At 45.3% G+C, this 71,651-nt stretch overlaps 1 protein-coding gene and 1 long non-coding RNA gene across 2 annotated transcripts; both read left to right on the top strand.

The window, feature by feature from the left end:
• The first annotated feature begins 16,820 nt into the window (after positions 1-16,820).
• LOC119714654 (peptidyl-prolyl cis-trans isomerase-like) lies at positions 16,821-20,331 on the top strand. The gene is made up of 2 exons (XM_038171614.2): positions 16,821-17,089; positions 19,758-20,331. The coding sequence occupies exons 1-2, from the start codon at positions 17,015-17,017 to the stop codon at positions 20,076-20,078; spliced, it is 396 nt and encodes a 131-aa protein (XP_038027542.1). The 5' UTR covers positions 16,821-17,014; the 3' UTR covers positions 20,079-20,331.
• A 10,587-nt stretch (positions 20,332-30,918) lies between these two features.
• Positions 30,919-45,144, top strand: LOC140002381 (uncharacterized). Its single transcript, XR_011808752.1, has 3 exons — positions 30,919-31,711; positions 33,734-37,874; positions 42,655-45,144. It is a non-coding gene; the product is annotated as an uncharacterized lncRNA (long non-coding RNA).
• The last annotated feature ends 26,507 nt before the right edge of the window (positions 45,145-71,651 follow it).

Below are 71,651 nucleotides of genomic sequence, written 5' to 3'. Positions count from 1 at the left end.
ACAATGCTGAGGTCACAATGCTGAGGTGCTATTGCTGAGGTCCTATTGCTGAGGTACTATTGCTGAGGTCCTATTGCTGAGGTCCTATTGCTGAGGTCTCAATGCTGAGGTCCTATTGCTGAGGTCCTATTGCTGAGGTCCTATTGCTGAGGTCACAATGCTGAGGTCCTATTGCTGATGCCCTATTGCTGAGGTCCTATTGCTGATGCCCTATTGCTGAGGTCATATTGCTGAGGTCCTATTGCTGAGGTCCTATTGCTGAGGTCACAATGCTGAGATCACGATGCTGAGGTCCTATTGCTGAGGTGCTATTTCTAAGGTCACAAGGCTGAGGTCCTATTGCAGAGGTCACAATGCAGAGGTCACAATGCAGAGGTCACAGTTCTGAAGTCCTATTGCTGATGTCATTATGCTGAGGTCCTATTGCTGAGGTCACAATGCTGAGGTCACAATGCTGAGGTCCTATTGCTGAGGTACGACTGCTGAGGTCCTATTGCTGAGGTACTATTGCTGAGGTCCTATTGCTGAGGTAACAATGCTGAGGTCACAATGCTGAGATCCTATTCCTGAGGTAACAATGCTGAGGTCCTATTGCTGAGGTCCCATTTCTGAGGTCACAATACTGAGGTCCTATTGCTGAGGTCCTATTGCTGAGGTCACAATGCTGAGGTCCTATTCCTGAGGTCCTATTGCTGAGGTCCTAATACTGAGTTCACAATGCTGAGGTCCTATTGCTGAGGTCAAAATGCTGATATCCTATTGCTGAGGTCACAATGCTGAGGTCACAATGCTGAGGTCACAATGCAGAGGTCCTATTTCTGAGGTCCTATTTCTGAGGTCCTATTGCTGAGGTCCTATTGCTGAGGTCCTATTGCTGAGGTGCTATTGCTTATGTCCTATTGCTGAGGTCCTATTGCTGTGGTCCTATTACTGCGGTCAAAATGCTGAGGTCCTATTGCTGAGGTCCTATTGCTGAGGTCACAATGCTGATGTCCTATTGCTGAGGTCCTATTCCTGAGGTCACAATGCTGAGATCACGATGCTGAGGTCCTATTGCTGAGGTCCTATTTCTAAGGTCACAAGGCTGAGGTCCTATTGCAGAGGTCACAATGCAGAGGTCACAATTCTAAGGTCCTATTGCTGAGGTCCTATTGCTGAGGTCACAATGCAGAGGTCACAATGCTGAGGTCCTATTGCTGAGGTCACAATGCAGAGGTCCTGTTGCTGAGGTCACAATGCTGAGGTCCTATTGCTGAGGTCCTCTTGTAGAGGTCACAATACTGAGATCACGATGCTGAGGTCCTATTGCTGAGGTCCTATTGCTGAGGTCACAAGGCTGAGGTCCTATTGCAGAGGTCACAATGCAGAGGTCACAATTCTAAGGTCCTATTGCTGAGGTCCTATTGCTGAGGTCACAATGCTGAGGTCCTATTGGTGAGGTCACAATGCAGAGGTCCTGTTGCTGAGGTCCTATTGCTGAGGTCCTATTGCTGAGGTCCTATTGCTGAGGTCCTATTGCTGAGGTCACAATGCTGAGGTCACAATGCTGAGGTCACAATGCTGAGGTCACAATGCTGAGGTCCTATTGCTGAGGTCACAATGCTGAGGTCCTATTGCTGAAATCCTATTGCTGAGGTCCTATTGCTGAGGTCCTATTGCTGAGGTCACAATGCAGAGGTCCTGTTGCTGAGGTCACAATGCTGAGGTCCTATTGCTGAGGTCCTATTGCTGAGGTCACAAGGCTGAGGTCCTATTGCTGAGGTCCTATTGCTGAGGTCCTATTGCTGAGGTGCTATTGCTGAGGTCCTATTGCTGAGGTCAAAATGCTGAGGTCACAATGCTGAGGTCACAATGCTGAGGTCCTATTGCTGAGGTCCTATTGCTGAGGTCCTATTGCTGAGGTCACAATGCTGAGGTCCTATTGCTGAGGTCCTATTGCTGAGGTGCTATTGCTGAGGTCCTATTGCTGAGGTGCTATTGCTGAGGTCCTATTGCTGAGGTCCTATTGCTGAGGTGCTATTGCTGAGGTCCTATTGCTGAGGTCAAAATGCTGAGGTCACAATGCTGAGGTCACAATGCTGAGGTCCTATTGCTGAGGTCCTATTGCTGAGGTCACAATGCTGAGGTCCTATTGCTGAGGTCCTATTGCTGAGGTCACAATGCTGACGTGCTATTGCTGAGGTTCTATTGCTGAGGTCACAATGCTGAGGTCCTATTGCTGAGGTCCTATTGCTGAGGTCCTATTGCTGAGGTCTCCATGCTGAGGTCCTATTGCTGAGGTCCTATTGCTGATGTCCTATTACTGAGGTCCTATTGCTGAGGTCACAATGCTGAGGTCCTATTGCTGTGGTCACAATGCAGAAGTCACAATGCTGAGGTCCTATTGCTGAGGTCACAATGAAGAGGTCCTGTTGCTGAGGTCACAATGCAGAGGTCCTGTTGCTGAGGTCACAATGCTGAGGTCCTATTGCTGAGGTCACAATGCAGAGGTCCTGTTGCTGAGGTCACAATGCTGAGGTCCTATTGCTGAGGTCCTATTGCAGAGGTCACAATACCGAGATCACGATGCTGAGGTCCTATTGCTGAGGTAACAATGCTGAGGTCCTATTGCTGAGGTCCCATTTCTGAGGTCACAATACTGAGGTCCTATTGCTGAGGTCCTATTGCTGATGTCATTATGCTGAGGTCCTATTGCTGAGGTCACAATGCTGAGGTCACAATGCTGAGGTCCTATTGCTGAGGTACGACTGCTGAGGTCCTATTGCTGAGGTACTATTGCTGAGGTCCTATTGCTGAGGTAACAATGCTGAGGTCACAATGCTGAGATCCTATTCCTGAGGTAACAATGCTGAGGTCCTATTGCTGAGGTCCCATTTCTGAGGTCACAATACTGAGGTCCTATTGCTGAGGTCCTATTGCTGAGGTCACAATGCTGAGGTCCTATTCCTGAGGTCCTATTGCTGAGGTCCTAATACTGAGTTCACAATGCTGAGGTCCTATTGCTGAGGTCAAAATGCTGATATCCTATTGCTGAGGTCACAATGCTGAGGTCACAATGCTGAGGTCACAATGCTGAGGTCACAATGCTGAGGTCACAATGCAGAGGTCCTATTTCTGAGGTCCTATTGCTGAGGTCCTATTGCTGAGGTCCTATTGCTGAGGTCCTATTGCTGAGGTGCTATTGCTTATGTCCTATTGCTGAGGTCCTATTGCTGTGGTCCTATTACTGCGGTCAAAATGCTGAGGTCCTATTGCTGAGGTCCTATTGCTGAGGTCACAATGCTGATGTCCTATTGCTGAGGTCCTATTCCTGAGGTCACAGTGCTGAGATCACGATGCTGAGGTCCTATTGCTGAGGTCCTATTTCTAAGGTCACAAGGCTGAGGTCCTATTGCAGAGGTCACAATGCAGAGGTCACAATTCTAAGGTCCTATTGCTGAGGTCCTATTGCTGAGGTCACAATGCAGAGGTCACAATGCTGAGGTCCTATTGCTGAGGTCAGAATGCAGAGGTCCTGTTGCTGAGGTCACAATGCTGAGGTCCTATTGCTGAGGTCCTCTTGTAGAGGTCACAATACTGAGATCACGATGCTGAGGTCCTATTGCTGAGGTCCTATTGCTGAGGTCACAAGGCTGAGGTCCTATTGCAGAGGTCACAATGCAGAGGTCACAATTCTAAGGTCCTATTGCTGAGGTCCTATTGCTGAGGTCCTATTGCTGAGGTCACAATGCTGAGGTCACAATGCTGAGGTCACAATGCTGAGGTCACAATGCTGAGGTCCTATTGCTGAGGTCACAATGCTGAGCTCCTATTGCTGAAATCCTATTGCTGAGGTCCTATTGCTGAGGTCGAATAGCTGAGGTCCTATTGCTGAGGTCACAATGCAGAGGTCCTGTTACTGAGGTCACAATGCTGAGGTCCTATTGCTGAGGTCCTATTGCTGAGGTCACAAGGCTGAGGTCCTATTGCTGAGGTCCTATTGCTGAGGTGCTATTGCTGAGGTCCTATTGCTGAGGTCAAAATGCTGAGGTCACAATGCTGAGGTCACAATGCTGAGGTCCTATTGCTGAGGTCCTATTGCTGAGGTCCTATTGCTGAGGTCACAATGCTGAGGTCCTATTGCTGAGGTCCTATTGCTGAGGTCACAATGCTGAGGTGCTATTGCTGAGGTGCTATTGCTGAGGTCCTATTGCTGAGGTCCTATTGCTGAGGTGCTATTGCTGAGGTCCTATTGCTGAGGTCACAATGCTGAGGTCACAATGCTGAGGTCCTATTGCTGAGGTCCTATTGCTGAGGTCACAATGCTGAGGTCCTATTGCTGAGGTCACAATGCTGAGGTGCTATTGCTGAGGTTCTATTGCTGAGGTCACAATGCTGAGGTCCTATTGCTGAGGTCCTATTGCTGAGGTCCTATTGCTGAGGTCTCCATGCTGAGGTCCTATTGCTGAGGTCCTATTGCTGATGTCCTATTACTGAGGTCCTATTGCTGAGGTCACAATGCTGAGGTCCTATTGCTGTGGTCACAATGCAGAAGTCACAATGCTGAGGTCCTATTGCTGAGGTCACAATGAAGAGGTCCTGTTGCTGAGGTCACAATGCAGAGGTCCTGTTGCTGAGGTCACAATGCTGAGGTCCTATTGCTGAGGTCACAATGCAGAGGTCCTGTTGCTGAGGTCACAATGCTGAGGTCCTATTGCTGAGGTCCTATTGCAGAGGTCACAATACCGAGATCACGATGCTGAGGTCCTATTGCTGAGGTCACAAGGCTGAGGTCCTATTGCAGAGGTCACAATGCAGAGGTCAGAATTCTAAGGTCCTATTGCTGAGGTCCTATTGCTGAGGTCCTATTGCTGAGGTCACAATGCTGAGGTCACAATGCTGAGGTCCTATTGCTGAGGTCACAATGCAGAGGTCCTGTTGCTGAGGTCACAATGCTGAGGTCCTATTGCTGAGGTCACAAGGCTGAGGTCTTATTGCTGAGGTCCTATTGCTGAGGTCACAATGCTGAGGTCACAATGCTGAGGTCACGATGCTGAGGTCACAATGCTGAGGTCCTATTGCTGAGGTCCTATTGCTGAGGTCACAATGCTGAGCTCCTATTGCTGAGGTACGATTGCTGAGGTCCTATTGCTGAGGTCGAATAGCTGAGGTCCTATTGCTGAGGTTACAATGCTGAGGTCACAATACTGAGGTCCTATTCCTGATGTCACAATGCTGAGGTCCTATTGCAGAGGTCCTATTGCTGAGGTCCTATTGCTGAGGTCCTATTGCTGAGGTCCTATTGCTGAGGTCCTATTGCTGAGGTCCTATTGCTGATGTCCTATTGCTGAGGTCCTATTGCTGATGTCCTATTGCTGTGGTCCTATTACTGTGCTCAAATGATTAGGTCCTATTTCTGAGGTCCTATTGCTGAGGTCCTATTGCTGAGGTCCTATTGCTGAGGTCTTATTTCTGAGGTCCTATTTCTGAGGTCCCATTGCTAAGGTCACAATGCAGAGGTCACAATGCTGAGGTCCTATTGCTGAGGTCACAATGCAGAGGTCCTGTTGCTGAGGTCACAATGCTGAGGTCCTATTGCTGAGGTCCTATTGCAGAGGTCACAATACTGAGATCACGATGCTGAGGTCCTATTGCTGAGGTCACAAGGCTGATGTCCTATTGCAGAGGTCACAATTCTATGGTCCTATTGCTGAGGTCGTATTGCAGAGGTCACAATACTGAGGTCACAATGCTGAGGTCCTATTGCAGAGGTCCTATTGCTGAGGTCCTATTTCTGAGGTCCTATTGCTGAGGTCCTGTTGCTGAGGTCCTATTGCTGAGGTCCTATTGCTGATGTCCTATTGCTGAGGTCCTATTGCTGTGGTCCTATTACTGTGCTCAAAATGCTTAGGTCCTATTTCTGAGGTCCTATTGCTGAGGTCACAATGGTGAGGTCCTATTGCTGAGGTCATATTGCTGAGGTCTTATTTCTGAGGTCCTATTGCTGAGGTCCTATTGCTGAGGTCACAATGCAGAGGTCACAATGCTGAGGTCCTATTGCTGAGGTCACAATGCAGAGGTCCTGTTGCTGAGATCACAATGCTGAGGTCCTATTGCTGAGGTCCTATTGCAGAGGTCACAATACTGAGATCACGATGCTGAGGTCCTATTGCTGAGGTCCTATTGCTGAGGTACGATTGCTGAGGTCCTATTGCTGAGGTCGAATTGCTGAGGTCCTATTGCTGAGGTTAGAATGCTGAGGTCACAATGCTGAGGTCCTATTCCTGATGTCACAATGCTGAGGTCACAATGCTGAGGTCCTATTGCAGAGGTCCTATTGCAGAGGTCCTATTGCAGAGGTCCTATTGCTGAGGTCCTATTGCTGAGGTCCTATTGCTGAGGTCCTATTGCTGAGGTCCTATTGCTCTGGTCCTATTGCTGAGGTCCTATTACTGTGCTCAAAATGCTTAGGTCCTATTTCTGAGGTCACAATGGTGAGGTCCTATTGCTGAGGTCCTATTGCTGAGGTCCTATTTCTGAGGTCTTATTTCTGAGGTCCTATATCTGAGGTCCTATTGCTGAGGTGCTATTGCTGAGGTGCTATTGCTGAGGTCCTATTGCTGAGGTCCTATTGCTCTGGTCCTATTGCTGAGGTCACAATGCTGAGATCACGATGCTGAGGTCCTATTGCTGAGGTCCTATTGCTGAGGTCACAAGGCTGAGGTCCTATTGCTGAGGTCACAATGCAGAGGTCACAATGCTGAGGTCCTATTGCTGAGGTCCTATTGCTGAGGTCACAATGCTGAGGTCCTATTGCTGAGGTCCTATTGCTGACGTCACAATGCTGAGGTCACAATGCTGAGGTCACAATGCTGAGGTCACAATGCTTAGGTCCTATTGCTGATGTCCTATTGCTGACGTCCTGTTGCTGAGGTCACAATGCTGAGGTCCTATTGCTGAGGTCCTATTGCAGAGGGCACAATGCTGAGATCACGATGCTGAGGTCCTATTGCTGAGGTCCTATTGCTGAGGTCTCAAGGCTGAGGTCCTATTGCTGATTTCGTATTGCTGAGGTCCTATTGCTGAGGTCCTATTGCTGAGGTCCTATTGCTGAGGTCACAATGCTGAGGTCCTATTGCTGAGGTACGATTGCTGAGGTCCTATTGATGAGGTACTATTGCTGAGGTCCTATTGCTGAGGTCACAATTCTGAGGTCACAATGCTGAGGTCCTATTCCTGAGGTCACAATGCTGAGGTCACAATGCTGATGTCCTGTTGCTGAGGTCCTATTTCTGAGGTCCTATTTCTGAGGTCCTAATTCTGAGGTCCTATTTCTGAGGTCCTATTTCTGAGGTCCTATTGCTGAGGTACGATTGCTGAGGTACGATTGCTGAGGTCCTATTCCTGAGGTACGATTGCTGAGGTCCTATTACTGTGGTCACAATGCTTAGGTCCTATTGCTGAGGTCCCAATGCTGAGGTCGTATTGCTGAGGTCCTATTGCTGAGGTCACAATGCTGAGGTGCTATTTCTGAGGTCCTATTGCTGAGGTCACAATGCTGAGGTCCTATTGCTGAGGTCACAATGCTGAGGTCTCAATGCTGAGGTCCTATTGCTGAGTGTCCTGGTTTCAGTTAGCACAGAATTAATTTTCTTCCTAGTAGCTGGTGGAATGCTGTGTTTTGGCTTAGGATGAGAAGAGTGCTTATAACACCCCGATGCTTTAATTGTTGCAGAGCAGTGCTTATACTAAGCCAAGGACATCTCAGCCTTTTGCTCTGTCCTGCCAACGGGCAGGCTGGGGGTGCAGTAAGAGCTGGGAGGGGACAGACCCAGGACAGGTGACCCAAACTAGCCAAAGGGGTATTCCATACCATCTGACGTCATGCTAAACAATATATAGGGGTGGCTAGCTGGGGGGAGGGGGCCGGACTGCTCGGGGTTAGGCTGGGCATCGGTCAGCGAGTGGTGAGCAATTGCATTGTGCATCACTTGTTTGTACATACTATTACTTTCATATTATCACCATTGTATCATTATTATTATTATTGTTATTATTATTTTGTTATTATTATTTTCCTGTCTTATTAAACTGTCTTTATCTCAACTCACGGGCTTCACTCTCCATTTCTCTCCCCCGTCCCAGAGAGGGAGGGGGGAGGGTGAGCGAACGGCTGCGTGGTGTTTAGCTGCCGGCCGGGTTAAACCACGACAGCCTTTTTGGCGCCCAGCGTGGGGCCCGAAAGGTTGAGATAACGGCAGATCTGACCAGAGTGTGTTAAACTAAAATTGGTGTAAGGATTAGACCTGCATAATAGTCACTTGTCATGATGCTGATTGCTTTAATCTCAACTCTGCTGCGCCTGTTTTCCAAATTGAGTATTATAGTACATTATTTTCCGTATTTTCTCTCTGTAGTGTTGTTTATCCTCTCTGGGCCCTGGTTTCAGATCATTATGGTACTGAGTATTATAGCAATGGCTTATGAGACGATAAGATATCTGGTCATGACTCTAACTTGGTATTCATACTCAGTAACATCGTGGACTCTGTACTTTGGAAACAGTATCTTGGGAACTATTAGCAATTATACCTATTGTTTTTCTCCATTAGAGAGTCAGTCTGTGGAGGGAAAAGGGGAAGATAATTTTTCTTACTTGATTACTCTCCCTTTCTCCTTCACCACCCCTGTATCCTCCTGGATCACTCTGCCTTCTCCCTCAAAATATCTGCCTTCCTCCTTCACCACCCTCTTATCCCCTGAGCTTGTCACAATAGCTCTCCAAGATATTGAATATTATTGGGATACTCGGAATACCATAGTCTTGTTGTTCTGCCTCATGAATGCACTTCAGATTCTGCTTAAAGTTAAACAACTACTTGGGGAGCTCATCTGGAGATCTGCCCGGAGGCAGGATAGTTGTGGGTGGCAGGGAGTATGGGTGGATATGGGCAGGCATCTAGAGCAGTTGGCACCCCCAGTGTGTTGGAAATTCACCCCTGAGCAATGGCAAAATCCTCAAAAACTGGCAGAATGCTTGAAAAAAAGGTGTCATGATGCTGGCAGTTCCAAAGTAACACAAATCATTGTAACGTGCTGGGGCCTGGCTCATGCCTATCGAGCTGCCATTGATACTGCTATCAACTTAGTGACAGACCCTGCGGCCACTCCAAGCCCTGTGACAGATCCAACGGCCACTGTGACCCCTACGGTGGACTCGGCAGCCGCTCCAGATCCGGTTCCTGCAGCCGCTCCAGATCCGGTTCCTGCAGCCACTCTAGTCCCAGCTCCTGCAGCCACTCCAGATCCGGTTCCTGCAGCCGCTCCAGCACTGGTTCCTGCAGCCGCTCCAGCTCCGGTTCCTGCAGCCGCTCCAGCTCCAGTTCCTGCAGCCGCCCCAATTACAGCTCCTGCAGCCGCTCCAGCTCCAGCTCCTGCCGCTACTCCAATCCCAGCTCCTGCAGCCGCTCCAGCTCCAGCTCCTGCAACCGCTCCAGCTCCAGCTCCTGCCGCTACTCCAGTCCCAGTTCCTGCAACTGCTCCAGTCCCAGCTCCTGAAGCTGCTCCAGCTCCAGCTCCTGAAGCCGCTCCAGCTCCAGCTCCTGTAGCCGCTACAGCTCCAGTTCCTGCAACTGCTCCAGCTCCTGTGGCCGTGTCAGGGAAACGAGCTGTAGCAGTGCAGGTTGACCCTGCAGAGGGTATTCCAACCCCTGTAACGGGGTCAGGGAAACGAGCTGTAGCAGTGCAAGTTGACCCTGCAGAGGGTATTCCAACCCCTGTAACGGGGTCAGAGAAACGAGCTGTAGCAGTGCAAGTTGACCCTGCAGAGGGTATTCCAACCCCTGTAACGGGGTCAGGGAAACGAGCTGTAGCAGTGCAAGTTGACCCTGCAGAGGGTATTCCAACCCCTGTAACGGGGTCAGAGAAACGAGCTGTAGCAGTGCAAGTTGACCCTGCAGAGGGCATTCCAACCCCTGTGCCAGACCCTGTAACAAAGTCAGAGAAACGAGCAGTAGCAGTGCAAGCTGCCCCTGTAGAGAAGGTGAAAATATGGTATAGAAATTCAAGTCGTTTAGAACGCAGAGAGTCTTCTGCCAATCCAGGTAAGGCTTCTGCCAAAACTAAGTATAGAGATGACGAAGATGATGACGACGCTGGGCCATCAAGGATTCAGGAGGAGGAAGATGAGGATGCCGAAAAAGCAACAGTAACTACCCGAAGCCTAAACGAACGCGAGCTACGAGATGTGCGAAAAGATTTTGGTCGCTGTATAGGTGAGCAGCTTGTCACCTGGCTGCTCCGGTGCTGGGACTCTGGAGCCAATTGTGTGGAATTAGACGGCAGGGAAGCCAGACGGTTGGGATCCCTTGCTCGAGACGCCGGCATTGACAAAGCAATTGCAGATGGAGCACAATCCACCAGCCTCTGGAGGCGTCTCCTCTCAGCTGTGAGGGAAAGGTATCCCTTCAAGGAAGATATTTTATGTCTACCAGGCAAGTGGACCACTATGGAGAAGGGAATCCAGTACCTGAGGGAATTAGCCGTACGGGAAGTGATTTATGAGGATCCAGACCAGACACAAACATCCAAAGATCCAGATGAAGTCAAGTGTACACGACCCATGTGGCGGAAGTTTGTACGGAGTGCACCATCATCATATGCCAGTTCATTGGCAATAATGGCCTGGAAAGAGGATGAGGAACCCACAGTGGATGAAGCGGCTAAACAACTCCGGCAGTACGAAGAAAGTCTCTCCTCTTCCTTACAGGCCTGCGTCTCAGCTGTGGAGAAACTTTCTGAAGAGGTCCACCAACTTAAAGAGAATCTATCTTCCTCCCCACCTGAACCAACCAGTGCCCACCGACCAAAAGAGAACACTTGGGAGAAACTTTCTGAAAAGGTTCACCAACTTGAAGAGAGATTATTCTCCTCCGCACCTGTACAAAGCAGTGTCTCAGCTGTCAGGGGTAGGCGTTCACCCACACAAGGAAGACGATATGGTGGGTACTCACCCCGTGCCACCCTGTGGTTTTACTTACGAGACCATGGAGAGGACATGAGAAAATGGGATGGAAAATCTACCGCGACCCTAGAGGCACGGGTACGTGAGTTGCAAAAGAAAACAATCAGGAAAAAAGGATTCTCCGAAAAGTTTGCTGCTCCAACTTCCAGCAGACAATCCTTCAAACACAGAAACGAAGAAGATTCTGACCAGGATTAGGGGGGCCCTGCCTCCAGCCAGGGGGAGGAAAGGGACAATCGAGTTTATTGGACTGTGTGGATTCGATGGCCTGGCACATCACGCGCACAGAAGTATAAGGCTTTAGTAGACACCGGTGCACAATGTACTATAATGCCATCGAGCTATAAAGGACCAGAGCCCATCTATATTTGTGGAGTGACAGGGGGATCTCAGCAGTTGACTGTATTGGAGGCTGAAGTGAGTCTGACTGGGAATGAGTGGGAAAAGCACCGCATTGTGACTGGCCCGGAGGCTCCATGTATCCTTGGCATAGACTATCTTAGAAGAGGATATTGCAAGGACCCAAAAGGGTTCCGGTGGGCTTTTGGTATAGCTGCCTTAGAGACAGAGGGCATTAAACAATTATCTACCTTGCCTGGTCTCTCAGAGGACCCTTCTGTTGTGGGGTTGCTGAGGGTCGAAGAACAGCAAATGCCAATCGCTACCACAACTGTGCACCGGCGGCAATATCGCACTAACCGAGACTCCCTGATTCCCATCCATAAGCTAATTCGTCAATTGGAGAGCCAAGGAGTGATCAGCAAGACCCATTCACCTTTCAATAGTCCCATATGGCCAGTGCGAAAGTCTAATGGCGAGTGGAGACTAACAGTGGACTATCGTGGCCTGAACGAAGTGACGCCACCACTGAGTGCTGCAGTGCCGGACATGCTGGAACTTCAGTACGAACTTGAGTCGAAGGCAGCCAAGTGGTACGCCACAATTGATATCGCTAATGCATTTTTCTCCATCCCTCTAGCAGCAGAGTGCAGGCCACAATTTGCCTTCACTTGGAGGGGAGTCCAATATACTTAGAATCGGCTGCCCCAGGGGTGGAAACACAGCCCTATCATTTGCCATGGGCTGATCCAGTCTGCGCTAGAGCAGGGGGAAGCTCCTGAACACCTGCAGTACATCGATGACATTATTGTGTGGGGTGACACAGCAGAGGAAGTTTTCGAGAAAGGGAAGAAAATAGTCCAAATCCTTCTGAAAGCCGGTTTTGCCATAAAACAAAATAAAGTCAAAGGACCTGCACGAGAGATCCAGTTTTTAGGAATAAAATGGCAAGATGGACGTCGTCAAATCCCAATGGATGTGATCAACAAAAGAACAGCTATGTCTCCACCAACTAACAAAAAAGAAACACAGACTTTTCTAGGTGTTGTGGGGTTTTGGAGAATGCACATCCCAAATTACAGTCTGATTGTAAACCCGCTCTACCAAGTAACCCGTAAGAAGAATGAGTTTGAATGGGGCCCTGAACAACGACAAGCCTTTGAACAAATCAAGCAGGAAATAGTCCATGCAGTAGCCCTTGGGCCAGTTCGAACAGGACCAGATGTAAAGAATGTGCTCTACACTGCAGACGGGGAGAATGGCCCCACCTGGAGCCTCTGGCAGAAAGAACCTGGGGAAACTCGAGGTCGGCCTCTGGGGTTTTGGAGTCGGGGATACAGAGGATCTGAGGCCCGCTATACTCCAACTGAAAAGGAGATATTGGCAGCATATGAAGGAGTTCGATCTGCTTCGGAGGTGGTCGGTACTGAAGCGCAGCTCCTCCTAGCACCCCGATTGCCAGTACTAGCCTGGATGTTCAAGGGAAGGGTCCCCTCTACGCATCATGCAACTGATGCTACATGGAGCAAGTGGGTTGCACTGATTACTCAGCGGGCTCGAATAGGAAACCCCAGTCGCCCAGGAATATTGGAAGTGATCATGGACTGGCCAGAAGGCAAATACTTTGGGATATCATCAGAGGAGGAGGTGGGTCGTGCTGAAGAAGCCCCGCTGTACAACCAGTTACCAGAGAATGAAAAGAAATATGCCCTGTTCACTGATGGGTCCTGTCGTATTGTGGGGAAGCATCGGAGATGGAAGGCTGCTGTATGGAGTCCTACGCGACGAGTTGCAGAAGCTGCTGAGGGAGAAGGTGAATCGAGTCAGTTTGCAGAAGTGAAAGCCATTCAGCTGGCTTTAGACATTGCTGAACGAGAAAAATGGCCAGTTCTCTATCTCTACACCGATTCATGGATGGTAGCAAATGCCCTGTGGGGATGGTTACAGCAATGGAAGCAAAACAACTGGCAGCGTAGGGGCAAACCCATCTGGGCTGCTGCATTGTGGCAAGATATTGCTGCTCGCGTAGAGAACCTGGCTGTGAAAGTACGCCACGTAGATGCTCATGTGCCCAAGAATCGGGCTACTGAAGAACATCAAAACAACCAGCAGGTGGATCAGGCTGCTAAGATTGAAGTAGCTCAGGTGGACCTGGATTGGCAGCATAAAGGTGAATTATTTATAGCCCGATGGGCCCATGACACCTCAGGCCATCAAGGTAGAGACGCAACATACAGATGGGCTCGTGATCGAGGGGTGGACCTGACCATGGACGCTATAGCACAGGTTATTCATGACTGTGAAACATGTGCTGCAATCAAGCAAGCCAAACGGTCAAAGCCTCTTTGGTATGGAGGACGGTGGCTGAAATATAAATATGGAGAGGCCTGGCAGATTGATTACATCACACTCCCTCAAACTCGCAATGGCAAGCGCCACGTACTTACAATGGTGGAAGCAACCACCGGATGGCTGGAAACATATCCTGTGCCTCATGCCACCGCCCGGAACACCATCCTGGGCCTTGAAAAGCAAGTCCTATGGCGACATGGCACCCCAGAAAGAATAGAGTCAGACAATGGGACTCACTTCCGAAACAACCTTATAGACACTTGGGCCAAAGAACATGGTATTGAATGGGTGTATCACATCCCCTATCATGCACCAGCCTCCGGAAAAGTCGAACGATACAATGGCCTGTTAAAGACTACCTTGAAAGCAATGGGCGCTGGGACGTTCAAAAACTGGGATACGCATTTGGCAAAGGCCACCTGGTTAGTCAATACTAGGGGATCTACCAACCGAGCTGGACCTGCCCAATCAAACCTGTTACGTACTGTAGATGGGGATAAAGTTCCTGTAGTGCATGTAAAAAATATGCTGGGTAAAACAGTCTGGGCTACTCCTGCCTCAGGAAAAGGCAAACCTATTCGTGGAATTGTTTTCGCTCAGGGACCGGGATACACTTGGTGGGTGATGCAAAAGAACGGAGAGGTCCGGTGTGTACCTCAAGGAGATTTAATACTGGGTGAGAATAGCCCATGAACTGAATTGTACCATGTTAAATAGTATATTATACTGTATGTTATCACTACCATGATTACTATAGGTGACTAATTAGAATGTATGGAAAAGAGTGTAACCTGAGCATGACATAAATGGTATGGAATAAGGGGTGGATAGATGTCCTGGTTTCAGTTAGAACAGAATTAATTTTCTTCCTAGTAGCTGGTGGAATGCTGTGTTTTGGCTTAGGATGAGAAGAGTGCTGATAACACCCCGATGCTTTAATTGTTGCAGAGCAGTGCTTATACTAAGCCAAGGACATCTCAGCCTTTTGCTCTGTCCTGCCAACGGGCAGGCTGGGGGTGCAGTAAGAGCTGGGAGGGGACAGACCCAGGACAGGTGACCCAAACTAGCCAAAGGGGTATTCCATACCATCTGACGTCATGCTAAACAATATATAGGGGTGGCTAGCCGGGGGGAGGGGGCCGGACTGCTCGGGGTTAGGCTGGGCATCGGTCAGCGAGTGGTGAGCAATTGCATTGTGCATCACTTGTTTGTACATACTATTATTACTTTCCTATTATCACCATTGTATTATTATTGTTATTATTTTATTATTATTTTGTTATTATTATTTTCCTGTCTTATTAAACTGTCTTTATCTCAACTCACGGGCTTCACTTTCCATTTCTCTCCCCCGTCCCAGAGAGGGAGGGGGGAGGGTGAGCGAACGGCTGCGTGGTGTTTAACTGCCGGCCGGGTTAAACCACGACATTACTGCATGGGATCAATCATGCACGAGGAAGAGAGATTCCTTTTGAAGCTCCTGCTTAGAATAACAGTAGGGAGCGCTTCAGAAAGCCCAATGGATGTAGCTGTAGGGGGAAGGAGCTGAGCCTAAAGCCTTCCTGCCTCCAGCAGCGGCAAATCCTGAGCTCAGTTCCCACCAAGGTATCAAAACATGTAGTGAGCCAAGCTGAGTGTGGTCTGGTTGGAAGGTTAGCAATGAATATGGTCAACTGCTGTCCTGCCGGGCGGGCTACCCTCCTGGTGCTGCAACCACTGGGGACAACACGGTGCCAGTTCCACAGAGATGCTGACCAGCGTCAAGGCGCTTGACCTGGTCTGCATGAAGGCAATTTCACATCACGAAAAGCAAAGATTTCCTCCAGTGACTCCCGAGCCAGCTCTCAGGTTCTCCTCTGCACCAGCGCTAAGACTTTTAATCCTCAGCCTGGCAGGTGTTGACAAACTTTGTAATCCTCGTCATTTAAAAAGAAGAGGGGAAAAAAATGCTGTTTCTTCTTATGGAATTAAAGCCAATGTGTAAAGAAATCCCCATTAATAGGGCAAATAATAAAACAGAGGGTTAACTCCGGCAGGGTGTCAGGTGGCTGCTGCTTACAGAAACAAGGTGGATACTGATTAAGGAGGTATTGGGGAGGCATTGGGGAGGCAAGGACAATCCCCAGACATGGACTGTATATCTCGAAACAAGACACTGGAACTCATGATAAGGAAGCGGCAGACGGACAGAGAAACAAATGGAAGGACTATAAATCTCAAAATTGGGCATTGGAATTCATTATAAAGATACAACAAACGGAAGAATTGGCAACAACCAGCTCTCGCAATTAAGAAACGTGCCAATTCAGCAGATTCCTGACCAAAGGTGAAAAGTACACTGTGAGGAAGACTCGGGGTCTTCCTCCCAAAGACCCCTGCCCACGTCCCAAAGACCCCTGCCCACAATTCTTGGGAGGCTCTACGCAGGTGCAAGGTGCCAAAAGGCTAATTAGCATGAGAAGCGAGGGAAGGCGGGGATAGGTAATGCATATGTATAGGCGCTTGTAGAATATTGATAGATTGATTGTATAAATTCAAGACTGCTTTCCGCTTTGGGTATGCACGATAGGTGGAGAGATCCCCCGTGCATCCAGCGCTGCAATAAAGAATATACCACTTAAAGGAATTTCGGCTTCGATCTTTGAATCAATACTTTATTATTTTTTTTTTTTTTTATAAAGGCGGGAGGAGTTGTGGAGATGTGGGTAGTGCTTAGGTCCAGCAGGAAACTTGTGCATGTCAGTGGGACGCTAGAGACTGAGGAGGGGATGAATTTTTAACGCAGCCTGTCCACAGAGATATCACACCATTTGGGGACAGCCCAGTGGCCTCCATTTGACCAAAGTGCCTGGAACTTGCAGAAAAGCGAGAGGGGCACACCTCCAGCAAGCCGCGGGGCAACCGCCTTACGGCTTACAAAATTAAATCAATCAATCCAGAAGAATAAGTTACAGCTCGTGTCTCAAACTCTGCAGCCTGCGCGTCTTCAGGGCTGCTCCCAGCTACTTTCTGAGGGACCCTTTGCAACCTCAGTTCCTAAAGCCCTGTCAGGGAGCCCCAGCGGCCGCCCCGCGCATGCGTCACAGCCTCGCCCCTCCCCTCCCCGCACTGTGGCAACGGCTCCTGCGCATTCAGCGGGGGCGTGCGCAGTGTGCGCAGTGTGCGCAGTGTGCGTAGCGCGCTGCGTGCGCGGCGTTCCTCGGGCGCGGCCGGTGCCCCGCCTGGAGCTGTTTGTTTGTGCCGCTGCGGCGGCGCGGCGCGGCACGGGAGCGGAGCGGAGCGGAGCGGAGCCCGGCCGGGCTCGGCGCTGCTGCGGTCGCCATGTTGAGGCGCAGCAAGGCCGAGGTGGAGCGCTGTGTCGCCTCCGTGCAGGCCTCTGCGGCTTCTCGGAGAGAGGTGAGCGAGGCCTCGCCGCTTCCCTTGGCCGGCGGGGGGGGAGGCGGGGGGGTCCCGGTGGGGGTCCCGGTGGGGTCCCGGTGGGGTCCCGGTGGGGTCCCGGGTGGGGTGGGGGGCTAGGGGGGTGGCCGGCGTCGTGAGGGGAGGGTTGGGGCTGCCCCTGCCCCTGCCCCGCGGCGCCTCACGGACAGGAGGGGTTTTATAGCAGGGCTTTCCTCGGGGCCGGAGCGAGGGAGAGGTACTTTCCTTCACAAACGAAGCACCGCGCCGCCTTCAAGTTTCAGTGTCCTTTCCGTGCGGCGCCGTGGAGGTTTCTGGCCGGCCGCTCGCTGAAGCGACAGCGCCGAGCGAGGGGGGCTGGGGGCGCACAGCTCCGCTCCCTGTCAGCCAGCGGGCCCGGGGGTGACAAACGCCACCCGTGCCCATTTTAGCTGGGAAACGCTCAGCCGCCTGATGCGATTCAGCGGGCCCTAATCCTGAAAGATCCCGGCCTGCCGCTCGGAGTTGCTTTGAAGCGGCGTGAATGTGCCCGAGCTAAGCGTGATCCGGTAGGGACTGCGTGCAGGGGCTGTGCCTTTGGTTGGTGCCTTTCCCAGCAGCAGCAGCAGCAGCAAAGCTGTCCTGTGACTTTGTGGGTTCGACTTGGGCACTGTTTGGGCTAGACAGCGTCAAGTGCATCGCCGCCAGGTGCACAGATACGTTCCCACAGTGTTGATACTCCCCGGTGGCCTCGACACAAAATATTTCCTCTCCTCTTCTTGTGCTCAAGGCCACCGGACGCGTTTAGTTTTGACTTTCGAGCGATGCTTACAGCTGACTGTGTAGCACAGTCCACCGAGGGAATAGTTACTGGTTTCCTTGTTGTGTTGATTTCGGAGGGAAGGGTCTGCCAAGGCTGCAAGCGTTTCTTTTGAGGTTGCTTTTCATCCCTGTCCGCAAGGTGTCAAGCGTGAGTCCGCTCTGGCGTGTCAGTGATACCTGAAAAGATGGACCGAAAACGCGGAGGCCTGTTTTCATTTAAATTCGCTTAAAGTTTTACATAGATCACTTGGGGGTGGGGGAGGGGTGGGGAGTAGCAATTTGAGTGTATTTCGAATGCAGACCGTTGATTCATGTTTTGCGTCGTTGGGCCTAACTACCTCCAGTAGTTTGGAGTTCACAGACAAAACCTGCTTTTTGATCCGATGTTGGGAGCTCGGATTTTAAATACATATTTAAAAATAGCTTCTACCTTGAAGTTTTTGCTTGTGACTTTGTAGTTCTCTAGCTCTTTCCTTTGACTCATTTCCTCCTGCCCGTGCTTCTCCCATCTTGCCCTCTTGCTTGCTCAGTTTTCTGTTTTGCTTTTTCTCGCTTTCGTTTCCTTGTTTTATTCCTCCTTAAATACCTTTCGTCTTTCATCCCCAGAACAAGTGTGTTCAAGCTATCTCAGACTGATGACATCAGAAATAAATTACTGTATTGATGCATTTTGTATATAAACTGAGAGTAGGTGGGATTTCTTAGGTGGGAAGAAAACATTTTACCTATCTTGAAACAGTTGTGAGTGATATGTACTAGACCAGGACTAAGTACCATCTTTTTTGTTTACTCTGTCAGATTTTAGGGGTTCTTTTTGCAACATTGTTACATTGGGGGAAAAAAACAGGCTGTACTTTAAATGTAGCAGACTCTCTTCTTCTACTTCTTCTACACTCTTCAGTAAGAAGTGGTTGTGAAATGTCACAAGTATTAAGGCTTGTTGCTTGCTTCACCAGTAACCTCAATTTCACGTTTGTAGCCTTGGCCAGTTACAGGAAAAGCATTGTTTTCCAAATCCCACATCTTTCAAAAACAAAACTTTGGTTATGAGGAGCGGACTGGAGCTGATAACTAGTTATCAAATTCAGTCTCTCAAAAAGTATCCCCATAATTTCTGAAGGCATAGGAGATCGGTATCTGCTCACGTATACCTTCCCTTCGTTCCTAAAAGTCTTCCAAATATTCAGTAGGAGGTATAATGACTTAAAACAGGTAAAATAAACTGAATTCCTTACATGCTACAAGAATGCTTTTGCATAATGCTACATCCCTCAAGGCAGGGCACAATCGTTTCCAAATTCAGAAATGGATAGCAATATACAAATGGCTTGTCATCAGAGAGAAAAACTCTCCAGTCTTGACTGGGTATTAAGTGAACCTGAAGTATGACTCTCGTTGTTCTTTTCTTTAAACTTTCTGCACAAAAGCAGGAAAGTTCTGATCAGTGGTACCATGACTTTTTCTGGGTGGTCAGTTTTGTGCCTGCAGGGACTAAGTGAGAATAGAGATAATCGTGGTTGCCAGTTGTAAGGGCCGAGTGAAGCAGGAAGCAGAAAGTGGGAATGACCCGCTTAGAGTAGTTGCCATGTGGAACAAAGATAAAATGCTGTGTTCAGGATAAACGAGGAACATTCCAGTAATGCTTTGTTACCACGAGCAAATCTGCTGAAGGTGGAAAGCCTTATATCCAAGTAACTATAGTACTTGTGATAACTAAGAATGAGGTTTTACCTGTGTTTTTTGAACAAAACCTCTTATTTTGGAAAGAATGTAACTGTGCTATTGGTCGATGTTCTTGAACATCACGATGTTCATGATGATCTTGTTCTTTGGGACTTGAAAGTAAACGCTGTGCTTTTTTTTTAAGGGAGGTGATGTAACTAACCATGATGGAACAGGTGGACGGTCAATTTATGGAGATGCATTTGAAGAAGAGAGCTTTGAAGTGAAGCACACGGGTCCTGGATTGCTGTCGATGGCAAATAGGGGTCGGGCTACGAATAACTCTCAGTTCTTCACAACACTCAAAACAGTAGAAGCCTTGGACTTTAAACACGTGGTGTTTGGTTTTGTGACAGATGGAACGGATGTTGTGAAAAAGCTCGAATCCTTTGGTTCTCCCAACGGGTTAGTAAGTGGAAGAGTTGTCATTACAGACTGTGGGCAAATAGAGAATTCTGGCTTTTGAGTATACAGATGTTCTAGCAGTATAAATCAGTATTTAGATGTTATTGATTAATTATTTCCACTTCCTTAAAAAGGACACTTCTGATGTATAAATGTAAAATTGCAGCTTATGGTTGTTTTTTATGTGTTCTAATTGATTTTTTTTGCATGTTAAATAAGTTCAGACACTGGCATATTTTGGGTGTATTTGTGTTATGACATATTTGTATGGAATGTCAAATTTTACAAATTAAATCTTAGTCTTGTCAAAATAACTATTGTCTTCACTTTGGCTTGCTGAAGAGCAATTTGCATCGCGTTGTGTACTTATTTTGAACATGCTAATTGATGTTGATGGTCAGTAGACTGAAGGCCTTTGAAATGTCATTCTTCCTCTGATGAGCAGTGAGGAAGCTGAGGCAGCTGGGCAGGTGCTGGTCAGGTGGATGCTGTTTTGTGCTGTCTGCAGGCTCTTGGGCACTTGAGGACTTTGAAAGGTAAAGAGCAGTTCTTATGTGCAGTCTGCCACAGGATTTAGTTCATACTTGCTCGGGAGATTACCTTCCAGACCCACGTTGTTTTTGTACATGGTATGTTAAAGTGGCTGGCAACTTTTCGTGACAACCATCTCCTGGAGTGTTATCTGGGAAGCTGTGGTGCAGAGGGGGAACGTGCATGGGTAAGTTCTTTTTAACTTCTCTCTTACAGCTCGGCGCCAGGACTATCAGTATTTTTTTCAGAACAGCCGACTTGCTGTTCATATATGCAGTTAGAGATGACTATAGACATCACATGTTTCTGTCACGCGCTATATCTTCATATCATGCTTTACTTCTGAGGCTAGCGAGAGCAACCCTTCCCTCAGCCTCTCCAGGGAACGCTGCTTACACAAGCATTACCCTGCACGCCCCTAGCGCACAGATTCGACCCGTGCCTGCGTTACACGGAGCTGTAACCCAACAGCGAGCCTCTCCCCTGCTCGTCCCCGTTTCAGCTCCACAGCACGGGACGAGGCCCCGCCGTTGTTCCCGTTAACCCCCTCCGCCCGCCCCGGTCCCTCAGCGCAGCGGCCGCCTCGATTTCACGTTGGTAGCCTTGGCCAGTTACTGGAAAAGCATTGTTTTCCAAATCCCACATCTTTCAGAAACAAAACTTTGGGTATGAGGAGCGGACTGGAGCTGATAACTAGTTATCAAATTCAGTCTCTCAAAAAGTATCAGAAGGGTCTTCCTATGCAATTACTTTGAAAGTGTTGTACATCTAAAATGTGCTTGTTGTGTGTTTTCCGTTCAGAAATCGTTGAAAGGAATCCAGTTCGCTAAGCTGTATTTTGAAGTAAAGGAGTATGAACTTGCTAAAAGGTAATACGCGTTGCTGTATTCTGCTATTCTGTTCTCTAAAGTACTTTAGAAAAGCTAAGTGAATATGAAGTAGACTGGAGAAATCAAGATCACTATCATGCTGCTTTACAGTAGCAGTAGATGTGGGTATCAAGTGCTGTTTAAATCTTTATAAAACAGCAACTTAGATAATAATTATTAACTAATAATTAGTTAGGCTTTTATTCCATTGTATTATGAAGTAATTACAGTTACAGTTTCTTTCTCTTTTTTTTTTTTTTTTTTAGTAAATACCAATACTTGGTGGCAAATAAGTAGCGTCTGTACATGTAAAAATAATGTTGTTCTGTACTTTAAGGTCCAGACCAGGTATCTGGAACCAACCATGACTGCATTTCCTGTATCACATGTTAAATTCCTGCCCCGCTTCCGTGGACACTGGGGGGGGGCGGGGGAGGACAGAGGGACTCGTATTATTGAGGAATATTGATCCTTTTTTTCCTGCTCCATAGGTATATATCTACATACCTCAGTGTGCAAAAGAGAGATCGGAGAGCACACAGATTTCTTGGACAAATTTATGAAGCTGAGGACAACATAGAAAAAGCTTTTGGATGTTACAGGGTAAGTACTCCACCGACCTCCGATGTCCTGCTTTAATCCATTGTAAAGGGACTTTTAAAATCATTCTGTTCTGGACTTTTCTTAAATGCATAGAAGAAAACATGTTTGTGGAAAAAGTGTAATATGTATGCTTTCTGTTGCCAAAGGTGTATATGACGTACTGCAGAGGGGATTCTTCATTTGATGTGTTTTGCTTCATCAGTATTTTTTTTTAAGATGATTCTTTTGTGACCTAGACTGGGTCTTTGTGCTAGCTGCTACTAAATTCTTTCCATATCTTACATTGCCCTTTGGATTAGGGAATTTGACAGCAGTGACAGATTCTTAGCAAGGGCTCAGGTGACAGCAGTAATCTAGTTGCTACTGGAAGACTAGACCTAGGGTGTTTTCTAGTTGTTCGTATTTATTGCTTTTTTGGGGGGTTTTGTTTGGGGGGGTGTGAGATGGGGCAGGGCGAACATAATTGACATTTATTTGTATGATTGCCCAATGAAAAATTCACCATCAGAATGCCTTTGTTCAGGTTTTGGGGAGGGAGAGGATGTGCTCAAAAGTTTTGCTGCCAATACATCCCAGCTTGTCGTAGGGTGTGACTTAATTATATATTTCTTCAAAAATGTCTATATGGAGTTAGACTAAAGGTACGTAAGAGTCCAGCTGCCTGCGTATAGCTGGTGGTGGGGGCAGAGTAGCTGGCTTCTGCGTTTTTTCCCTTGGAAATTCTTTCTTTTCTGAATTTTTGCTCTTTTGAGTTGCAGCAGATGTATCTGGGTGCTGTAGACTAGTGATGCATTTAGCAACTGAGGTCTTTCTTAACTCATTCAAAAAGTATTTACTAATAGATCTGTCTAATTTGAATACCTGTGTCTTTTCAATGACTGTTATAATTTTCTTTCCCATTCTGTGTGGATTGCAAGATCAGGTTACCTTTTTTTTCCTGCCTTTTTTTCCAGTGTGCGTGCATGGGGAAAACTAGCGTTCTGTGGAGTTGAACCCAATGCAGAAAGATCTAGTACTGAAGATAGCGGAGTTACTGTGCAATAATGCCGTCACTGATGAAAGAGCAAAATACTGGGTTGAAAAATCCGCTAAGTTGTTTCCTGGAAGCCCTGCTGTTTACAAGTTGAAGGTAAATGCCAATTTCCAACCTCTGTTCTGTGACGTTCAGAAGCTTCTAGCGTCTGACTGGAGGAGCACTTTTCCCGTGTCATCTTCTGTAAAACTTCCTGGCTAAATTATTTTAGAATCTTGAGTATTAAATCTAATGGAATTAATATTCTTTAGATGTAATTCTTCTAGAATGTATTCTATTTTTCTAGATTTCCTATTCTTCTATTTAAAGAAATGTTAATTTCTCTGCCATTTGACACTTCGGTCTAGCTTTCAAGAAAACTGCAACTGCAGGCTTTCGTACACTTGTCAAGGTTTCAGGGTTGACAGTCTTCAAAAATGCAGGAAAATCATGTTAGTAGTCACATCCAAGAAGTTAAGACTAGGTAGGCAGTTCTCTATTTATTGTGTGACTGGCAGGAAGGTATCAGGCCTGAGAACTCAGACTTCCTTGCCCTCTATGCTGCTTGTTTGTTTTCTAAATTTGGATTAAATAGAGCAGAAAGTAAGGAATGCTCTAACTCTCGATTGCTGCGTAAAAGCCTTCAGTCGCACAGTCTGACTTTTGCACAGGTATTAGTTTTGTGTAACACAGCAGCAATGACACTTAGTCTTAAGATGTTTGTTTTAGACAGGCTATTCTGTGGCAGGGTATGCTGCCTTTGAACCAAATGGTTTCACAAGCTGAACATGCCATCCATAAGAGACAAATTCTGATTTTTTTTCCCTATTTTAAATGTTTGAGTGTTTCATTAAGCTTCGTAATAACTGGAAGCTTTTCAGCTTTAATAGTTTAAGTAATGTAGTTTGTGTGGTGGAGGCAAGAGTTGTCTGTTAATGTAGTTGTTGAAAAGGCCCACATGCAAGATGAAATATTAATGCGTTGCCTTCATGTTCAATAGGAGCAGTTGCTGGATTGTAAAGCACCATCGCTAGCGGAACTTCATAAATATGATGTTGGTAAGAGGCGTTACTCTCTGAAACTCAGCATAAACATGACTGTCTGTACCAGAGGTTCTTCTAGAAATACTTCGTATTGCAGTAAGAGACAGATAGCAACACTGAACAGCTAGTATGGCCCTAATCACTCCAAAAGAGGAGTGAATATGTAAGGAGTTTCAATTTATGCTGTAACATGTTGCTGAGAAGCAGTATTGTTATGCTTGGTTCTTAAGAATCTGTCACATACTTCCCTACTTCTATCCTTTCTGTGTTCTCTAGTCTGTTCTGATCCATTTTCATTTGCTGCTGCCTGTTTAGCTCTTTGTGTTTGGACATCGGTAAGCGTCAATGGGAAGGCAGGTCTGTCTTCCTATGTGACCTATGAATATAGGCTCCGAATATGTTTCTAACCACCTAAGAATGAATTCAGCTCTGTAATAATGGCAGTGTCGGACTAATACTGGTTTGGAACAATGGGCAGTAATGTTTGTGTTATCGTCATTTGTGCCAAAGATGTACACTTGGGTCTTCAAGACAGAACAAGGGAGGACCAGGAATGACAAAAAGGAATTTGCATTGGGGCTATATGGGTGCTCACACTCATTGCTAATGTAGTCGGTTAGGTAGGACTAAATATTCGAGCAAGAGGCGTATCTATTAGTATTTTTAGAGTCGAGTGTGAGGCAGCCTTTATCAGAAATGAAAGTGCTCAGGTTCCCTAAATGGTGGACTGGCTTCTCTTTATTCTAAACTAAATTCTTAACAGAGAAACTGTGACTATTGTACATCAATTCTCATTGTATACAACTAAATTCCTCTTAATTTACTCAGTAGCAATTTGTTAAATTGCAGTTCTGAAGTGTTTCACTCAACGGGAAATAGGAGAGGTCCGGGTCTATTCAGCAGTTAATCACTTTCCTGAAGCCATAACAAAAAGGAAACTTTGGCTACCTCATGTTTCAGTCCGTGCATAGATTGATTCAAACAAGTTATGGAACAAAACTTTGAGCATTTCTCCGTAATTCTTTAGGAGATTACTTTTTCATTTCAATATGTCTTGCTTTATGCTGGTCGCTGTAAACGCTTAAAATACACTTTCGCTGTTTTGGATAAGCAGTCTTTATTTATTTAAGACTATATTTTTAATGTAAAGTGTGTTCTTTTTCTCCACAGATAACACCTTACCATCCCATTTGGGTAAAAGTCAGAGTAATAGCGAACTGCAAGTCGCCCGTCAGAATCTCCAGGTAGGAACTGTAATGGCCTCAGACATTTTGTAATGATCAGTAATGTTACAAAGATTCTCACTTTTGACAGAGAATTCAGAAATTACTAACTATATCACTGTCATCATCCACCTCTTCCCCTAAATTAGTTCACTGACTTGGTAATGACATGGGTAGTGGTTAGATCAGATATTTGCTCTGCTGAAGGGAGTTTGAACACAGTGCTATTATTCCAAGAGTTGTGTCTTGTGATGCGGTGTTGGCATGGAGAGAAACACCTGCAAGCACTGCTTTTCCTGACAGCACCTGAAACTATGCTCTTCACTCTGGGCATTCAAGAGCACTTGCCCTCTTGACTTGATCTTCTGTGAAGACCATCCCTTCTGCCTTTACTTTTCTGCTGCTGGTGACTCCCAATAGTTTATCCACCAGCAGGCTTGGGCCACTAACTAAAGAGCTCCCAAACCTGCATTGGTTTTATTCTGTAACAGCTTCTGTGCTTCTGCTAGATTTCCTGCTGGGACTGTCTTTTGCACCATCCAAGATGAAAAGAATTGTGCGTATCTTTTTTCTCACCACTTTCCTAGAGGTGCTTTCCACTAACTGAAGAAACAATACAGCAATCTAGTGTTTAGGGCACTGGACTCTTTTGTCTTACAGATAATAGCATTATCCAAAACTTCTGGAAACAAAATCCTACTTTTAATTGTCTATGCTGTTACTTGAACAGCCATGCAGAGTTGAATTCTGCATTTTGGAAGGCCAAGCAGTCCTGCCGCAAATCCAATTGAATGTAGATGGCCATTAGGATACTTCTAATTAGTCAGCTATTGTGTAACACTATAATTAAAAACAAAACCTAAGCATATCTGCAGAGGAAAGAATTCTAGTTCACTATAAATCGGTAATTTCATGTGTTTCGAAGGCGTTTCAACATTTTTTTTCCTTGGTATAGAGGGAGCGTTCAGCACAGGAGAAATATGCACTGGAACTTGAGAGACGAGAACGTGCTCTAGTTGAGCGAGAAGAATTGCTTCACAGATGTGAAGCAGCTTTCGCTGCAATAAAAGATGCTGATGAAGACGTTTAGGCAGTACTTGGAACTATGAAAAAAGTACAATAACTTACTTAGTGATTCTTATTGCTCCCCATACATTTTAACTTGCTTGTAGTTTTCTTAAGCCATCATATGTTTGCTGGATATAATGCTTATTTCTTTAAAGTGTTTGAAACCCCCAAATGAAAGATTTAGCATCAAAAGTGCCAAACTGTTGTTAGTGAGTTTGGTGTGGTTTCCAGTTCAGAATGGTGCAATGAATTGTGGGATGTGTAGGTACAGATTACTGTTGAAATTTGGGAAAACTAGATTAAAATGAAGCAGTTAACCACTGGGTTAGAGAGGTCAGTAAGACTGGTGCTTCCAGTATTTGCAGGTCTTCGGAACAGACTAGACAAACATTTGGCAGGAATGAAGTGATGCACTTTATTATGATACAGATGGTACCCGATTTGATAATGGAATTGGATGGTTTAGACATCCTGGCACCACCTACAACAGCCCTGTGGTCTGTGAAATTATTGCCAAATCCCTGAAGAACTGTGAAATTATTGTCAAAACCCCAAATATGCAAGCCTTATAAAGCATTGTGTAATGTGGTTTGGAGAAATTGAGAATATTAATTCTTTTTTTTTTCCTCTCAAAACCTTTCACTTATAATTCTGCTGTCCCTGACTGTTTTGAAAGTTTATGGTCAATTTCAAGCCACCTTGCTCCTGTTCCATCCCAAGCTGGGCAAGCTTTTCCTAGGCTTGGTTAACTCTAAAGGTTTGGCCTTTTCAATGGAAGTAATTGAGCACTCCGTTTGGAGCCTATCTGTAGCATTTTCTTTGTTGATGAGATCATTTCTATATTTACCGCTTAAGTCCTTTTTGCAGCATGATAACAGTCTGAGAGTGAGGCTTAAGAAAATGTAGTGGATGGTTGAATTCCTAGTGCAGAAGACAACACTTCTGAACAAAAAGCTATTTTCACATAGAAGATTCTCACGGTTTCTGAGAAATGGAATGTTATTTTCTGAAAACATTTGTTTTATACTCGGCTTCAAAGCCTCAGTGTTGTTTTTTTTTTTTCCAGAATCTGCTGGAAAATATTTAATTATATTTCAAATTTCCAGTGAAGGGGAAAAAAGACATATTCCTTGGTTTCTTTTTCAAGGCACGTAGGTTTTTGACTGTTACAAGTAATTGTCGCTTCAATTTTCCTTTGTTGCAGTTTCTTTTGTCTGTTTTTGCTTATATTTTAATGGTATGTACTGGTATTAAATTATATTGTGGACTAATAATAATAACAAATATTAAAAGATTACTATCTTGAGTTTCACAATTATTTTTTTCCAATTCGATGAAATGTAGCACGTATTGGATACATTCCTGGACATTGCAGGACAGATGTTTAAGTACAGGTGAACTAAAGCGTCTTAACTATCAGCAGTGAATAGTTAGAATATTTGAAAGATTCAAAAAAGGGAGAATTGGGCATATTTGTGGTTAAAATGGATGCTAAAAAAAAAAAAAGAGCTAAGTGTAAACAAAAGCTTTGACATTTGTTTTCATTCACAATTCTTTCCCACACCTGACTTAACTGAGGAATGTATAAGAGGATCAATGAGAAGATCTAGGTATTTTCTGGAAAAAAAAAAAAAAGATCCATAGGCTGTACACCATGGCTCCCATTTTCTTTATATTTCTTCTTAATATGTGGTGTGGATGTTGCTTTCTTCACTACTGGTGGTATGTGCAGATTGGACCATGAAGAATTACAAATTTGATCTTTGAAAGTTTGTCCTGTTTTTTAACACTGAAATGGAACTTAGTTGAGAATTATTTCTAAAAAGACTCTCTTGTTAATCACGTTTTAAAATTTGATATTTCTCTAGCAGCATGAGACAAAAATGAGCCAACTGAGAGAAACCTTGAGAAAAATGACTGATGAAAATAACGAACTGAGGTCATTGCTTAACTCTCTGAGGGAAAATAACGAATTGCTAAAAACCCAGGCAAGATTAATTATTTCCTGTTACTAGCTTTACGAGTTACAGTCAAGTAGTCAAGCAGTACAGTCAAGTTTATAAGTAGCTTTGCAAGTTACAGTCAACAATTTTAAATGTTTGAACAAGTTGTTTGCAAAATTGCTGATTTTGTTTCTTTAAGACAAGAATTGTGTGAATGGTTGTAAATACTTTCTGCTTCGTTTTCTAGTACATGAAATTTAGTCTCTCAGAGCTTTTGCAGTATTAAAGACTTTAGAGTTAGTTATTTTTGAAAGTGTTAATTAAAGGAGTATTTTCTCTGTTCTTAAAGGCACGCTGAGACAGTGGTTCACAAGAATACAAAGTTAAAGTTTTCTTCTCACTTGACTTAAATCTGACCTAAATGCTGACAAGCAATTGCTGCCTAAACTCTTTTGACCGTTGCTCCTTCAGTGAATTGCAGTTCTGATGCTCTTGAGTATGATTAAAATCATCTGCTTCCTAGTCTCAGTAAAATCTTTCTCTTTCTCTTTTGTGCAAACTGAAGTATTCATAGAGGACTTACATGATGATCAGGATGCTTGTTGTATCCATAGAGTATGCTACTTATATTTAAATGGCGGTTATAGTTTGCCCCATATTCTTTTCTCACAGTCGCAAGTGATATATGAGCAGTATCAGTAGTTAGAATTCTGAGTGAAGAGAAGAACAGTTGTCTGAAGGTAGATACAAGAAAACTTGTGAAGGTTTTAGAGAGATGTTCGTGTAGTTTGTCTTCAGGAACGTCTGGATACCTTTCACAGAGCTTTTCTGTACAGTTGTAGCAGAGGGACAGAATGACAATTTCACGAAATCTTTATTCTTCCAACAATGCTAGTTACACAGTTAAAATTTAGCCTAAGTAGATTGTATGAAATAAAGCAAAGGAGTGTATTAAATGTATTAAAATGAGGATCATGCACAGATCATTAAATATTTTCTTTCTCCTATGATCCATTTAGTTAGAATTATAAAATAGAGTGATTTTGTATGTGAAAATCTCTTCCCAAGGCTTTCATAAACATTTGTTTAAGCACAAAATAAAGCATGTGCGTATTACTAATGTACTCGTATATTTTAGTCTATTGGTATTGTGGTTTAGAAAATCATAGACTTGAAAACTGAAATAACTGATGTTGTGGATGTGTTACAGTTACTACGGATTTCAAAAGTTTACGACCCCTTAACTATTCTTATGGACTGGATCTCAGACCAACACCTTAGCAAAATAGAAATACAAGAAGAGAGAGAGGGCAGTGAGAAACCTCAGTGTGCTAAAGAAAACTACACTCTAGAAAATTGTATGAAGGTAAAGGCATTTGAATTTGTTTAGGTTGAAATGTTAAGATTCTTTGTATTATTTCTGAGTGTAACAGGTCTGCCTGTTTTACACACGCTTTGAATACATGAATTAAAAGAAAACAGCAGTTAATCCATCAGTATTAATTCCAACAGTGAGATGTAATAGATAATTTTTCATACAGATATTTATACAGATCATTTTTAAGGAAATGTGTAGTGTGCAGTCTGACCTTGAGATTCCACCTGTCTTTCTATTTTAAGTCACTTTTCTCAGCTGATAATTTATCTCGTGTTTTATCTGTAATACTGTATGTAATTCCTTTTTCCTAAGGAGATACACACGTCTAATTTAAAGTATTTTAGTGCTGATACTAGGTATTAAAAGTTCAAGTTATGTCTTATAAAAGATGATACCGTGCTATACTTGTAACGCTTTTTTGGGATACCGAGGCTTGGAAATCAGTGAAGCGTTCAGGAAATCTGCTTTTTCTGTTTGTTTGTTTGTTTAATTATTATTCTATCTAAAATTTGTAGCCCTTGGTATTAGACTTCAGAGCTTGAGCTCACACAATGTCTTTCCACTTTTTGTGTAAACCTGTGTAAAATGTAAATTCAGTATATAATTCTGTTACCTGTACCAGATCTGCCCAGTGAGTATTTGTACATGTAGTCTGTTAAACTCCAGGAATACGTTGATTTTAGTTTGGTTTAGTTTTGCTTAGTTTGCTTTTTACATGTGGTTAGCTTGTACTGTAAGTTCGTATACTGCACGTAACTTTGCCATTCTGTATTTTTACAGCTTTTGCCTATGGTCAGTGGACAGCTCCAGTGGATGCCATTTGTGGATCCTAAACTACATATGTCTGTGATTCAATTTATCTACTGGTCTCTAAGGCAGATAGACACTGGTAGTCAGGTAAATTCCCAAGAGATATTTTGTATTATAAATGAGTATGAAAAGTAGATATTTTCAGGGAGTATATATAAAAGAAACTTTGCTGTCTTTGCAAAGCATAAATGCCTACCACAGATACATAGCAAATGAAAAACTAATTCTCACCAAATTAACTTTCTCACATTCGTTGTAATATTTTGCACCGTGTCTGTAAACATATTTTTGCACACATATGTGATCTTTGTTGCAGTAGTGTGTAGCATCTCAGAAATGGTATTTTCCATATGTGCTTACAAAACTTGTGAACTAGGAAAAGAAATATATTTTTGTTCGCTTTATGCATGAGATTTGTTGAAATTGATGGCAACGTGTGGCAAAGTAGCAACGGTATTTTGATTTCTTTGTTCTCTACTCAGTGTCTAACTGAATAGAACTAAGCTGGTGGTTCCAGTGCTAATGAGAACGTATTTTAAATGAGCTTGTTATTAAGTTTGATTCTGAAGTAATATTTCTGCACCGGTTTTTGAAAAGTCCAATACATCTTACCTGTACAGTATTCTTAAGGGTCATGTTTAGACCTTAGTTCTGTAAACGCTTTTGTAGGACCTAGCTTCAGGCATCTTCACAAAAGAGGGTAGTGTAGTAGGCAGCACTGATTAAAGCTGAGTCTGAACTGACTTTATTCTGGAACCAGAGGCAAATTAAATAATGTCAGCATATCAGGGGCCCTGACTACCTTGTTTCTTTGTGAAGTGTGTGTTGACTAGGCCCTGTGCTAATGTTGTTCAACTGCTTGTGGAACGCAAAGTAGTATCCCATGTACAGACTATATTGCAATACACGGTCACGACATCTGCTATTTAATATTTAATCCTTAGGGGAACATACGTACTTAGCAGACATGATTTTCATGTATTTTAATGTTTACGCTAAATGTGCACGTTGTTTGAAACAGGATGCAAGCATGACAGCAACAATGGAGAGACTTGCAGAAGTTATTCTCAAAGGCGCAGTACAAAAGGGAAGCATGCAAAAATGGACTAAAAAGTCTACACGGAGTAAACCAAAAGCTGCACATTTCTTTAAAAGCTCCTCTATGCCTTTGAGGTTTCTGTCAACTTTAGTTGTGCTTAGAACAGCAAAACGAAGTAAGTTCTGGTTTTTATTATGTCTTTTTTAAATTATCTTTTTCTTTTTCTTTTTTTTTTTTTTTAAATCTTATTTTCAGGTATGTGCCCGGACAAAAAAACATATGTACAAAATGCAGCAGTTCAATGATACTGTAGCATCTGTAATGCTTTAGTAGTAAAGGATGTTTTATTTGAATTTTACCACCTGATGAAGCATAATATAGGGAAGCAAGTATGAACCTTGCTATTATTCATGTCATAATTTGTGTGGTCATTTTAATATGCTTTATTTATGTCAGTGAGATCAACGTATTTTGTGACAAAGGGGAAAAGAGATGTTGGTAATTCTCTCAAGCAATCACCGTAGCAGTGATTTGTTTGTCAAGATCTGCACTGCATATAATGGTACAGCTAATTGCTCCTCAGTAAACTGAAATCAGTAGCAAATTCAGAACAGTTCTAGAATTTCATTGCTTTGTCAAAGTTTAATGTAAAGCTCATACTCTATCTAGCTCTTACCTCTCTGCTGTCTCCCCTTTTCTCCTACCAAGTCTGTCACTGCAAGTGGCTACCCGTAAACATTATCAGCATTGAAGAATGCTACCATATGCTGATGCAGTATAGTAATGTATTTTGTTAACAGGCAAAAGCAAACGAGGTCGTACTTGTCTGGAGATATCGCAGTTCTTAGTGACTTTTGCTTCAGTTCATGAGAGTTACTCCACTTGTGCAATTTCCAGGATGCCGTAGTATCTCTTCTCAGCAGCAGTTTCTTTAAAAACAAACAGGGCCTGAAAAGACAAAAAACGTTTTCTTTGAAGTGATGACAAAAATACTGACCTGTGCAGTATTTATACTGGTAGTACTTAGAATAAGTAGGATTTAAACATTCTGGAAGACCACCCTGTCACCATTAATAAACAAATACAGTATTTCAGCTGTTGGAGGGAAGAATCAGTGTATTTTCAATTTCAGTATCATATAGTTTCAGTCAGAATATTTTGGTGAAGCATGATTACCCTGAAATTGAAACTCACATTTCTAGAAATGTTTGATGAAAATGATGCAAATGAATTACAATACAAAAAAAGTACTTATTGCAGAGATTAACTATAAGCAGATGAAAGCTGTTGATCAGAATGAATCAGTTTAGCTTCTCATGGTCGGTTTTTACTGCGAGCCTATAGAACATGGAAAAAAATTACCTGTTAAATTTATGTTGAAACTTACCGTGTATGAATTTTCATCACTGACCACATGTCTAATGATCTAGCGATGACAAAGCAGCACATTCAGTTTAAACATATATATCCTGTTCCCTTCAAGATGCTAATATCCAGCAGATGGCACTGTAATTAAACTTTTGCTATGTGATAAATTTTCCCCTTACTCTTAATTTTCTGTGCTCCAGATGATCAATGCTATTCCAAGATATTGAGGAAGATTTGACATCATGAAATTAAGAAAACTGAATTGATTCACTTAATCTAAATTCTCTGAATAATTTAGTGTTCTCCAAAATGGATGCATATATAACGTGGATGCATATATAACGTGGATGCATATATAACGTGGATGCATATATAACTTAAACTACAGCTTTTTATGGAAAGGAATGTGAATAGTTGCTGTCATGACAGTAATTGCAGTTATTCAGATGAATGAGCCTTTTACTCCTTTATTAGAGGCTTCCCAGGTGTTGAAACCAATATAGTCCCAAACTATGCAGCTTGTGATTTCTTTTCTCTCTTAAGGAAGCGATTAGAAAGGTGTTATATTTGCAAATATATTTTGCTCAATTTGTGAGTTGTAACTTGTCTTTTTTTCCACTCACAACAATTTTTGTAAGGAATAAAAATAGGCAGAAGATGCATTTAAACAAATAAGTAAATTAATATTTTCAGCCATTTAATTTTTTTTTTTTTATAATTAGTATATATCTGCAACAGTAACTCTTAGGATAAATATTCATGTATTTGTGATCATCTAATGGAACTGTGATTACATAATTTTTATTCCCTGTTTTCTGTTATCTTTCAGTGAATTACCTGACTCAGGCATTTCGTTCCCTTTGCGTGGACTTGAAGACAGATGAAGGAAAGATCTTATTTTTGCAATACCGATGTGTGCCTATCATACTAAGCCACTTAACTATATCCAAAAAATGTCTCCTTTTTATTGCACTTAATGCATTAGTTGAGATGGCCATGAACAACGATAAAAGTGAGTAATTGAAAAAAATACATACAAAGTTATGATGAAAGTAGGTGAGGTAAGCATAAATACCAAATCAAAAATAACGTGCTGCTTCTCTATAAATAACCTGATCTAGCATTAGCATTCATTTGTGTCATTTAAATTCATTAGAGATATAAAGTATGTTTCTGAATTGTCCGTCTCTTCTCACTGTCAGCATCCAAGCTTTACATCTTGTCCTGGTTGCTTTCTTAGTGGTGTGATTTTTTTTTGATGTTTAGTTTAGCTTTTCTGTTTATTCCACTGGTTTACCTTGCTGATGTTTTGCCAATGAGTAATTTTCTTTTGAAGTAAGGCTGTGCCAGGGCAGCCATTTCATGAAATCCTGTTAGCAGGTGGAGATAAAATAAATAAATAAATAAATAAATAAACTTTTATCTTTTTTTACCCCCCTAATGTGAACAGCTCACCCCTAGCCATTTTTCACTTTAAAGTAATTGGAAATGGCACATCTGTAAGGGATGGTTATGTTTCAATGAGTTGTACTGTGGTGTGGTCCTATAAAAGGGTTAATAGTCTCCTTCACAGTGGTTTTCCAGGTGACACAGGCAAAGAATCAGTTGATAACAATCTGGATGAACACACAAGTAGTGAGCCATTCCAGTGTCATGTGGAACAATCCTTGTTAATTTTCTTAAAATAAAAAGTATTCATTGTTTTTTGGAACAGAAAAGGGAAGGAGAAGGGACTGCTGCTATTTGTGAAATGTATATTGTTGGCTTGGGGTATTTTGTTACCATGTACTATAGGGGCAAAAACAGAAAGCGTGTTTGACTTGGGATGGAACAACGTTGAGTTAGAAGGCATTTTGTAGTGAGATAAGTGGCAGAAAGATTTACCTGATGTTGTTTTCATCCTTTCAGACCGTGTGGTTAGTTTATCTATTTGTTTTTTTTACACTAAAGTATTTCTAATCATCATAATTTTGATCGGTATAGTAACTGGGAAAGAAAAACCTAAGCAGGGTTGATGGTATCTGACATTACTTTGAAGAAAAATTCCACTAACAGTACATGTTCTGTTATCTAGTAGTAGTCATTTCGATCTGCTGGATGCCTAGATTTGGAAGAATAATGGAGATAAATTGTGACAAGTTCACATTTTGCCATGTTGCTTGTAACCTTGTTGCATGTCAAATGTAACCGTTCAGGTATTGGTACCATCTGTTTCCTATCTATACGTAGTATCTTAATGACAAATTAGAATTAATAGTCTTATTGCTGTTCATCTTTACTGGCACGCAGCTTTTCATGTACCCCATCCCTGTTTGGTTCAGGTGTTTCACATCCAGAATCCTGTCAGTCTGTCTTGTTATAAAGGTAGTTCCTGGCCTCCAAGGTGTAGGTTTTTGTTCTGGTCTTTTCTGATCTTTGTAAACTTCTGTTCAGTCCAACTTAGTTCTGTGACATAAGGAATCCTGTTCTATTTTTAACCTTTTTTATTGCTTTTTTTTGTGTGTGTATGTTTGTGATGGTCATTTAAGAATGATGGTGGCCTCCCGTACATCCTGTGTCATAGCTGCGTGAAGGTCTTGCACATCTAGGAAGCTGAAGAACAATTGATACCATCCTGAGGTCAACATGTACTGGGTGATGGGCTGGACCTGTCCTTGGGCTCTCTTAACTCGTGGTCACCCACGAAGGCATCCACACTCGAGGGGCCTTGCACTGACTGTTACCTCGCCTGCCCTCCGTTGTGCTATAACCACTGGCTCTTAGCAGGCCCAGCTGTTGACGACGAGAATCAGTTAAACTCAGCAAATGGTTCCAATCTTGCCAGTGACTGTGTAAGAGACAGCAGCTCATCAGCAAGCTGTTCAGTGTAGTTACTGGTTCTTTTTCTGTGGTCCTTATGTAACTTTTCCACGAGCTAACTCTCCATCACTCTGTTGGGTTGGTCCGCTCTCCTGGCAGATCCACATGCAATTAGAAACGAGGCAAAACCGTAATGGTTAATTTGTTAAAACATGAACTTCAAGCTGGTGTTCCTGACAGTCTTCATTTTCTGAGGTGACAGAGCTTTAGCTATAAAACAGAAATTTCTGAATGACAATAGCTGGTGAGACTTGATGCTGTGAGTGACTGATCACTTTGAGGGTAAATTTCAGATGAGTTCTGTCAACAGTGATAAATTGCTCATTGTTCATTACAGTCTACCAATGAAGTTAAGTTAATGTAACTACCAAATGCTGCAATTTTTTATGGCTCCTATGGGAGGCTTTTGCAGATTATTTAAAATTGTGTCAAATCCTGACCGGATAGATTCCAAGTTAGTTTTTCTACAGTAGTTAATAAAAACAAAATCTGTGCAGAGATGATGCAGAAAAATATGTAAAAATACACAGTTTTTATTCTTCTAGTTCATCAGATAGACAGGCATTTAAATTATATGCTTATTTTGTACATTTGTGATGATTTAAAATCTATTCTGCAAAAGCTTATTTGAAATGAATATATAAAATGAATAGATAAACAATGTAGGAAAAATCTCTTTAAATGCATGTCTTTATCAGTTTGCTTTCATGTGATTGAACTTTGTGAAACTTGAGGTATTATTTCCACTTTGGCTCTTCTGCTTTATGGTAAAATTCCCTCAGCGTATTTTTTATATTGTTTTATAAACCTCACAGTTAAAACATTTTACAGTGTATCTGTATGTATATGTGTGTGTATATATATTAATAAAGTTTTTTTAAGATACCTTAAGACCGGTATTTTTAATAATAAAATAATACAGTATTATTGAGACCAGTAAGAACAAGCCAGCAAAGAAATGGCCAAGTAAGCAGAATATGGTATTTGTTTACACCTACAAAAAGGAATTTAAGGCATTTTTAGATATTTAAGGATATTTATAGGAATAAATTGTAGGACCTCCTTCTTCTACAGTAAAAGTAGAATAATATTACAATAACTATTAATTTAATGGCATATTCGAAGTAACTATATCCTGGGGCATACCAAGTGTGTTTATACGCTAAGGGCAGAGTGCAGTGAATAGTGACTTGTTTTGTTGGATTCCTAACAAATGTGTTCAGTTCTGTGACCTATTAAATCGGTACTTATGTTCTTTATGGTGTTGCTCTAAATCAGTCTGTACTATTAGAATCAAGAGTGAAATAACACAAGGGAACAGATTTTACTTTATTCTGAATTGACTAAGTTTTGGGGAGCAGGATAAATAGAAAAGATTATACTATATGGCCATGTTTAAAAATTATCCAGCATTTTACAGGAATTGTTTTGATATTCAGGTGTTCTTATCCAACTCTGACCTCTCAATTACGATTCTGCCTGTCTTGAAACGGTACGGTGACAGTTTTGATAATGAAAAGCTGTCTAGTCATCAGTGTCTACATGTACTATTTCCGTACGTCATTTTGCAGCAGCTTAAAATATTTCCTTGTCAGTTTTTTTAGCATAGCTTAGTGTTCTCCTCATGTCATCATAAGAAAAGGAGCATTGAATAAACATGTTGAAGATGAGATTTTTTTATCTGAGTTTAAAATTGCTCAGTGTCCTGTTTTCCTTTGTTCTCAAGGGAATAGGCCTTGTTTTAATACCACAAGTGCTGGTAATATCAGAATTCTTAGGAACTTGGGTGAGTTTTGTTCGCGGTTTTACCTGATTTTTGCATCACATGCCTAGAATATACCCAGTTAGTACATTGTTCTCATGGTTGCACAGCATGAGGCGCATATAAAACCCTCAAAAGCTATAAATCAATGATTTAGTTTTCCATGAGCCAAGTGCTGTGATTAAACTTTTTAACTATTTTCTTTTACAGTTTACTTAAAGGTTTTCCTGGAGGACTGCAGTAATGAACGCTTTTTCCATACTTTGGCTGCATTGCTTCAGAATCGCGAGCTAGACATTTCGATTTTGGAAAGGATTTGTTTTATATTACAGAAACTCTCCGAAATAAAGTAATCCTTTACTACCGTTTTTCTGTTAATTGCCATTAGATCACTGAACTTGGGGACCTTTCTCTTTTTTTAAAAGCGCATCTCTGTTTTGACGTTCATTTGCTCCAATACAAATAATGCTGGACTTTCATTGTTAGCAATTATGTTTAAAATGTTTGTCACAGATATGTAAGATGAATCTCTCAATTTGCCTATATATCTGTGTAGTTCAGAATATGAACTAAAAAATAACTAGCCTAAAGAACATATATTCCTCATTTATTTAGATGACGAGAATGCTTAGAAGAAAACCCTTCTTTTCTTCCCCCGACCTTCGGTTTTACTGAGTTACTTGGTAAAAATGTCCTCTGAAAATTGTTTTGTATGTGACTTAAATTTCAGTTTTGTCAATTTTCATCTCTATCAAAACAAACAAACAAAACAAACAAAAAAACAACACACGGTTTAAAGTCTTGAGCCATTTAAGACTTTGGGGGAATGTTAACCTTTACAGAATAGGTTTCTGTTGCTTACTGGTTACTAATTTATTATAACAAAGAGCTTCAGCATGTCAGTGGTAGAATGCTGCTGAGTTCCGTTGATGTGCATTATTTAATGGGATTGTTTCATTTATAAAAGCAGGTATTTACACTAAACTGTTGCTTACATTAGAGTTAGTTATTTACAAAACTGAGGGTTTTGTTTGATTTTTCTTAGGAACAAAATTGAACTCTGGGGGAAAAAAAAAAAAACAACAACAACAAAAAACTTCCTGTAAAATACTCTAATTTAAATCATATTTTTCATTGGAAATAAACTAAAGGTGTACTCAGAAATCCAGATTTTTTAATTTGTTTAATTAAAAGACAACCTCACAGGTGGTGCCATAAATCTTAAGAAATGAACCTTGAAATATTCTTTAATTTTTTTATCCTTGGTTTTGTAGTAGTTCATTACTGTATTTGCCTCGATGTTATTGTGGATTTTCTGTACACATCCTGTTTCTGAAATCTTGCTTCTCACTGGGGAAATCTTTTTACAGGTTTTCCTTGATCTTCCACTGTACTACATGTAAATACCATTTAGTCAAGAGAAAGCATAGTTCTTGATGTGAGGAATGTTTTAACAATTCCAATTCGTGTCCATAAATTCGTGTCCATAAAGAATAATTCTGTTTGAATCCTGTCTGCCTCTGGGCCCTGCACTGGCAATTTAGTTCTTGAACCACAGATGCAGTGTGTCCCAGTCTCCCCCTCATTCCAGTCAATTTATCACGTCTTCAGAAAACACTCCTTAAATTTATGAACCTGTTTGCTTTTGTTATTCCTGACTTCTAGTTCTAACAGTTACAGGTTTTTTTTCTGTCTTCTTCGAGATTGATTTAACACTGCTATAGATGTTATGTAGATGACTGTAAATAGCTGGGAAAGAATGTTTTAATTGCTCATGAGTCGTCAACCTGTTTGGGAGTTTCAGAACAACTGATAATAACTGGTGACTGCTGGTGACTGTTATGAGATCCTTGGTATCTGGCCAGGGGGGCCAAGAGATTAAGAGGAAGAAAAAAGAAGCTGAAGGACGGTTGGGAGACAAGACCTGGGGAGAGTGTACAGAGAGTGTTCCATAAACTTGGAATAGTGCCGAGTAAGTACAAAGGGTGAGAGGAAGACTACGAGCCTTCAGCATGAAAGACCCCTAGAGACCCCCAGAGGAGACTGATGCGCATGCTCCAGTAGGAGGAACTGGACCCCGGAAGCTAATTATAATAATCTATTTTTTTAGAAGTAGTAATGAATATGTATTAGTCTAGGCGCATGAAAATCAGCTGCTTGATGTAACTGGTGTGCGTCCTGGTGGAGCGGAGACTCCCGGTGCACCCAGCGCTGTTTGCTTACCTCTATTCCTTTATATTCTTTTAATAAATCCTATTTTTTTATTTAATCCTAATTTGAATCCTGAGCCATTTATAACAATTTGGGGGCTCGTCCGGGATGGTTATAGTTCCTGAATTCTGATTTAATCTAGGAGAGGCGCCCCACCATTTGGTGGCTCCTGTTTGAGTCAGATCGGGACTAATGCCATCCTGAACCTGAATAAAGGTAAGCAAAGAATTTGATTTTTTTTGAGCTCCCTTGTTGCCGGCTGTTTTTTGCCCGTAATTCTGCGCGCGAAGATCCGGACGAAGACGACAGAGTCGTTTGGATACCGTTCGGTTGGATTCCGGTGCCCGGAATCGAACCGGATGAAGACGACAGACGTTTGGATACCGTCTGGTTCGATCCCAGACGAAGACAGCAGAGACGCTGGTGGATACCGTCCGATTGGAGTCTGGACGAAGACGACTGATTCGTAAGATACCGTCCGGTTGGGTAAGGGTACGGTTGCCAGTTTTTGTGTGTGAGAGTGTAACTGAGACTTCTAAAGTCAGCGTGGTGGTCTTTTTGTTTTCTCACTGGTTCTAATCTCCTGTCGGGGGGGCTGGACTGGTGAGAAGAGGGATACGTGGGTGGGTGATAGGTCCTAAACCCCCTGCAAGACACTCTCACTGGGCAACCAAGGGCTGTGGGAATTGCCACTAGTAAAATTCCCGGATGGGTCAGATAAAATCGAAGACCAAGGACCAGAAAGGGAGCAAATTACTAGATATATGACCAAAAAGTCCAATATGAATAATGATTAGAAATTGGAACAATAGGGGCCCCAGAAAATTAAAGAGTAAATTAAAAATGATCCAGTATTTTATGACAGAATGACCAAAAGAACCCTTAAGACCCCCTGTATTTTGATCCACGGAGGACGGGGTCTGTCAGGCTTTGAACACTAATAGTAGAATACCCGTGGATCCAGAAAAGAGCAAGCTGAAACATTGGAATTAGAAATTAGAGAGCAATTGATTAAGAATGAATATGTGCTCCATTTGTGCCTGTGCTGCGCTTATACCACCAGATAACAGGAGCCTCTCGGACCCCGAGAACCAGATCAAAAACAACCTCATGGTTCAGACTTTAACCAAGGGGTCTAAGATAAGGAGGAGTGTTCACAAAGGGACAGGTTATGTGTGTGTATAGGAATGTTTATGTATATGTAACTTTTTACTAAAGCAACGTTAGGCCTGCACGACTTTGGGGGGGACTACCCGCCCCGTGCTGCACGGCACTGAGTAAACATACCTACTTTACAATCCTACTGATTGTGGAGTCAGCTTTCTGAGAGTCATTTTGGTGAGCCAGGCAGGAGACACTCTGCTCGGCTGCGGGATCAGCTGCAGCGTGGACGCCCCTAGGTGCACCCTGAGCGTTTTTGCTCGGAGGGGACTCCACTCTCAGCTGCTCACCGCAGGAGCAAAGAAACTCCTGAAACTGCAGACAAACGGTATGTTTTCGGCTGCTGGAGGGATACTAACTGGAGTGTTAATAATTGTATGTGTTTTTATGTATGTATTTTGTGTTGAAAGTATTTGTGTAAATGTAAGGGTTTGAAACAAAGTGTTACAAGTCACTTCACGAAGAACACAGTCAGAGACAATACTTGTTTGGTTGGTTATCATTCTAAATTATATTCCTGTGGTATGAATGAGATGTGCTGGAGGCCTCCGTGTGCGATGGTGCTGTGTGAGTGAGACGCAGCGTTGCTGCAAAGCGAGTGCAGAGTTCCGATCCGTTGTTCCGTACTCTCCGCAAGGGGAGTGGGCAGAGACGAACGAAGTGCTTGACAGACTGAAAAGAAGTGCTGTTTTATCCAAGTTTTGAGTGGTGGTGCCTAATATATGGGCCCGGTGTATCTTGTGTATCTTGTGTATCCTATTTTTGCTCTTAAATGTTTTGACTGTGACAAGAAAAAGGCAGGAGCATGACATGACATGCTTCCTGCAACATATGAGGCCCGCACAGGCCGAGACCTGGACTCGCTGAGACCTGAACAGGCCGAGACCAGAGCAGTGCTGGGAGAGCCGAGACACTACGGAGGGACTACCGCTGGACGGAGAGAGCCCTGAGAGACGCTGCGGAGCCACGGACGGCTCTGAGAGACACAGAATAGACCTGACAGAAGCTGCAAAACGCGGGGAAATTGAAGTAATTGCAGAACATCCGAGATCGAGTTGCTACGGGAGACCAGAGGCGTCAGTGGACACCGGTAGCTGACCCTCACCGTGAGGCGAGTCGGCACAGAGCAGAGGGGCGGACATCAGGACCCTGCAGCCTGTCTGACATAACCATGGAGGCAGCGGCAGCAGCGGCTGTGCTGCTTCACTCTGGCATTCTTTTTATAAAAGGTTTATCTTGCAATGCAAAAAAGACTATTCGTCCCCAGATCGGTGTTATAACTATTACTAATGACGACTTAGCTCTATTGCAGGGCAGGAGTGCAGAGACGCAGATCACACTGCCAAATGACCACCGGCAGGCTCTTTCACAAACCTAAGGTTGCAGCTGGCACTGCCTGCAGCCGTATAGCAGACGTTCCACTCTCTTTCCTAACTAGTAATCATGTGTCTCATCCATTTGTGGTGAATGGTCAGTGGCAAAAAGAAAAGGGGGGAGGCAAAGACAGAAACGGTACAAGGAGGATGCCACTGACACTAACAGCATGGGTAATAGGAGTAGTATAAGTGACACAGGTGACGGTGCGGGGTGCTGGGTGCTCTGCCTGCTGCTCGCCTTCGCCTGACTGTGCACTGCTGCCAACGGTGCTAGAGTAAAATGTGAAGACTGCTCAGATGGCAGTGATGAGAGTGCTTGTGTGAAGAAGATATGTGAAAAAGATGTGTGCTGAATCTGATTTTGTGTGCAACAGTGGTCAGTGTGTGCTAAACAGATGGCAGTGTGATGGGGATCCGGATTGTGAAGATGGGTCTGACAAAAGTGCTGAGCTGTGTCATATGAGAACAGTGTCATGGAAATGTGATGGTGAAAGAGACTGTGACAGTGGAGAGGATGAAGAGAATTGTGGCAATGTGACTTGTAGTGCAGCAGAGTTCACATGCAGTAGTGGACAATGTATTTCCAAAAGCAATGCAGACAAAAAAATTTTGTCTGCAATGGTCAAGGTGACTGCTCCGACCACTCGGATGAATCTTTGGAGCAGTGTGGCCGCCAGCCTGCACCTCCGGTGAAGTGTTCTGTGAGTGAGGTGCAGTGCGGCTCAGGTGAATGTATCCACAAGAAGTGGTGATGTGACAGAGATCCTGATTGCAAGGATGGAAGTGATGAAATTAACTGCCCTTCTTGGACCTGTGGACCAGACCAGTTCAGATGTGAAGATGGGAACTGTGTCCATGGGAGTAGGCAGTGCAATGGTGTGAGAGACTGTCTGGATGGCACTGATGAAGCAAACTGTAACAATGTTATTCAATGCTCTGGACCTGGCAAATTCAAGTGCAGAAGTGGAGAATGCATAGATATCAATAAAGTGTGTAACCAGCAGAGAGACTGCAAGGACTGGAGTGATAAGCCCCTGAAGGAATGCAACATAAATGAATGTGACTGTCCAGCTGGGAAACTGTGGAGTTAGTGATGAATGCCAAAACCCTGGTATCTGTAGTCAAATCTGTATCAACCTGAAAGGCTATCAGATGAATCCTGCTACAGGAACCTGGAAAGGGCCATACGGCAAAGCAAACTAGATAACTGTTATTTAACTTGTCAGAAGATAAAAAAGAAAGTGTTTCAACAAGCAGCCACGGGAGGGAAGAATCACTGAACCCTCGGTGTGAGGGACTGTACCTTGTTTTACTGACTACTGAAACAGCTGTGAGAACCGCAGAAAGGGACCCATGCATCCAGAATAAAAGGACCAGTAACTACTGAAACTTGGAGGGTTGAGTCCGCTCCTGGGAAACTGAAACTCAAGCTAAGGAAGAACTAATATTCTGGCAACGAGGCTCTGCATGAATTAAGGATGCCAAATAAAGGGGACAAGCTTGAAGTGAGGAAAGGGAGAAGGCAAGACCAGGGCAGGACCCTCCACTGTGGTGTGTATGGTCTACCGAGGGAGGCAACCCCTATGGGTATTGACTGCCGAGTGAGAGGGCCTCGACTGGACTTCTCCCACACTAAGGTTAGGTTGTCCTGAGAAAATAACATAAGAACCTTTATTTTAACCTATATAAATTTGTGATTCGTTTTCCAGGAGCTGGATCACCCTGACAGGCCGAACGGTAACACAAGCCTGAATCAACCCTGAAGGTGTTTGCCTATTATTATCCAGATACGTGGGCAGAAGACAGATCGTGGGACTATAGGACCCCAGTATATATACTTAATAGAATAATTAGGTTATTAGCTGTAATAGAAATAGTTATAAATGATGAGAACTGCTTTGTATCAAAATTGCCTAGCTTTGGATTATTTACTAGCACAAGAAGGAGAAGTCTGTGGAAAATTTAGCTTTAGTAATTGCTGTTTAAAGATTGATAAAAAGGGTGTTTCTTCCTAGTAGCTGATAGAATGTTATGTTCTGGTTTAGGATGAGAAGAATGTTAATAATATGCTGATGTTTTAATTGTTTTGAATTGTTACAGAGCAGTGCTTCCACCAAGCCAAGGACCAAGCCAAATTCAGCTTCTCACTGTCCTGCCAGCAGGCAGGCTGGGAGGAGGGCCGGACTGCTCGGGGTTGGGTTGGGCATCGGACAGCAGGTGGTGAGCAATTGCATTGTGCATCACTTGTTTCGTATACATTATTACTAGTAGTAATATTATCATCATTATTATTGTTATTATTATTATTATTTTCTTGTTATCTCAACTCACAGGCTTCACTTTCCCATTTCTCTCTCCCATCCCAGAGAAGGAGAGGGGGGAGGTGAGCGAGCAAACACAAACCTGGAAGGATATGGAATGGGATTTATTTTCATGGCTGCCTGGTGGACCATGGGTTAAAAGAGTGTTATTTTTATTGTTATGTGGTGTAAAGATGTTATTGTCTATACCTTGTATGATACCTTGTCTTACATTATCAATACACCGGGTGATAAATAGTACATTGGTAATAACTTCATTAAAAAAGGAAGGGAATATGTCAATTATGATGCTTAAGGATTGGACCCTCCAAGAACAAACTGATGAAATCCAATTATTAATAACAGAAGAGACACGAATTGGGGATAGTAAAAAGAAGATAAGGGATTGTGAGGAATGTTTTAACAATTCCAATTCGTGTCCATAAAGAACAATTCTGTTTGAATCCTGTCTGCCTCTGGGCCCTGCACTGGCAATTTAATTCTTGAACCACAGATGCAGTGTATCCCAGTCTCCCCCTCATTCCAGTCAATTTATCACGTCTTCAGAAAACACTCCCTAAATTTATGAACCTGTTTGCTTTTGTTATTCCGGACTTCTATTTCTAACAGTTACAGCCTTTTTTTCCTGTCTTCTTCGAGATTAACTTAACACTGCTATAGATGTGTCTGTGAATGGCTGGGGAAGAAAGTTTTAATCACTCGTGAAGCATCAAATAAGAAAGCTGTTTGTGTTTGATGTCTGGGAGTTTCAGAACAACTGATAACAACTAGTGACTGTTATGGGATACTATGAGGATCCTTGGTATCTGGCCAGGGGGGCCAAGAGATTAAGAGGAAGAAAAAAGAAGCTGAAGGACGGTTGGGAGACAAGACCTGGGGAGAGTGTACAGAGAGTGTTCCATAAACTTGGAATAGTGCCGAGTAAGTACAAAGGGTAAGAGGAAGACTACAAGCCTTCAGAATGAAAGACCCCTAGAGACCCCCAGAGGAGACTGATGCGCATGCTCCAGTAGGAGGGAATGGACCCTGGAACCTAATTATAATAATCTATTTTTTTTTAGAAGTTGTAATAAAAATGTATTAGTCTAGGTGCATAAAAATCAGCTGCTTGATGTAACTGGTGTGCGTCCTGGTGGAGCAGAGACTCCCGGTGCAACCAGCGCTGTTGGCTTACCTCTATTCCTTTATATTATTTTAATAAATCCTATTTTTTTATTTAATCCTAATTTGAATCCTGAGACATTTATAACACTGAGGTCCCAATGCAGAGGTCACAATGCAGAGGTCCTATTCCTGAGGTCCTATAGCTGAGGTCCTATAGCTGAGGTCCTATAGCTGAGGTCCTATAGCTGAGGTCCTATTGCTGAGGTCCTATTGCTGAGGTCCTATTGCTCAGGTCCAATTGCTGAGGTCACAATGCTTACATCCTATTGCTGAGGTCACAATGCTGAGATCAAAATGCTTAGGTCCTCTTGCTGAGGTCACAATGCTGAGGTCCTATTGCTGAGGTACAATTGTGAGGTCACAAGGCTGAGATTACGATGCTGAGGTCCTACTGCTGAGGTCCTATTGCTGAGGGCCTATTGCTGAGGTCACAATGCTGAGGTCCTATTTCTGAGGTACTATTGCTGAGGTCGCAATGCTGAGGTCCTATTGCTGAGGTCACAATGCTGAGGTCACAATGCTGAGGTCACAATGCTGAGGTCCTATTGCTGAGGTCACAAGGCTGAGGTCCTATTGCGGAGGTCACAATGCTGAGGTCCTATTGCTGATGTCCTATTCCTGAGGTCCTATTGCTGAGGTTACAATGCTGAGGTCCTATTGCTGAGGTCCTAATGCTGAGGTCCTATTGGTGAGGTACTATTGCTGAGGTCCTATTGCTGAAGTCACAATGCTGAGGTCCTATTGCTGAGGTCCTATAGCTGAGATCCTATAGCTGAGGTCACAATGCTGATTTCACAATACTGAGGTCCTATTGCTGAGGTCACAATGCTGAAGTCCTATTGCTGAGGTCCTATTGCTGAGGTCCTATTGCTGAGGTCCTATTGCTGAGGTCACAATGCTGATGTCCTATTGCTGAGGTCCTATTGCTGAGGTCCTATTGCTGAAGTCACAATGCTGAGGTCCTATTGCTGAGGTCACAATGCTGATGTCCTATTGCTGAGGTCACAATGCAGAGGTCCTATTGCTGAGGTCCTATTGCTGAGGTCCTGTTGCTGAAGTCACAATGCTGAGGTCCTATTGCTGAGGTCCTATACCTGAGATCCTATTGCTGAGGTCACAATGCTGATTTCACAATACTGAGGTCCTATTGCTGAGGTCACAATGTTGAGGTCCTATTTCTGAGGTCCTATTGCTTAGGTCCTATTTCTGAGGTCCTATTCCTGAGATGGTCTTGCTGAGGTCCTATTGCTGAGGTCCTATTGCTGAGGTCCTATTGCTGAGGTCACAATGCTGTGGTCACAATGCTGAGGTCCTATTGCTGAGGTCCTATTGCTGAGGTCACAATGCTTACGTCCTATTGCTGAGGTCACAATGCTGAGATCAAAATGCTGAGGTCCTATTGCTGAGGTCACAATGCGGAGGTCCTATTGCTGAAGTACAATTGCTGAGGTCACAAGGCTGAGGTTACGATGCAGAGGTCCTACTGCTGAGGTCCTATTTCTGAGGTACTATTGCTGAGGTCACAATGCTGAGGTCACAATGCTGAGGTCCTATTGCTGAGGTCACAATGCTGAGGTCCTATTGCTGAGGTCACAATGCTGATGTCCTATTGCTGAGGTCACAATGCAGAGGTCCTATTGCTGAGGTCCTATTGCTGAGGTCCTATTGCTGAAGTCACAATGCTGAGGTCCTATTGCAGAGGTCCTATACCTGATATCCTATTGCTGAGGTCACAATGCTGATTTCACAATACTGAGGTCCTATTGCTGAGGTCACAAGGCTGAGGTCACAATGTTGAGGTCCTATTGCTGAGGTCCTATTGCTGAGGTCACAATGCTGTGGTCACAATGCTGAGGTGCTATTGCTGAGGTCCTATTGCTGAGGTCACAATGCTTACGTCCTATTGCTGAGGTCACAATGCTGAGGTCCTATTGCTGAGGTACAATTGCTGAGGTCACAAGGCTGAGATTACGATGCTGAGGTCCTACTGCTGAGGTCCTACTGCTGAGGTCCTATTGCTGAGGTCCTATTGCTGAGGTCACAATGCTGAGGTCCTATTGCTGAGGTCCTATTGCTGAGGTCCTATTGCTGAGGTCCTATTCCTGAGGTCACAATGCTGAGGTCCTATTGCTGAGGTCCTATTGCTGAGGTCACAATGCTGAGGTCACAATGCTGAGGTCACAATTCTGAGGTCCTATTGCTGAGGTCCTATTGCTGAGGTCCTATTGCTGAGGTTCTATAGCTGAGGTCCTATTGCTGAGGTCACAATGCTGAGGTCCTATTGCTGAGGTCACAATGCTGAGGTTCTATTACTGAGGTCCTATTGCTGAGGTCCTATTGCTGAGGTACGATTGCTGCGGTCCTATTGCTGAGGTCCTATTGATGACGTCCTATTGCTGCGGTCACAATGCTGAGGTCACAATGCTGAGGTCCTATTCCTGAGGTCACAATGCTGAGGTCACAATGCTGATGTCCTGCTGCTGAGGTCCTAATTCTGAGGTCCTATTCCTGAGGTCCTATTCCTGAGGTCCTATTGCTGAGGTACGATTGCTGAGGTACGATTGCTGAGGTCCTATTCCTGAGGTACGATTGCTGAGGTCCTATTGCTGAGGTTCTATAGCTGAGGTCCTATTGCTGAGGTCACAATGCTTAGGTCCTATTGCTGAGGTCCCAATGCTGAGGTCGTATTGCTGAGGTCCTATTGCTGAGGTCACAATGCTGAGGTGCTATTTCTGAGGTCCTATTGCTGAGGTCACAATGCTGAGGTCCTATTGCTGAGGTCACAATGCTGAGGTCTCAATGCTGAGGTCCTATTGCTGAGGTCCTATTGCTGATGTCCTAATGCTGAGGTCACAATGCTGAGATCACGATGCTGAGGTCCTATTGCTGAGGTCACAAGGCTGAGGTCCTATTGCTGAGGTCACAATGCAGAGGTCACAAGTCTAAGGTCCTATTGCTGAGGTCCTATTGCTGAGTTAACAATGCTGAGGTCCTATTGCTGAGGTCCTATTGCTGAGGTCACAATGCTGAGGTCACAATGCTGAGGTCCTATTGCTGATGTCCTATTGCTGAGGTCCTGTTGCTGAGGTCACAATGCTGAGGTCCTATTGCTGAGGTCACAATGCTGAGATCATGATGCTGAGGTCCTATTGCTGAGGTCCTATTGCTGAGGTCCTATTGCTGAGGTCCGATTGCTGAGGTCCGATTGCTGAGGTCCGATTGCTGAGGTACGATTGCTGAGGTACGATTGCTGAGGTCCTATTGCTGAGGTCGAAATGCTGAGGTCACAATGCTGACGTCCTATTGCTGAGGTCACAATGCTGACGTCCTATTGCTGAGGTCAAAATGCTGACGTCACAATGCTGACGTCACAATGCTGAGGTCACAATGCTGAGGTCCTATTTCTGAGGTCACAATGCTGAGCTCACAATGCTGATGTCCTATTGCTGAGGTCCTATTCCTGAGGTCACAATGCTGAGATCACGATGCTGAGGTCCTATTGCTGAGGTCCTATTGCAGAGGTCACAATGCAGAGGTCACCATTCTGAGGTCCTATTGCTGAGGTCCTATTGCTGAGGTCCTATTGCTGAGGTCCTATTGCTGAGTCACAATGCTGAGGTCACAATGCTGAGGTCCTATTGCTGAGGTCACAATGCAGAGGTCCTGTTGCTGAGGTCACAATGCTGAGGTCCTATTGATGAGGTCCTATTGCAGAGGTCACAATACTGAGATCACGATGCTGTGGTCCTATTGCTGAGGTCCTATTGCTGAGGTCCTATTGCTGAGGTCACAATGCTGAGGTCTTATTGCTGAGGTCCTATTGCTGAGGTCCTATTGCTGAGGTCACAATGCAGAGGTCCTATTGCTGAGGTCCTATTGCTGAGGTCCTATTGCTGAGGTCCTATTGCTGAGGTCCTATTGCTGAGGTCCTATTGCTGAGATCCTCTTGATGAGGTCCTATTGCTGAGGTCACAATGCAGAGGTCACAATTCTGAGGTCCTATTGCTGAGGTCCTATTGCTGAGGTCCAATTGCTGAGGTCACAATGCTGATATCACAATAGTGATATTATATTGCTGAGGTCACAATGCTGAGGTCCTATTGCTGAGGTCACAATGCTGAGGTCCTATTGCTGAGGTAACAATGCTGAGGTCACAATGCTGAGGACCTATAGCTGAGGTCCTATTGCTGAGGGCACAATGCTGAGGTCCTATTGCTGAGGTCCTATTGCTGAGGTCCTGTTACTGAGGTCACAATGTTGAGGTCCTATTGCTGAGGTCCTATTGCTGATGGACTATTTCTGAGGTCAAAATGCTTATGTCCTATTGCTGAGGTCAAAATGCTGAGGTCTTATTGCTGAGGTCACAATGCTGAGGTCACAATGCAGAGGTCCTATTCCTGAGGTCCTATTGCTGAGATCCTCTTGCTGAGGTCCTGTTTCTGAGGTCCTATTGCTGAGGTCCTATTGCTGAGGTCCTATTGCTGAGGTCCTATTGCTGAGGTCACAATGCTGAGGTCACAATGCTGAGGTCCTATTCCTGAGGTAACAATGCTGAGGTCCTAGTGCTGAGGTCCTATTGCTGAGGTCACAATGCTGAGGTCCTATTGCTGAGGTCACAGTGCTGAGGTCCTATTGCTGAGGTCACAATGCTGAGGTCTTATTGCTGATGTCACAATGCTGAGGTCCTATTGCTGAGGTTCTATTGCTGAGGTCCTATTGCTGAGGTACGATTGCTGCCGTCCTATTGCTGAGGTCCTATTGCTGAGGTCCTATTGCTGAGGTCCTATTGCTGAGGTCCTATTGCTGAGGTCACAATGCTGAGGTCACAATGCTGAGGTCCTATTGCTGAGGTCCTATTGCTGAGGTCACAATGCTGATATTACAATGCTGAGTTTCTATTGCTGAGGTCCTATTGCTGAGGTCACAATGCTGAGGTCCTATTGCTGAGGTACGATTGCTGCGGTCCTATTGCTGAGGTCCTATTGCTGAGGTCCTATTGCTGAGGTCACAATGCTGAGGTCACAATGCTGAGGTCACAATGCTGAGGTCCTATTGCTGAGGTCCTATTGCTGAGGTCACAATGCTGAGGTCCTATTGCTGAGGTCACAATGCTGAGGTCTTATTGCTGATGTCACAATGCTGAGGTCCTATTGCTGAGGTCCTATTGCTGAGGTCCTATTGCTGAGGTCCTATTGCTGAGGTCACAATGCTGAGGTTCTATTGCTGAGGTCCTATTACTGAGGTCACAATGCTGAGGTCTTATTGCTGAGGTCACAATGCTGAGGTCACAATGCGGAGGTCACAATGCTGAGGTCCTATTGCTGAGGTCCTATTCCTGAGGTCCGATTGCTGAGGTCCGATTGCTGAGGTACGATTGCTGAGGTCCTATTGCTGAGGTCCTATTGCTGAGGTCGAAATGCTGAGGTCACAATGCTGACGTCCTATTGCTGAGGTCACAATGCTGACGTCCTATTGCTGAGGTCAAAATGCTGACGTCACAATGCTGACGTCACAATGCTGAGGTCACAATGCTGAGGTCCTATTTCTGAGGTCACAATGCTGAGCTCACAATGCTGATGTCCTATTGCTGAGGTCCTATTCCTGAGGTCACAATGCTGAGATCACGATGCTGAGGTCCTATTGCTGAGGTCCTATTGCAGAGGTCACAATGCAGAGGTCACCATTCTGAGGTCCTATTGCTGAGGTCCTATTGCTGAGGTCCTATTGCTGAGGTCCTATTGCTGAGTCACAATGCTGAGGTCACAATGCTGAGGTCCTATTGCTGAGGTCACAATGCAGAGGTCCTGTTGCTGAGGTCACAATGCTGAGGTCCTATTGATGAGGTCCTATTGCAGAGGTCACAATACTGAGATCACGATGCTGTGGTCCTATTGCTGAGGTCCTATTGCTGAGGTCCTATTGCTGAGGTCACAATGCTGAGGTCTTATTGCTGAGGTCCTATTGCTGAGGTCCTATTGCTGAGGTCACAATGCAGAGGTCCTATTGCTGAGGTCCTATTGCTGAGGTCCTATTGCTGAGGTCCTATTGCTGAGGTCCTATTGCTGAGGTCCTATTGCTGAGATCCTCTTGATGAGGTCCTATTGCTGAGGTCACAATGCAGAGGTCACAATTCTGAGGTCCTATTGCTGAGGTCCTATTGCTGAGGTCCAATTGCTGAGGTCACAATGCTGATATCACAATAGTGATATTATATTGCTGAGGTCACAATGCTGAGGTCCTATTGCTGAGGTCACAATGCTGAGGTCCTATTGCTGAGGTAACAATGCTGAGGTCACAATGCTGAGGACCTATAGCTGAGGTCCTATTGCTGAGGGCACAATGCTGAGGTCCTATTGCTGAGGTCCTATTGCTGAGGTCCTGTTACTGAGGTCACAATGTTGAGGTCCTATTGCTGAGGTCCTATTGCTGATGGACTATTTCTGAGGTCAAAATGCTTATGTCCTATTGCTGAGGTCAAAATGCTGAGGTCTTATTGCTGAGGTCACAATGCTGAGGTCACAATGCAGAGGTCCTATTCCTGAGGTCCTATTGCTGAGATCCTCTTGCTGAGGTCCTGTTTCTGAGGTCCTATTGCTGAGGTCCTATTGCTGAGGTCCTATTGCTGAGGTCCTATTGCTGAGGTCACAATGCTGAGGTCACAATGCTGAGGTCCTATTCCTGAGGTAACAATGCTGAGGTCCTAGTGCTGAGGTCCTATTGCTGAGGTCACAATGCTGAGGTCCTATTGCTGAGGTCACAGTGCTGAGGTCCTATTGCTGAGGTCACAATGCTGAGGTCTTATTGCTGATGTCACAATGCTGAGGTCCTATTGCTGAGGTTCTATTGCTGAGGTCCTATTGCTGAGGTACGATTGCTGCCGTCCTATTGCTGAGGTCCTATTGCTGAGGTCCTATTGCTGAGGTCCTATTGCTGAGGTCCTATTGCTGAGGTCACAATGCTGAGGTCACAATGCTGAGGTCCTATTGCTGAGGTCCTATTGCTGAGGTCACAATGCTGATATTACAATGCTGAGTTTCTATTGCTGAGGTCCTATTGCTGAGGTCACAATGCTGAGGTCCTATTGCTGAGGTACGATTGCTGCGGTCCTATTGCTGAGGTCCTATTGCTGAGGTCCTATTGCTGAGGTCACAATGCTGAGGTCACAATGCTGAGGTCACAATGCTGAGGTCCTATTGCTGAGGTCCTATTGCTGAGGTCACAATGCTGAGGTCCTATTGCTGAGGTCACAATGCTGAGGTCTTATTGCTGATGTCACAATGCTGAGGTCCTATTGCTGAGGTCCTATTGCTGAGGTCCTATTGCTGAGGTCCTATTGCTGAGGTCACAATGCTGAGGTTCTATTGCTGAGGTCCTATTACTGAGGTCACAATGCTGAGGTCTTATTGCTGAGGTCACAATGCTGAGGTCACAATGCGGAGGTCACAATGCTGAGGTCCTATTGCTGAGGTCCTATTCCTGAGGTCCTATTCCTGAGGTCACAATGCTGAGGTCCTATTCCTGAGGTCACAATGCTGAGGTCCTATTGCTGAGGTCCTATTGCTGAGGTCCTATTGCTGAGGTCCTATTGCTGAGGTCACAATGCTGAGGTGCTATTGCTGAGGTCTTATTGCTGAGGTCACAATGCTGAGGTCCTATAGCTGAGGTCCTATAGCTGAGGTCCTATTGCTGATGTCCTGTTGCTGAGGTCACAATGCTGAAGTCCTATTACTGAGGTCACAATGCTGAGGTCTTATTGCTGATGTCACAATGCTGATGTCCTATTGCTGAGGTCCTATTGCTGAGGTCACAATGCTGAAGTCCTATTACTGAGGTCACAATGCTCAGGTCTTATTGCTGATGTCACAATGCTGATGTCACAATGCTGAGGTCCTATTGCTGAGGTCACAATGCTGAGGTCCTATTGCTGAGGTCCTATTGCTGAGGTCACAATGCTGAGGTCCTATTGCTGAGGTCCTATTGCTGAGGTCGAAATGCTGACGTCCTATTGCTGAGGTCACAATGCTGAGGTCCTATTGCTGAGGTCCTATTGCTGAGGTCCTATTGCTGAGGTCCTATTGCTGAGGTCCTATTGCTGCGGTCTCAAGGCTGAGGTCTTATTGCTGAGGTCCTATTGCTGAGGTCCTATTTCTGAGGTTACAATGCTGAGGTCACAATGCTGAGGTCCTATTGCTGAGGTCACAATACTGTGGTTCTCTTGCTGAGGTCCTATTGCTGAGGTCACAATGCTGAGGTCCTATTGCTGAGGTCCTATTGCTGAGGTCCTATTGCTGAGGTCACAATGCTGAGGTGCTATTTCTGAGGTCCTATTGCTGAGGTCACAAGGCTGAGGTCCTATTGCTGAGGTCCTATTGCTGAGGTCAAAATGCTGAGGTCTCAATGCTGAGGTCCTATTGCTGAGGTCCTATTGCTGAGGTCACAATGCTGAGATCACGATGCTGAGGTCCTATTGCTGAGGTCACAATGCAGAGGTCACAGTTCTGAGGTCCTATTGCTGAGGTCCTATTGCTGAGGTCACAGTGCTGAGGTCCTATTGCTGAGGTCCTATTGCTGAGGTCCTATTGCTGAGGTCCTATTGCTGAGGTCCTATTGCTGAGGTCCTATTGCTGAGGTCCTATTGCTGAGGTCACAATGCTGAGGTCACAATGCTGAGGTCACAATGCTGAGGTCCTATTCCTGAGGTAACAATGCTGAGGTCCTAGTGCTGAGGTCCTATTGCTGAGGTCACAATGCTGAGGTCCTATTGCTGAGGTCACAGTGCTGAGGTCCTATTGCTGAGGTCACAATGCTGAGGTCTTATTGCTGATGTCACAATGCTGAGGTCCTATTGCTGAGGTCCTATTGCTGAGGTCCTCTTGCTCTGGTCCTCTTGCTCTGGTCCTCTTGCTGAGGTCCTCTTGCTGAGGTCCTATTGCTGAGGTCACAATGCTGAGGTCCTATTGCTGAGGTCACAATGCTGAGGTCCTATTGCTGAGGTCACAATTCTGAGGTCTTATTGCTGAGGTCACAATGCTGAGGTCCTATTGCTGAGGTCACAATGCTGAGGTGCTATTTCTGAGGTCCTATTGCTGAGGTCACAAGGCTGAGGTCCTATTGCTGAGGTCTCAATGCTGAGGACCTATTCCTGAGGTCCTATTGCTGATGTCCTATTGCTGAGGTCCTATTGCTGAGGTCACAATGCTGAGATCACGATGCTGAGGTCCTATTGCTGAGGTCCTACTGCTGAGGTCACAATGCAGAGGTCACAGTTCTGAGGTCCTATTGCTGAGGTCCTATTGCTGAGGTCCTATTGCTGAGGTCACAATGATGAGGTCCTATTGCTAAGGTCCTATTGCTGAGGTCCTATTGCTGAGGTCCTATTGCTGAGGTCACAATGAAGAGGTCACAATGCTGAGGTCCTATTGCTGAGGTCACAGTGCTGAGGTCCTATTGCTGAGGTCACAATGCTGAGGTCTTATTGCTGATGTCACAATGCTGAGGTCCTATTGCTGAGGTCCTATTGCTGAGGTCCTATTGCTCTGGTCCTCTTGCTCTGGTCCTCTTGCTGAGGTCCTCTTGCTGAGGTCCTATTGCTGAGGTCACAATGCTGAGGTCCTATTGCTGAGGTCCTATTGCTGAGGTCACAATGCTGAGGTCCTATTGCTGAGGTCCTATTGCTGAGGTCCTATTGCTGAGGTAACAATGCTGATATCACAATGCTGAGGTCCTATTGCTGAGGTCCTATTGCTGAGGTCACAATGCTGAGGTCCTACTGCTGAGGTCACAATGCTGAGGTCCTATTGCTGAGGTACGATTGCTGCCGTCCTATTGCTGAGGTCCTATTGCTGAGGTCCTATTCCTGAGGTCACAATGCTGAGGTCACAATGCTGAGGTCACAATGCTGAGGTCACAAGGCTGAGGTCCTATTGCTGAGGTCTCAATGCTGAGGTCCTATTCCTGAGGTCCTATTGCTGATGTCCTATTGCTGAGGTCCTGTTGCTGAGGTCCTATTGCTGAGGTCACAATGCTGAGATCACGATGCTGAGGTCCTATTGCTGAGGTCCTACTGCTGAGGTCACAATGCAGAGGTCACAGTTCTGAGGTCCTATTGCTGAGGTCCTATTGCTGAGGTCACAATGATTAGGTCCTATTGCTAAGGTCCTATTGCTGAGGTCCTATTGCTGAGGTCCTATTGCTGAGGTCACAATGAAGAGGTCACAATGCTGAGGTCCTATTGCTGAGGTCACAGTGCTGAGGTCCTATTGCTGAGGTCACAATGCTGAGGTCTTATTGCTGATGTCACAATGCTGAGGTCCTATTCCTGAGGTCCTATTGCTGAGGTCCTCTTGCTCTGGTCCTCTTGCTCTGGTCCTCTTGCTGAGGTCCTCTTGCTGAGGTCCTATTGCTGAGGTCACAATGCTGAGGTCCTATTGCTGAGGTCCTATTGCTGAGGTCTCAATGCTGAGGTCCTATTGCTGAGGTCCTATTGCTGAGGTCCTATTGCTGAGGTAACAATGCTGATATCACAATGCTGAGGTTCTATTGCTGAGGTCCTATTGCTGAGGTCACAATGCTGAGGTCCTACTGCTGAGGTCACAATGTTGAGGTCCTATTGCTGAGGTACGATTGCTGCCGTCCTATTGCTGAGGTCCTATTGCTGAGGTCCTATTGCTGAGGTCACAATGCTGAGGTCACAATGCTGAGGTCACAATGCTGAGGTCCTATTGCTGAGGTCCTATTGCTGAGGTCACAATGCTGAGGTCTTATTGCTGATGTCACAATGCTGAGGTCCTATTGCTGAGGTCACAATGCTGAGGTTCTATTGCTGAGGTCCTATTACTGAGGTCACAATGCTGAGGTCTTATTGCTGAGGTCTTATTGCTGAGGTCCTATTGCTGAGGTCACAATGCTGAGGTCACAATGCTGAGGTCCTATTCCTGAGGTCACAATGCTGAGGTCCTATTCCTGAGGTCACAATGCTGAGGTCCTATTGCTGAGGTCCTATTGCTGAGGTCGTATTGCTGAGGTCACAATGCTGAGGTCCTATTGCTGAGGTCTTATTGCTGAGGTCACAATGCTGAGGTCCTATAGCTGAGGTCCTATAGCTGAGGTCCTAGTGCTGATGTCCTGTTGCTGAGGTCCTATTGCTGAGGTCACAATGCTGAAGTCCTATTACTGAGGTCACAATGCTGAGGTCTTATTGCTGATGTCACAATGCTGATGTCCTATTGCTGAGGTCCTATTGCTGAGGTCACAATGCTGAAGTCCTATTACTGAGGTCACAATGCTGAGGTCTTATTGCTGATGTCACAATGCTGATGTCACAATGCTGAGGTCCTATTGCTGTGCTCACAATGCTGAGGTCCTATTGCTGAGGTCACAATGCTGAGGTCCTATTGCTGAAGTCACAATGCTGAGGTCACAATGCTGAGGTCCTATTGTTTATGTCCTATTGCTGAGGTCACAATGCTGAGGTCCTATTCCTGAGGTCTCAATGCTGAGGTCCTATTGCTGAGGTCCTATTGCTGAGGTCCTTTTACTGAGGTCACAATGCTGAGGTCCTATTTCTGAGGTCCTATTTCTGAGGTCTTATTGCTAAGGTCACAATGCTGAGGTCACAATGCTGAGGTCCTATAGCTGAGGTCCTATTGCTGAGGTCCTATTGCTGAGGTCCTATTGCTGAGGTCGAAATGCTGACGTCCTATTGCTGAGGTCACAATGCTGAGGTCCTATTGCTGATGTCCTATTGCTGAGGTCACAATGCTAAGGTCCTATTGCTGAGGTCCTATTGCTGAGGTCCTATTGCTGCGGTCTCAAGGCTGAGGTCTTATTGCTGAGGTCCTATTGCTGAGGTCCTATTTCTGAGGTTAAAATGCTAAGGTCACAATGCTGAGGTCCAATTGCTGAGGTCACAGTACAGTGGTTCTATTGCTGAGGTCCTATTGCTGAGGTCCTAGTACTGAGGTCACAATGCTGAGGTTACAATGCTGAGGTTCTATTGCTGAGGTCCTATTGCTGAGGTCCTATTGCTGAGGTCCTATTGCTGAGGTCACAATGCTGAGGTCTTATTCCTGAGGTCACAATGCTGAGGTCCTATTGCTGAGCTCACAATGCTGAGGTGCTATTTCTGAGGTCCTATTGCTGAGGTCACAAGGCTGAGGTCCTATTGCTGAGGTCCTATTGCTGAGGTCAAAATGCTGAGGTCTCAATGCTAAGGTCCTATTGCTGATGTCCTATTGCTGAGGTCCTATTGCTGAGGTCCTATTGCTGAGGTCCTATTGCTGAGGTCACAATGCTGAGATCACGATGCTGAGGTCCTATTGCTGAGGTCCTATTGCTGAGGTCACAATGCAGAGGTCACAGTTCTGAGGTCCTATTGCTGAGGTCCTATTGCTGAAGTCACAATGATGAGGTCCTATTGCTGAGGTCCTATTGCTGAGGTCCTATTGCTGAGGTCACAATTCTGAGGTCTTATTGCTGAGGTCACAATGCTGAGGTCCTATTGCTGAGGTCACAATGCTGAGGTGCTATTTCTGAGGTCCTATTGCTGAGGTCACAAGGCTGAGGTCCTATTGCTGAGGTCCTATTGCTGAGGTCTCAATGCTGAGGTCCTATTGCTGAGGTCCTATTGCTGATGGACTATTGCTGAGGTCAAAATGCTTATGTCCTATTGCTGAGGTCAAAATGCTGAGGTCTTATTGCTGAGGTCACAATGCTGAGGTCACAATGCAGAGGTCCTATTCCTGAGGTCCTATTGCTGAGATCCTCTTGCTGAGGTCCTATTTCTGAGGTCCTATTGCTGAGGTCCTATTGCTGAGGTCCTATTGCTGAGGTCCTATTGCTGAGGTCACAATGCTGAGGTCACAATGCTGAGGTCCTATTCCTGAGGTAACAATGCTGAGGTCCTAGTGCTGAGGTCCTATTGCTGAGGTCACAATGCTGAGGTCCTATTGCTGAGGTCACAGTGCTGAGGTCCTATTGCTGAGGTCACAATGCTGAGGTCTTATTGCTGATGTCACAATGCTGAGGTCCTATTGCTGAGGTTCTATTGCTGAGGTCCTATTGCTGAGGTCACAATGCTGAGGTCCTACTGCTGAGGTCACAATGCTGAGGTCCTATTGCTGAGGTACGATTGCTGCCGTCCTATTGCTGAGGTCCTATTGCTGAGGTCCTATTGCTGAGGTCACAATGCTGAGGTCACAATGCTGAGGTCCTATTGCTGAGGTCCTATTGCTGAGGTCACAATGCTGATATTACAATGCTGAGTTTCTATTGCTGAGGTCCTATTGCTGAGGTCACAATGCTGAGGTCCTATTGCTGAGGTACGATTGCTGCGGTCCTATTGCTGAGGTCCTATTGCTGAGGTCCTATTGCTGAGGTCCTATTGCTGAGGTCACAATGCTGAGGTCACAATGCTGAGGTCCTATTGCTGAGGTCCTATTGCTGAGGTCACAATGCTGAGGTCCTATTGATGATGTCACAATGCTGAGGTCTTATTGCTGATGTCACAATGCTGAGGTCCTATTGCTGAGGTCCTATTGCTGAGGTCCTATTCCTGAGGTCCTATTGCTGAGGTCCTATTGCTGAGGTCACAATGCTGAGGTTCTATTGCTGAGGTCCTATTACTGAGGTCACAATGCTGAGGTCTTATTGCTGAGGTCACAATGCTGAGGTCACAATGCTGAGGTCACAATGCTGAGGTCCTATTGCTGATGTCCTATTGCTGAGGTCCTATTCCTGAGGTCACAATGCTGAGGTCCTATTCCTGAGGTCACAATGCTGAGGTCCTATTGCTGAGGTCCTATTGCTGAGGTCCTATTGCTGAGGTCACAATGCTGAGGTCCTATTGCTGAGGTCTTATTGCTGAGGTCACAATGCTGAGGTCCTATAGCTGAGGTCCTATAGCTGAGGTCCTATAGCTGAGGTCCTATTGCTGATGTCCTGTTGCTGAGGTCACAATGCTGAAGTCCTATTACTGAGGTCACAATGCTGAGGTCTTATTGCTGATGTCACAATGCTGATGTCCTATTGCTGAGGTCCTATTGCTGAGGTCACAATGCTGAAGTCCTATTACTGAGGTCACAATGCTCAGGTCTTATTGCTGATGTCACAATGCTGATGTCACAATGCTGAGGTCCTATTGCTGAGGTCACAATGCTGAGGTCCTATTGCTGAGGTCACAATGCTGAGGTCACAATGCTGAGGTCCTATTGCTGAGGTCCTATTGCTGAGGTCCTATTGCTGAGGTCGAAATGCTGACGTCCTATTGCTGAGGTCACAATGCTGAGGTCCTATTGCTGAGGTCCTATTGCTGAGGTCCTATTGCTGAGGTCCTATTGCTGCGGTCTCAAGGCTGAGGTCTTATTGCTGAGGTCCTATTGCTGAGGTCCTATTTCTGAGGTTACAATGCTGAGGTCACAATGCTGAGGTCCTATTGCTGAGGTCACAATACTGTGGTTCTCTTGCTGAGGTCCTATTGCTGAGGTCACAATGCTGAGGTCACAATGCTGAGGTCACAATGCTGAGGTCCTATTGCTGAGGTCCTATTGCTGAGGTCCTATTGCTGAGGTCACAATGCTGAGGTCTTATTCCTGAGGTCACAATGCTGAGGTCCTATTGCTGAGGTCACAATGCTGAGGTGCTATTTCTGAGGTCCTATTGCTGAGGTCACAAGGCTGAGGTCCTATTGCTGAGGTCAAAATGCTGAGGTCTCAATGCTGAGGTCCTATTCCTGAGGTCCTATTGCTGATGTCCTATTGCTGAGGTCCTATTGCTGAGGTCACAATGCTGAGATCACGATGCTGAGGTCCTATTGCTGAGGTCCTATTGCTGAGGTCACAATGCAGAGGTCACAGTTCTGAGGTCCTATTGCTGAGGTCCTATTGCTGAGGTCACAATGCTGAGGTCCTATTGCTGAGGTCACAATGCTGAGGTCCTATTGCTGAGGTACGATTGCTGAGGTCCTATTGCTGAGGTCCTATTGCTGAGGTCCTATTGCTGAGGTCACAATGCTGAGGTCACAATGCTGAGGTCACAATGCTGAGGTCACAATGCTGAGGTCCTATTCCTGAGGTAACAATGCTGAGGTCCTAGTGCTGAGGTCCTATTGCTGAGGTCACAATGCTGAGGTCCTATTGCTGAGGTCACAGTGCTGAGGTCCTATTGCTGAGGTCACAATGCTGAGGTCTTATTGCTGATGTCACAATGCTGAGGTCCTATTGCTGAGGTCCTATTGCTGAGGTCCTATTGCTCTGGTCCTCTTGCTCTGGTCCTCTTGCTGAGGTCCTCTTGCTGAGGTCCTATTGCTGAGGTCACAATGCTGAGGTCCTATTGCTGAGGTCACAATGCTGAGGTCCTATTGCTGAGGTCCTATTGCTGAGGTCACAATGCTGATATCACAATGCTGATATCACAATGCTGAGGTCCTATTGCTGAGGTCACAATGCTGAGGTCCTACTGCTGAGGTCCTATTGCTGAGGTACGATTGCTGCCGTCCTATTGCTGAGGTCCTATTGCTGAGGTCACAATGCTGAGGTCACAATGCTGAGGTCACAATGCTGAGGTCACAATGCTGAGGTCACAATGCTGAGGTCCTATTGCTGAGGTCACAATGCTGAGGTCCTATTGCTGAGGTCACAATGCTGAGGTCACAATGCTGAGGTCACAATGCTGAAGTCACAAGGCTGAGGTCCTATTGCTGAGGTCTCAATGCTGAGGTCCTATTCCTGAGGTCCTATTGCTGATGTCCTATTGCTGAGGTCCTATTGCTGAGGTCCTATTGCTGAGGTCACAATGCTGAGATCACGATGCTGAGGTCCTATTGCTGAGGTCCTACTGCTGAGGTCACAATGCAGAGGTCACAGTTCTGAGGTCCTATTGCTGAGGTCCTATTGCTGAGGTCACAATGATTAGGTCCTATTGCTAAGGTCCTATTGCTGAGGTCCTATTGCTGAGGTCCTATTGCTGAGGTCACAATGAAGAGGTCACAATGCTGAGGTCCTATTGCTGAGGTCACAGTGCTGAGGTCCTATTGCTGAGGTCACAATGCTGAGGTCTTATTGCTGATGTCACAATGCTGAGGTCCTATTGCTGAGGTCCTATTGCTGAGGTCCTCTTGCTCTGGTCCTCTTGCTCTGGTCCTCTTGCTGAGGTCCTCTTGCTGAGGTCCTAATGCTGAGGTCACAATGCTGAGGTCCTATTGCTGAGGTCCTATTGCTGAGGTCTCAATGCTGAGGTCCTATTGCTGAGGTCCTATTGCTGAGGTCCTATTGCTGAGGTAACAATGCTGATATCACAATGCTGAGGTTCTATTGCTGAGGTCCTATTGCTGAGGTCACAATGCTGAGGTCCTACTGCTGAGGTCACAATGTTGAGGTCCTATTGCTGAGGTACGATTGCTGCCGTCCTATTGCTGAGGTCCTATTGCTGAGGTCCTATTGCTGAGGTCCTATTGCTGAGGTCACAATGCTGAGGTCACAATGCTGAGGTCACAATGCTGAGGTCACAATGCTGAGGTCCTATTGCTGAGGTCCTATTGCTGAGGTCACAATGCTGAGGTCTTATTGCTGATGTCACAATGCTGAGGTCCTATTGCTGAGGTCACAATGCTGAGGTTCTATTGCTGAGGTCCTATTACTGAGGTCACAATGCTGAGGTCTTATTGCTGAGGTCTTATTGCTGAGGTCCTATTGCTGAGGTCACAATGCTGAGGTCCTATTGCTGAGGTCCTATTCCTGAGGTCACAATGCTGAGGTCCTATTCCTGAGGTCACAATGCTGAGGTCCTATTGCTGAGGTCCTATTGCTGAGGTCGTATTGCTGAGGTCACAATGCTGAGGTCCTACTGCTGAGGTCTTATTGCTGAGGTCACAATGCTGAGGTCCTATAGCTGAGGTCCTATAGCTGAGGTCCTAGTGCTGATGTCCTGTTGCTGAGGTCCTATTGCTGAGGTCACAATGCTGAAGTCCTATTACTGAGGTCACAATGCTGAGGTCTTATTGCTGATGTCACAATGCTGATGTCCTATTGCTGAGGTCCTATTGCTGAGGTCACAATGCTGAAGTCCTATTACTGAGGTCACAATGCTGAGGTCTTATTGCTGATGTCACAATGCTGATGTCACAATGCTGAGGTCCTATTGCTGTGGTCACAATGCTGAGGTCCTATTGCTGAGGTCACAATGCTGAGGTCCTATTGCTGAAGTCACAATGCTGAGGTCACAATGCTGAGGTCCTATTGTTTATGTCCTATTGCTGAGGTCACAATGCTGAGGTCCTATTCCTGAGGTCTCAATGCTGAGGTCCTATTGCTGAGGTCCTATTGCTGAGGTCCTTTTACTGAGGTCACAATGCTGAGGTCCTATTTCTGAGGTCCTATTTCTGAGGTCTTATTGCTGAGGTCACAATGCTGATGTCACAATGCTGAGGTCCTATAGCTGAGGTCCTATTGCTGAGGTCCTATTGCTGAGGTCCTATTGCTGAGGTCGAAATGCTGACGTCCTATTGCTGAGGTCACAATGCTGAGGTCCTATTGCTGATGTCCTATTGCTGAGGTCACAATGCTGAGGTCCTATTGCTGAGGTCCTATTGCTGCGGTCTCAAGGCTGAGGTCTTATTGCTGAGGTCCTATTGCTGAGGTCCTATTTCTGAGGTTAAAATGCTAAGGTCACAATGCTGAGGTCCAATTGCTGAGGTCACAATACAGTGGTTCTATTGCTGAGGTCCTATTGCTGAGGTCCTAGTACTGAGGTCACAATGCTGAGGTCACAATGCTGAGGTCCTATTGCTGAGGTCCTATTGCTGAGGTCCTATTGCTGAGGTCACAATGCTGAGGTCTTATTCCTGAGGTCACAATGCTGAGGTCCTATTGCTGAGCTCACAATGCTGAGGTGCTATTTCTGAGGTCCTATTGCTGAGGTCACAAGGCTGAGGTCCTATTGCTGAGGTCCTATTGCTGAGGTCAAAATGCTGAGGTCTCAATGCTAAGGTCCTATTCCTGAGGTCCTATTGCTGATGTCCTATTGCTGAGGTCCTATTGCTGAGGTCCTATTGCTGAGGTCACAATGCAGAGGTCCTATTCCTGAGGTCCTATTGCTGAGATCCTCTTGCTGAGGTCCTATTTCTGAGGTCCTATTGCTGAGGTCCTATTGCTGAGGTCCTATTGCTGAGGTCCTATTGCTGAGGTCACAATGCTGAGGTCACAATGCTGAGGTCCTATTCCTGAGGTAACAATGCTGAGGTCCTAGTGCTGAGGTCCTATTGCTGAGGTCACAATGCTGAGGTCCTATTGCTGAGGTCACAGTGCTGAGGTCCTATTGCTGAGGTCACAATGCTGAGGTCTTATTGCTGATGTCACAATGCTGAGGTCCTATTGCTGAGGTTCTATTGCTGAGGTCCTATTGCTGAGGTCACAATGCTGAGGTCCTACTGCTGAGGTCACAATGCTGAGGTCCTATTGCTGAGGTCACAAGGCTGAGGTCCTATTGCTGAGGTCCTATTGCTGAGGTCTCAATGCTGAGGTCCTATTGCTGAGGTCCTATTGCTGATGGACTATTGCTGAGGTCAAAATGCTTATGTCCTATTGCTGAGGTCAAAATGCTGAGGTCTTATTGCTGAGGTCACAATGCTGAGGTCACAATGCAGAGGTCCTATTCCTGAGGTCCTATTGCTGAGATCCTCTTGCTGAGGTCCTATTTCTGAGGTCCTATTTCTGAGGTCCTATTGCTGAGGTCCTATTGCTGAGGTCCTATTGCTGAGGTCCTATTGCTGAGGTCCTATTGCTGAGGTCACAATGCTGAGGTCACAATGCTGAGGTCCTATTCCTGAGGTAACAATGCTGAGGTCCTAGTGCTGAGGTCCTATTGCTGAGGTCACAATGCTGAGGTCCTATTGCTGAGGTCACAGTGCTGAGGTCCTATTGCTGAGGTCACAATGCTGAGGTCTTATTGCTGATGTCACAATGCTGAGGTCCTATTGCTGAGGTTCTATTGCTGAGGTCCTATTGCTGAGGTCACAATGCTGAGGTCCTACTGCTGAGGTCACAATGCTGAGGTCCTATTGCTGAGGTACGATTGCTGCCGTCCTATTGCTGAGGTCCTATTGCTGAGGTCCTATTGCTGAGGTCCTATTGCTGAGGTCACAATGCTGAGGTCACAATGCTGAGGTCCTATTGCTGAGGTCCTATTGCTGAGGTCACAATGCTGATATTACAATGCTGAGTTTCTATTGCTGAGGTCCTATTGCTGAGGTCACAATGCTGAGGTCCTATTGCTGAGGTCCTATTGCTGAGGTCACAATGCTGAGGTCACAATGCTGAGGTCCTATTGCTGAGGTCCTATTGCTGAGGTCACAATGCTGAGGTCCTATTGCTGAGGTCACAATGCTGAGGTCTTATTGCTGATGTCACAATGCTGAGGTCCTATTGCTGAGGTCCTATTGCTGAGGTCCTATTGCTGAGGTCCTATTGCTGAGGTCCTATTGCTGAGGTCACAATGCTGAGGTTCTATTGCTGAGGTCCTATTACTGAGGTCACAATGCTGAGGTCTTATTGCTGAGGTCACAATGCTGAGGTCACAATGCTGAGGTCACAATGCTGAGGTCCTATTGCTGAGGTCCTATTGCTGAGGTCCTATTCCTGAGGTCACAATGCTGAGGTCCTATTCCTGAGGTCCTATTGCTGAGGTCCTATTGCTGAGGTCCTATTGCTGAGGTCCTATTGCTGAGGTCACAATGCTGAGGTCCTATTGCTGAGGTCTTATTGCTGAGGTCACAATGCTGAGGTCCTATAGCTGAGGTCCTATAGCTGAGGTCCTATAGCTGAGGTCCTATTGCTGATGTCCTGTTGCTGAGGTCACAATGCTGAAGTCCTATTACTGAGGTCACAATGCTGAGGTCTTATTGCTGATGTCACAATGCTGATGTCCTATTGCTGAGGTCCTATTGCTGAGGTCACAATGCTGAAGTCCTATTACTGAGGTCACAATGCTCAGGTCTTATTGCTGATGTCACAATGCTGATGTCACAATGCTGAGGTCCTATTGCTGAGGTCACAATGCTGAGGTCCTATTGCTGAGGTCCTATTGCTGAGGTCACAATGCTGAGGTCCTATTGCTGAGGTCCTATTGCTGAGGTCGAAATGCTGACGTCCTATTGCTGAGGTCACAATGCTGAGGTCCTATTGCTGAGGTCCTATTGCTGAGGTCCTATTGCTGAGGTCCTATTGCTGCGGTCTCAAGGCTGAGGTCTTATTGCTGAGGTCCTATTGCTGAGGTCCTATTTCTGAGGTTACAATGCTGAGGTCACAATGCTGAGGTCCTATTGCTGAGGTCACAATACTGTGGTTCTCTTGCTGAGGTCCTATTGCTGATGTCCTATTGCTGAGGTCCTATTGCTGAGGTCACAATGCTGAGATCACGATGCTGAGGTCCTATTGCTGAGGTCCTATTGCTGAGGTCACAATGCAGAGGTCACAGTTCTGAGGTCATATTGCTGAGGTCCTATTGCTGAGGTCACAATGCTGAGGTCCTATTGCTGAGGTCACAATGCTGAGGTCCTATTGCTGAGGTACGATTGCTGAGGTCCTATTGCTGAGGTCCTATTGCTGAGGTCCTATTGCTGAGGTCCTATTGCTGAGGTCACAATGCTGAGGTCACAATGCTGAGGTCACAATGCTGAGGTCCTATTCCTGAGGTAACAATGCTGAGGTCCTAGTGCTGAGGTCCTATTGCTGAGGTCACAATGCTGAGGTCCTATTGCTGAGGTCACAGTGCTGAGGTCCTATTGCTGAGGTCACAATGCTGAGGTCTTATTGCTGATGTCACAATGCTGAGGTCCTATTGCTGAGGTCCTATTGCTGAGGTCCTATTGCTCTGGTCCTCTTGCTCTGGTCCTCTTGCTGAGGTCCTCTTGCTGAGGTCCTATTGCTGAGGTCACAATGCTGAGGTCCTATTGCTGAGGTCACAATGCTGAGGTCCTATTGCTGAGGTCCTATTGCTGAGGTCACAATGCTGATATCACAATGCTGATATCACAATGCTGAGGTTCTATTGCTGAGGTCCTATTGCTGAGGTCACAATGCTGAGGTCCTACTGCTGAGGTCACAATGCTGAGGTCCTATTGCTGAGGTACGATTGCTGCCGTCCTATTGCTGAGGTCCTATTGCTGAGGTCACAATGCTGAGGTCACAATGCTGAGGTCACAATGCTGAGGTCACAATGCTGAGGTCCTATTGCTGAGGTCCTATTGCTGAGGTCACAATGCTGAGGTCCTATTGCTGAGGTCACAATGCTGAGGTCTTATTGCTGATGTCACAATGCTGAGGTCCTATTGCTGAGGTCACAATGCTGAGGTTCTATTGCTGAGGTCCTATTACTGAGGTCACAATGCTGAGGTCTTATTGCTGAGGTCTTACTGCTGAGGTCCTATTGCTGAGGTCACAATGCTGAGGTCACAATGCTGAGGTCCTATTGCTGATGTCCTATTGCTGAGGTCACAATGCTGAGGTCCTATTCCTGAGGTCACAATGCTGAGGTCCTATTGCTGAGGTCCTATTGCTGAGGTCGTATTGCTGAGGTCACAATGCTGAGGTCCTATTGCTGAGGTCTTATTGCTGAGGTCACAATGCTGAGGTCCTATAGCTGAGGTCCTATTGCTGAGGTCACAATGCTGATGTCCTGTTGCTGAGGTCCTGTTGCTGAGGTCACAATGCTGAAGTCCTATTACTGAGGTCAGAATGCTGAGGTCTTATTGCAGATGTCACAATGCTGATGTCACAATGCTGAGGTCCTAGTGCTGAGGTCACAATGCTGAGGTCCTATTGCTGAGGTCCTATTGCTGAGGTCACAATGCTGAGGTCCTATTGCTGAAGTCACAATGCTGAGGTCACAATGCTGAGGTCCTATTGTTTATGTCCTATTGCTGAGGTCACAATGCTGAGGTCCTATTCCTGAGGTCACAATGCTGAGGTCCTATTGCTGAGGTCCTTTTACTGAGGTCACAATGCTGAGGTCCTAATTCTGAGGTCCTATTTCTGAGGTCTTATTGCTGAGTTCACAATGCTGAGGTCACAATGCTGAGGTCCTATAGCTGAGGTCCTATTGCTGAGGTCCTATTGCTGAGGTCCTATTGCTGAGGTCCTATTGCTGAGGTCGAAATGCTGACGTCCTATTGCTGAGGTCACAATGCTGAGGTCCTATTGCTGATGTCCTATTGCTGAGGTCACAATGCTGAGGTCCTATTGCTGAGGTCCTATTGCTGAGGTCCTATTGCTGAGGTTCTATTGCTGCGGTCTCAAGGCTGAGGTCCTATTGCTGAGGTCCTATTGCTGAGGTCCTATTTCTGAGGTTACAATGCTGAGGTCACAATGCTGAGGTCCAATTGCTGAGGTCACAATACTGTGGTTCTATTGCTGAGGTCCTATTGCTGAGGTCCTAGTACTGAGGTCCTATTGCTGAGGTCCTATTGCTGAGGTCACAATGCTGAGGTCTTATTCCTGAGGTCACAATGCTGAGGTCCTATTGCTGAGCTCACAATGCTGAGGTGCTATTTCTGAGGTCCTATTGCTGAGGTCACAAGGCTGAGGTCCTATTGCTGAGGTCCTATTGCTGAGGTCAAAATGCTGAGGTCTCAATGCTGAGGTCCTATTCCTGAGGTCCTATTGTTGATGTCCTATTGCTGGGGTCCTATTGCTGAGGTCCTATTGCTGAGGTCACAATGCTGAGATCACGATGCTGAGGTCCTATTGCTGAGGTCCTATTGCTGAGGTCACAATGCAGAGGTTACAGTTCTGAGGTCCTATTGCTGAGGTCCTATTGCTGAGGTCACAATGATGAGGTCCTATTGCTGAGGTCCTATTGCTGAGGTCCTATTGCTGAGGTCACAATTCTGAGGTCTTATTGCTGAGGTCACAATGCTGAGGTCCTATTGCTGAGGTCACAATGCTGAGGTGCTATTTCTGAGGTCCTATTGCTGAGGTCCTATTGCTGAGGCCTCAATGCTGAGGTCCTATTGCTGATGTCCTATTGCTGAGGTCCTATTGCTGAGGTCACAATGCTGAGATCACGATGCTGAGGTCCTATTGCTGAGGTCCTACTGCTGAGGTCACAATGCAGAGGTCACAGTTCTGAGGTCCTATTGCTGAGGTCCTATTGCTGAGGTCACAATGATGAGGTCCTATTGCTAAGGTCCTATTGCTGAGGTCCTATTGCTGAGGTCCTATTGCTGAGGTCACAATGAAGAGGTCACAGTGCTGAGGTCCTATTGCTGAGGTCACAATGCTGAGGTCTTATTGCTGATGTCACAATGCTGAGGTCCTATTGCTGAGGTCCTATTGCTGAGGTCCTATTGCTCTGGTCCTCTTGCTGAGGTCCTCTTGCTGAGGTCCTATTGCTGAGGTCACAATGCTGAGGTCCTATTGCTGAGGTCCTATTGCTGAGGTCACAATGCTGAGGTCCTATTGCTGAGGTCCTATTGCTGAGGTCCTATTGCTGAGGTAACAATGCTGATATCACAATGCTGAGGTTCTATTGCTGAGGTCCTATTGCTGAGGTCACAATGCTGAGGTCCTACTGCTGAGGTCACAATGCTGAGGTCCTATTGCTGAGGTACGATTGCTGCCGTCCTATTGCTGAGGTCCTATTGCTGAGGTCCTATTGCTGAGGTCACAATGCTGAGGTCACAATGCTGAGGTCACAATGCTGAGGTCACAAGGCTGAGGTCCTATTGCTGAGGTCCTATTGCTGAGGTCTCAATGCTGAGGTCCTATTCCTGAGGTCCTATTGCTGATGTCCTATTGCTGAGGTCCTATTGCTGAGGTCCTATTGCTGAGGTCACAATGCTGAGATCATGATGCTGAGGTCCTATTGCTGAGGTCCTACTGCTGAGGTCACAATGCAGAGGTCACAGTTCTGAGGTCCTATTGCTGAGGTCACAATGATTAGGTCCTATTGCTAAGGTCCTATTGCTAAGGTCCTATTGCTGAGGTCCTATTGCTGAGGTCCTATTGCTGAGGTCACAATGAAGAGGTCACAATGCTGAGGTCCTATTGCTTTGGTCACAGTGCTGAGGTCCTATTGCTGAGGTCACAATGCTGAGGTCTTATTGCTGATGTCACAATGCTGAGGTCCTATTGCTGAGGTCCTATTGCTGAGGTCCTCTTGCTCTGGTCCTCTTGCTCTGGTCCTCTTGCTGAGGTCCTCTTGCTGAGGTCCTATTGCTGAGGTCACAATGCTGAGGTCCTATTGCTGAGGTCCTATTGCTGAGGTCTCAATGCTGAGGTCCTATTGCTGAGGTCCTATTGCTGAGGTCCTATTGCTGAGGTAACAATGCTGATATCACAATGCTGAGGTTCTATTGCTGAGGTCCTATTGCTGAGGTCACAATGCTGAGGTCCTACTGCTGAGGTCACAATGTTGAGGTCCTATTGCTGAGGTACGATTGCTGCCGTCCTATTGCTGAGGTCCTATTGCTGAGGTCCTATTGCTGAGGTCACAATGCTGAGGTCACAATGCTGAGGTCACAATGCTGAGGTCCTATTGCTGAGGTCCTATTGCTGAGGTCACAATGCTGAGGTCTTATTGCTGATGTCACAATGCTGAGGTCCTATTGCTGAGGTCACAATGCTGAGGTTCTATTGCTGAGGTCCTATTACTGAGGTCACAATGCTGAGGTCTTATTGCTGAGGTCTTATTGCTGAGGTCCTATTGCTGAGGTCACAATGCTGAGGTCCTATTGCTGAGGTCCTATTCCTGAGGTCACAATGCTGAGGTCCTATTCCTGAGGTCACAATGCTGATGTCCTATTGCTGAGGTCCTATTGCTGAGGTCGTATTGCTGAGGTCACAATGCTGAGGTCCTATTGCTGAGGTCTTATTGCTGAGGTCACAATGCTGAGGTCCTATAGCTGAGGTCCTATAGCTGAGGTCCTATTGCTGATGTCCTGTTGCTGAGGTCCTATTGCTGAGGTCACAATGCAGAGGTCACAGTTCTGAGGTCCTATTGCTGAGGTCCTATTGCTGAGGTCACAATGATGAGGTCCTATTGCTGAGGTCCTATTGCTGAGGTCCTATTGCTGAGGTCACAATTCTGAGGTCTTATTGCTGAGGTCACAATGCTGAGGTCCTATTGCTGAGGTCACAATGCTGAGGTGCTATTTCTGAGGTCCTATTGCTGAGGTCACAAGGCTGAGGTCCTATTGCTGAGGTCCTATTGCTGAGGTCTCAATGCTGAGGTCCTATTCCTGAGGTCCTATTGCTGATGTCCTATTGCTGAGGTCCTATTGCTGAGGTCACAATGCTGAGATCACGATGCTGAAGTCCTACTGCTGAGGTCACAATGCAGAGGTCACAGTTCTGAGGTCCTATTGCTGAGGTCCTATTGCTGAGGTCACAATGATGAGGTCCTATTGCTGAGGTCCTATTGCTGAGGTCCTATTGCTGAGGTCCTATTGCTGAGGTCCTATTGCTGAGGTTACAATGCTAAAGTCCTATTACTGAGGTCACAATGCTGAGGTCTTATTGCTGATGTCACAATGCTGAGGTCCTATTGCTGAGGTCCTATTGCTGAGGTCACAATGCTGAGGTTCTATTGCTGAGGTCCTATTACTGAGGTCACAATGCTGAGGTCTTATTGCTGAGGTCTTATTGCTGAGGTCACAATGCTGAGGTCCTATTGTTGATGTCCTATTGCTGAGGTCACAATACTGAGGTCCTATTCCTGAGGTCACAATGCTGAGGTCCTATTGCTGAGGTCACAATGCTGAGGTCCTATTGCTGAGGTCCTTTTACTGAGGTCCTATTTCTGAGGTCCTATTTCTGAGGTCCTATTTCTGAGGTCTTATTGCTGAGGTCACAATGCTGAGGTCACAATGCTGAGGTCCTATAGCTGAGGTCCTATTGCTGAGGT

This window comes from Anas platyrhynchos, chromosome 4 (assembly GCF_047663525.1).
Source record: "Anas platyrhynchos isolate ZD024472 breed Pekin duck chromosome 4, IASCAAS_PekinDuck_T2T, whole genome shotgun sequence".
NCBI classification, from domain to species: Eukaryota; Metazoa; Chordata; class Aves; order Anseriformes; family Anatidae; genus Anas; species Anas platyrhynchos.
Note: the sequence above shows the minus strand (reverse complement) of the source record. Positions and strands in the feature narration are given on the sequence as shown.

Bases quoted from the DNA above. Each gene is read 5' to 3' on its own strand.
- LOC119714654 (XM_038171614.2), top strand. From the start codon at position 17,015: ATGTTGAGGCGCAGCAAGGCCGAGGTGGAGCGCTGTGTCGCCTCCGTG. The intron at 17,090-19,757 runs GTGAGCGAGGCC...TTTTTTTTTAAG, and splicing joins CTGCGGCTTCTCGGAGAGAG to GGAGGTGATGTAACTAACCA.